This window comes from Mustela nigripes, chromosome 1 (assembly GCF_022355385.1).
Source record: "Mustela nigripes isolate SB6536 chromosome 1, MUSNIG.SB6536, whole genome shotgun sequence".
NCBI lineage: Eukaryota > Metazoa > Chordata > Mammalia > Carnivora > Mustelidae > Mustela > Mustela nigripes.
The window spans coordinates 217,824,904-217,896,992 of NC_081557.1; the positions used below are offsets into that span (position 1 = coordinate 217,824,904).

Below are 72,089 nucleotides of genomic sequence, written 5' to 3' on the forward strand. Positions count from 1 at the left end.
GAAATTTCCATAAAAGGTAAACTTACAGAGATAGATAATAAATTAATGGTTGCCTGAGGTGGTAGGGGTAAATGGTATGGGGTACAGAGTTTTACACTTAGTGGACACAAGGGAATTTATTGGGGTGATGCAGATGCTATAAAACTGATTTACTATGATGGTTATAGAGCTTATAAATTTACTTTTAAAAAATCATTGAATTCTACACATGAAATAGGTAAATTTTGTGATATATAAAATGTGACTTATTGAAGTTACATGTTAAAATGTATTTATTCTGCATTAAAGATGCTTTTCTAAAAGTTTCCCTAATTCCGAGTGATTTTTCTTCTATCCTTTGTTTAATACATTTCCCAAAAGAATAGCTCAGCATCAATGAAAAATAGCTTTTAATACTGTAAAGTCCAATTGAGAAAGAGGTTTTCAGAAACATTTCTGCTCTGAAAATAAATACGTAACTGTGAAGTTATCCCTTTTGAAATCAGTTTGTACAATATACCAACTATGTGATTTGACAACTCCCAACTTAAACATTTTCATTGCTTTTAGAATAAATTGATATGATGAAGCTTCTACTTGAAAATAGAACTAATAATTAAATGACAAAAGATTTTATTGTCTGTCAAGGGAAAACAAAATAAGAAATAAGCTGAAAGTTCTGCCCCATGTCTAACTTGTCATTTACCATGAGATAATTTATCAGCAGCAACGAATTTTAAAAAATACAGTGCAAAATATAGATTTGATAAAATAATTTTTTAAATGCTTCATTTAACTCTTATTGGATTATCACCAGTCACCTCAACAGTTTTTTCAACACACCCTGCAGTTAGAACTTATAATAAAATTGAAGATAACAAAACATATAATTCACTAACATTTCATGCAGCGAACCATTAACAAAGGACGTGTTTGCAAAATCAAAACCTGGTTGTATTTTTATTATTATTTTCAAAGAAAGAACTTCTGGCACACATCCCAGACTCCAGATTCATAACAGAAATTAAAGCAATTAAGGTCTCATTGAGAATTACTGATAATAATGTAACATAAACGTGGGTCTCACATTCTAGTTCTCTAGATAAGCTCTCATTATAGAAGAGACAAAAGCAAGTAGAAATTCCAAATCTCTCATTTTTTGGTTACTATTAGCAACGTTTGCAAGGAGTTAAGCCAAGATAGGAGATAAACAAGGAATCAAGAATCCAGGAAATAATAGGATCTTAAGACCTCCTCCTTCTGCCTCTAGTTTATAACAGCTGATTTATTGAGGACATAATATTCCTATCAATTATATTAATTATATTAAATCTAATACTTGAGGAAAGAATTCAAACTAAATTCCACTGAGATGATTTCTGAAAGATGCGATTCATTGAGACTTTGAAATATATAGAGACAATATGGTGAATAATTCACTAGAAGTGCATCTGTATGAAGAATAAATAAAATATGCAAGTATCTTTACCATTATTCTATCATTTTTTAAGAATACACTGATTATATTCTCTCTCTCTGTCTCTCTCTCTCTCAAAAATGAATTGATAAGTCTTTTAAAAAGTGGGGGAGGCACCTGGGTGGCTCAGTTGGTTAAGTGTCCTGCTTTTGTTTTGGTTCAGGTCATGATCTCAGGGTCCTGATATTGAGAGCTGAGTGGGGCTCCATGATGAGTGGAGAATCTCTCCCTCTGCCCTTCCTCACATTCACATATCCTCTCTCTCTCTCCCTCTCAAAAGTAGATAAATAAATCTTTAAAAAAAAATTAGTATATTTATTGATCTATTATAGGTTCCTCAAAATTTCAAATGATTATCAGTAACTTCTCTAATAAAATGTTTAGTATTAGTTAGGAATTTCAAAATATACACTGCATTTTATAGTAAGATTTTTTTTTCCACAGCACCTTTCCAGAAGCCAGTAATCTAAATTTTTAAGTTTTTCATCTGCTTGAAAACTCAGTAAAATATATGCAGAGGGGAAGTGGAGATCCTGTTTGGGATCTATTTACCTTATAACCATCCATTAAATCCATTCCACTATTATGAAATTAAGGACATGATTTTAGCCATACTTGTTATAAAAAGCTCTTTCAAATCACATCAGATGACATCACTAAATATCAAGGGAAAGCAGATTTTGCCTTATCCTCAGAATCAATACACATGCTAAATCAGTATGCTGGAATAATAAAAAATGACTCCTTCCCCACACTTGAAAATTCATAAGTAAAAATTTCCCTTATTAAATGTACATGCTTCCCCCAGAAAATAAAAGACCTTTTGAAATACTATCGATGCCTGAAGAAGAGTATTATAAATTTCAGACGTTCCTGCTACAACTTCAGAAACACAAGTCTTGATGAGGTTTGCCATCTTACCCTGCCCACCTTCTTTATTCCCTTTCAAGATTCATAATCAAACTTTATGTTTGATCCAAAAAGTTGGTTATTTTGACCAGGTACCTGATTTCATTTTTTTGATGACTCCCCACCCCCTTTACTCCACCATTAAGCTATCCACCAGCCAGCTGAATAGAAGTTTAAAACTAAGAGTGCTAATAGGGGAGCACATGGGTGGCTCTGTCAGTTGAGTGGGTGCCTTTGGCTAAGTTCATGATCCCAGGATCCTGGGATGGAGCCCCACATCAGGCTTCCTGCTCAGAGGAGAGCTTGCTTCTCTCTCTGCCTCTACCACTCCCCCTGCTTGTGCTCTCTCTCTGTCTGTCAAATGAATAAATGAAATCTGAAAGAGAAAGAAAGAGTGCTATTAGGATTCTGTATGGACAGACTATGTTAATAATGACAATAACTAAACACCTCCTATATTACCTCACAGTATCTTTACAATGGGGTGAAGATTAGGTATCATTAATCCCATTTATGATTAAAAAAACCTAGACTTAGGGATGTTTACCAATATGTGGTCTGTCTATTCCCAAACCTGGTCAGGAAACAAGGCATTCGATCCCAAACTCCAATAACCCCCCAATGTATCATTACCCTGCTTGGCACTGAAGATACAACCATGACTAAGTCTGTGTTAGAAATCCACCACTAAAATATCTGCTTTATTTCAGTCTCTTACCTGGAATTTTCCCTACACCCTCCTAAGCTTTTTCTATCTTCCAATACTAATGCTAATGTGATTCTTGAAATGATGTTAATGGAAAATTGGGGATGGGTTTCAGCCAACTCTGGGTGCTGAGGACTTTTTCTTCTCCAGCATCAAAATTACTCTCTTGTCAACAATTCTATCAGTTTCTAGGGTTTAAAAATGTACTTGGACAATTAGAAAGGGAAATGTGTGTACAGGGTAGTACATACTTGATGGGAATCAAGTGCACTGGAAGACCCTTGTGTAGGAAAATACTCAGACAAAAACCCAGACAGCTATTGATGAAAGGCCCCCACTGAGAGGTGGAAGGTCTTCCCCTAAGTAGTGGGGAAAACAGTTGGATGACTCCTCAGCAAAGGACATGCAGTGCTCATTCCATGAGTTAAGAAGTCCAAAAGCATCAGCTTGCCTTTTATGAGGTTTCTTGGCACTAGTAACAGACAATAAGGGGCAGCCCTGCTGCTACTGAATTCACTCTCACCAGAACCCACAGATAGAATTCCCTATCCTGGGCCTAGTAGAACAACTTCTCCTCCCTCTCCTCTTCTTCCTCGTCCTCCTCCTTTAAGATTTTATTTATTTTTCAGAGAGAGCACAAGTAAGGGGAGTGGTAAGCAGAGGGAGAAGCAGGCTCCCTGTTGAGCAAGGAGGCCTCTGTAGGACTATATCCATGATCCACTGGAATCATGACCTTAGCTGAAGGCATGCAATTAACTGACTTAGCCACCCAGCCATCTCCCAGTAGAACTTCTTAAAGACACATGTCCATCCATTTTTTCCCCACCTTCCCCACAGTGGGATGAAATTCTCCACATAGAGTTCATCTAGCCTCTGGGATGTAAGTAAAATGTCTTACCTTATTATCATTTTGATCTTTTGTTTAAAAAAAATTTTTTATATCCTGCATTCTTCAAAAGCTTCTTTTGTTGATTCTCAAGAGTCTTTCTTTTCCTAACAAAATCTTGCTCTTGTAAATAAATTATTATATTTCCTAAAGCACTGTATTAATAGACTTTAAGAGCCTATTTTAAAATCATTTAGCTTGAGGAGAACACAGGCAGCAACCTCTTCGACCTCAGCCGCAGCAACATCTTCCTAGGAACAACGCCAAAGGCAAGGGAAGCAAGGGCAAAAATGAACTATTGGGATTTCATCAAGATCAAAAGCTTTTGCACAGCAAAGGAAACAGTTAACAAAATCAAAAGACAACTGACAGAATGGGAGAAGATATTTGCAAACGACATATCAGATAAAGGACTAGTGTCCAGAATCTATAAAGAACTTAGCAATCTCAACACCCAAAGAACAAATAACCCAATCAAGAAATGGGCAGAGGACATGAACAGACATTTCTGCAAAGAAGACATCCAGATGGCCAACAGACACATGAAAAAGTGCTCCATATCACTCGGCATCAGGGAAATACAAATAAAAACCACGATGCGATATCACCTCACACCAGTCAGAATGGCTAAAATCAACAAGTCAGGAAATGACAGATGCTGGCGAGGATGCGGAGAAAGGGGAACCCTCCTACACTGTTGGTGGGAATGCAAGCTGGTGCAACCTCTCTGGAAAACAGCATGGAGGTTCCTCAAAATGTTGAAAATAGAACTGTCCTATGACCCAGCAATTGCACTATTGGGTATTTACCCTAAAGATACAAACATAGTGATCCAAAGGGGCACGTGTACTTGAATGTTTATAGCAGCAATGTCCACAATAGCCAAACTCTGGAAAGAACCTAGATGTCCATCAACAGATGAATGGATCAAGAAGATGTGGTATATATACACAATGGAATACTATGCAGCCATCAAAAGAAATGAAATCTTGCCATTTGCGACAACATGGATGGAACTAGAACGTATCATGCTTAGCGAGATAAGTCAAGCAGAGAAAGACATCTATCATATGATCTCCCTGATATGAGGAAGTGGTGATGCAACATGGGGGCTTAAGTGGGTAGGAGAAGAATAAATGAAACAAGATGGGATTGGGAGGGAGACAAACCATAAGTGACTCTTAATCTCACAAAACAAACTGAGGGTTGCTGGGGGGAGGGGGTTTGGGAGAAGGGGGTGGTATTATGGACATTGGGGAGGGTATGTGCTTTGGTGAGTGCTGTGAAGTGTGTAAACCTGGTGATTCACAGACCTGTACCCCTAGGGATAAAAATATATGTTTATAAAAATAAAAAATTATATTAAAATTATAAAAAAAAAATGCCACAAAAAAAAAAAAATAAAAAAAAATAATAAAAGCATTTAGGTTTGGGCGCCTGGATGGCTCAGCGGGTTGAGCCTCTGCCTTTGGCTCGGGTCATGATCCAGCCCCACATCTGGCTCTCTGCTCAGCAGGGAGTCTGCTTCCTCCTCTCTCTGCCTGCTTCTCTGCCTACTTGTGATCTCCGTCTGTCAAATAAATAAATAAAATCCTTAAAAAAATAAAATAAAATAAAATAAAAGTATTTAGGCCATAAAAATTTTTTTTATTTTTCCTGAAACAGTGTGATGGCTCCAACTGACTAGCACAAGAGTCTAAAAGAGGAACATGCCAAATAGAAGAAGGCAATGCTTAATTGTATGATATATTTTTTCAGAATAATGATTAATATCTATTGTATGCTGGTATATACCAGACATTTCACCAAGAAGGCCACTTGCTTCATCATATTTAAGCATTATAAAATGAGTCTATATACTGTGTACTAATGTTATTCCTATTTTACAAATTAAATACTGAGTCCTAGATACTATTTCCAAGTCTATGTAGCTCAATTGGTCTGATTGAAAGATATATAATGACCCTGGTGTCCCTAAAGTACAAAACCTAAACTCCCTAATATGATAAACATGACCCTTAATACCTGGACAACCTTTGTTTTTATAATTCTCTCTCCAACCTCCATGAACTTCACCCAAATTCTATTCTTCCCTATCCAGCTGTACAAACATTTTGACTTCCACTGAACTCCATAATTTTACACACTTCAAGGTCATTTCTCATGTCTCAATTGTTTCTCTATACCTCTTCAATGTGAGGAATCTTTGTTCTCAGAGTCTTATCTTAGCTCAGATAGCTCCTCCTTGAAGAAAGACTCACCAATTCCCCATGGCAGAGTTAGCATTCCCTTCTTTGTGTTTTTTTGTGCTCATTCCTATCTTCCAACACTATAATTCTTTATTTATGAGTATCTTTGTCTCATTAGTAATTGGACTTCTTTAGGGGTACAAAAGGAGGAAAGAAGAAAAAAATACTTATCAAGCACAAGATGTACATCAAGGATCATGGTAGATCCTTCCTCTGCTTTTTTTCCCATCTTTTCACCTGGTATATCATCCTTATAAGTCTTGGATTATATATCATTTCATATATATATGCATGTACTTCACACATATGTGAAACAATTGTAGAATTTTTCTCATAAACAAATACACATTTATATACAATTTATACAATTATATTTATTCATTTATATGTAAACATTGAAAATGTATTACAGATAAACATATATAAATTACATATTAAAATATATTTATATCTTAAATGTTACTAAAATGTTACATACGTATTACATACATATATAAATATGTATTTATATACATATTTTAAAAATAAAGGAAATAACTGGTAAGATAAATGCAAAATGTGGACCCAAGTCTGGCCCCAGAGCATGTATCCTTTCTTCTAATCCTGTTTTCTCCATATTGCCCCCCCTTATCCCATTGAACAATCCCTGTCACATAGCCTTTGCTCAATAAATATTTGGCAAATGAATGAATCACATTTATAAACTTGCCAAGCACTTTCACAACAATCACTACATTTTGTTCTGCATTAAGTCTGATCAGGAAGATGAAACTTATCTAAACACAAATGAAAATCTCAAGATTGACAAGTTACTTACAGAGATGTCTTTTATTTTTATTTTTTTTAAAGATTTTATTTATTTATTTGACAGACAGAGATCACAAGTAGGCAGAGAGGCAGGCAGAGAGAGAGAGAGAGGAGGAAGCAGGCTCCCCGCTGAGTAGAGAGCCGGATGCGGGACTCGATCCCAGGACCCTGAGATCATGACCTGAGCCGAAGGCAGCGGCTCAACCCACTGAGCCACCCAGGCGCCCCCTGAGATGTCTTTTAAAAATAGTTATTTTTTTTATACAAAGTTGAACTATATACAAAGTTTTTAGCATGAGGCCTATGGACCTCTAGAGTCTAGAGATGGAATTATTAATGTTTATGAACCCCCTGAATTTTGCATGGAGTTTGTTGTGCATTTTCCTAGAAAAGGGGTTCCTAGACTTTTGTTAAACAATAATTTCCAAAGATCTATGACCCTAAAATGACCAAGAATCGCAAGAATATATTATTCCCATATTCACCATCACTCTAGGATTACGAAATTATGGAAAAATAAGGTATTCAGATACATATTGTGTTTGCATCAGAGCCCTCAGAGTTTATGAAACAGTAATGAAAATGGAGATTCAGCATACTGGAAAAAAAATGACACATTCAGTATCATACTTGTAATCCACACATCCAAGCAATTTCCATTTTTATTAAGGAAGTTAAATTATACTTAACAGCTTTTATTGGTTTGTTTGCTTTGGTTTAGAGGGAGATATGGGTGCAGGACACAGTTTTTCTTCTTCAACTTCTGAGGTCTGCCTTTTTAGAAGAAGCTGGCAGGTATGCATGAAAAATATAAACTTCAGGCAAAACATCTGTTTCTCTCACCACTTTCAAGTCAATTTGAAGTGCTTATATTCTAAGTATTAACAAGCAACCCCAGGCTTTGGTAGAGCTTCAGACCATCTTGTAGGAAAATATACACAAACCACACACCTTAAAAAAAAATACTCAGTCCTCTGATAATGTTCCCAGCAGATGTATATCAAGACCAATATTTGCTTAGATATTTAGGAAAATATACATTGGATGTATGTCAAAATGACTATATTTATTTTGATTTGTCTCAATGTTGACATTTTAAACATTTTTATATCAGCAAAAGATAAAGGTTACTAATCAGATTACATGTTAACATTAAGTTTTAATATTCTGTTTATATGGTAATTCAACTTTAAAATTATTGAAAGTTTTACTTCACATAGTTTAGGCGATCTCTACCCACTTATTGACACATTCCACTTCACCCCATTAAATCTACAATTCTGAAATAAAATTAAAATGTGAAAAAAACTCCTAATGCATATTGTAAATCTAACAATACCAATACGTATTTTAAGATAATAAAAATAGTAGTTTCAAAAAAATAGTAGTTTCTTCCTAGAAATGTAAACATGTCATCGTATTACCCTGATTTATCTAAATTAGGAGATAATTCATCAAATAAATAAATAAATAAATAAAATTTTGAACAGCAAGCCTGGCCTTCTAATAGCAATTATAATTAGTTTCAAAAATTCTACTGAAGTGTAGAATATGATTCAAGAAAAAACAGTCCAGTTTGTCTCAGAGTTTCAATACTGCATGAACTCCAAATTAAGCATGGCTAGAGATACTATTAGTTCCTAAGGGAAATCAATAATCCTTAGGGGGGGGAAAAAAAAAAGCATTTTTACTCTTTCTTTCTTTCTTTTTTTTTTTTAAACCAACTGAGCCCAAATCTTGCTTCTACTAGAATCTTAGAAAGCTTACAATCCCAGAGTGACTTCAGATAGCTACAGATGTACAAAGGCACACAAAGGAAAAGTTGCCAGAAGTTAACTATATTCCCACTTGAAAGAGAAGAAAAATGAATCTTTCCACTTTGGATTCTGGGGGAGCTCAATTGGATTACTTCTCTTCTTTCTCTAAAAGCAGAAATATCTATTTTCAAGTTTTTATTATTGTTTATGAAAGCAACACATTTCATTCAACAGAATGAGACACAGTCCTTATGTTACCAGTGAAATACACTTTGATGATCTTGAATGACTTTTCCTTTCAACTTCGAACAATTTTCAATAACAAGTAACTTTTATTTGCAAATACTGAATGAAATTGCAAATGTATTCACTTCAATAAGGACAAGGATTTTCTTGAATTTCCAAGTAGAATCTGGACAGGGCCATATCTAAATGTTACTCAAGGTTCCTGTTACCCTATGGACTTGTCTGCTATGGGCATTGTCATCCATATAATATCAGTAAACTTTCAGAAGTCTGGAAGGAGAAGAAAAACACAAAACGAACAGATCCCATACTTAAGGGACTTTCGAAATGGAGCAGGAGAAAAAAACTTTCCTCCCTACTATATGGTCAGGAATGTGAAATGGGAAGCATGAGGATTAGGGACAAATACTAACTGTGTTTTGGAGTTTAAATCAATTCTAACTGTAGGGAACAGAAACGCTCAGTGGTTCTCCCTTACTTCTTCTAATCAGACCAATTCAGTTTATTTTGTGGGGGCACTCTATCAACCCCCTGTTGATAGTTCTAGAATCTTGCCATTCCATCTTCTTTTGTCTGATTTCTGAATATGCAGATCAGCATGTTTAAACTGAGGGCTTTTCCCCAAAGCTGACAAAGGCACTCTGCCTATGTGGGTTGCAGAATGAATACACTGAGAAATGACCTCTGGTGTCTAACTGACATGAGTTGGTATATAAATATTCTAGTTCTCCCATCCCTCAGTTAGGATCATTCTAAGCTATATATTTTTCACTGTTTCTGGAAGTTCCCTGAAAGACCAATGCTAGTAACCTACCAAGGTAGCTGATCAAAAACACCTTTATTTTTTCTTTTCTTAGAATCACTTTGTCACCTTCTTACAGGTATTTCCTTCATATCTCAAGGAAACTATTGGAATTTGAATCTTTGTCTGTGGATCTGCTTCTGGGAAGAATGGAACTAAAACACACTTCCATTTTAAACAAATCAACACTTATTTATTGAGAGACTACTCTATTTCTTTTGCTCAGTGAGGCCTAAAAACAAGGGCTATCCACTCAAATACATCCAGAAGGAGAAAGGGAAACAAATTTAAGAAGCCCAGGTGGAAACCTAATGTACAAAACAGTGTATGTCCTATTTAAGGAGGCCATCTGCTGTTTAACTTCTGTCAATTGTTGCCATGCTGGTATGCCAGCCTACTACTTACAGGTCTTCTAGTTTTTCAAGCAAAGCCTAAAATTCTTAAAATTTAAATATTGTCAACTAATTCAAAAGGGTTTTTTAACATTCTTATAATAAATAATATTATTTATTTAATACTCTCAACAAAACCTGTTTATGGGCTGGATTTGACCCACAGCCTGCCAGTTTGTGAACTCCACACTAAGGATCAAAGATAAAGGACATGTGGTCCATAGATATTAAATAAATTTGCAACTTAGAAGGGGGTGAAAGAAATGCAAGTGACTATGAATTTGAATGTAAGTGATAAATGAGAGATAAGTAACAATCAAATAATAATTTGATGAGTGGGAAGACTTTTTTTTTAGGAAAAAGAGATTTTGATCAGGGATGATGGGGAAGAAGAGATGGAATAAGCACACATTGGAAAAAGCTTTAAGGGAAAACAGTATAACCCATAAACAACTTTCATTTAGCAAGTTTCTGCAGCTAGCATTGCTATAGAAAGTTTAAAACTTGAAAACAGGACCTGATTCATTAATCCCAAGGGTGGGATTTTCCAATCCTAATCTAATTTTGGGAACTATAGCATGCCATGTCTGTCTCTAGGAGGTTCACCATGTCTATCAGCATGTAAAGGTTCTAAAAATCCCTTGGTACAGAATCTTGTTTGCGTTTGTTTCTCCGGTGTCTTCTAACTATTTTGAGTCTTTATCTCTATGCGGGAGCACCATTTTTGAACACTCTAAGAAATCATGTTTTGTAGGTATCTGTGACTCTAAGTGAAGTAACTGGAGAAAAAGGAAATGTAATAACTCAAATGTAATAACTCAAATAATAACTCAAATAGGTAATCTCAAATAATAAATATATCTAGAGATCTTTATAAACTTCCATTTCTACAAAGTTGGGCATGTCAGAGTTGGGCCAATAGAGACTGCTATAGGATGAGCTTGGATGCATGAATACATGGGTCTAAAGGCCAGTGTGTTTAAACTACCTTGACTTCTCTCACCCAGAGTGTTCCTCAACCTCCAATGATGTCTGGAAATTGGTTCTTGTGGCCTGTTGAGTAAGGTAGCCAATACGAACAAGACCTTGAAGATTTGAATAGTAAAGAACGATAATTCTCTCTCCATGTGCCAGTTGTGAACAGAACACTTCAGTGCCAACACTGACAAGAAAAGTTGGCTATATCTCAGGACATAAATCAATTCCTGAGCAAGTCCACATGCTAGGATCAGTGCCTGAACAAAACTAGAGGATAACTTGATCCCCAAAGCAAAAAGGCTCACCAGCAATCTAATAATGAGGGCTCTAATAATCAGGGACAAGAAGACACTTTACTATGAAAAGTAATATCTTTCCTTCTCCATGTGCTCATATGATCATAGTGGTCTTACAGAATACATTTGAAGGTAGAAAATCCCCCACACTATCATAAACATAGCAATTTGACAGGACAGTTACCATATCAAAACTTCAGATATTACATCATCCTCTGAGCTAATTAATTGGCTCACAAATGACTATCACTACTGGTCTTCTCTGATATAAAACGGATAATATTTTGTTCTCACTGACATAATTATATTTTGATTCTAGTTTATATACACTATGCAATACACATACATACATTATACAACGAAAGGTGTGTTTTTATGTAATTATATTATTATTAATTACACATAAATCAATGAGTGTGGGTTTTACTATACCCCCTTTAACCATCAGACCTCTACCTGTGCTTCCATTTATGGAAATTAAATGTTTACTGTTAGTGTTTCCCACAAAACATTGCCTCTGACCAAGAACTAATTTCCCAATCAAATGTGGGATTTAAAATTAATGTATCCAAGAATGGTTGGGTGGCTCAGTCAGTTAAACATCTGACTTTTGATTTTAGCTCAAGAAATGATCTCAGGGTCATGGGATCAATCCTCTTCCAGGACTTTGTGCTAAGCACGGAGCCTTCTTAAGATTCTCTCTCTCTCCACCCTCTGCCCCACCCCCCCATTATCTCTTTTTCTCTCTCTAAAAGAAAATAAATAAAAATAAACATAAACGTAAATAAATAAAATAAATGTATCCAACGTCATGTTCATTTGATATTTTCAGAGGTGATTTTTATATCAAGGTGGCAATTTAAAATTGCTTGCAAAACCCAGGTCGTACCTCATTTCTCACTAAGAAGAAAGGATGTCTATGTAAACACCAATCTTTTTATTCTACCTTCTGTTGACTGTTGGCTACATTTAATGATAATTATTCAAAATACAAGTAGAATTAGAAGAAAAAAATGATAAGGCAAAACGGGTTTTAAAACACATACAACTGAAGGTTAAAGACCACATATCTAAAATTGTTTATGAGTGTATGGAGGATATTATAATTTCCTTTTTTCACTATATATTTTGTGTTTTCTTCACTTTAATTCAGCTTCAGTTTCACTGAGCTCTTTGCCTATCAGGGCATTCCAAATCTTTATCTTTAGATAGTGTTTATTAAAGGAATAATTTCAAATCTGGCCCTATTAAGATATTTCTCTCATGGGTTCCGAGGATTTTGTTGTTGCAATCACCCTTCTATGTCTTCATCAACATTTCTCTCCCTCAACCTTACTTTCACAATCCTTTTTATAATACAGTAAAATTTCAGTATGGTAAAATCTCCTACCTTAAAACTATAAACTTACTTGATCCCTTTCACCTCCCAGCCTTAGAATCAGTATTATGTCTTTGATACAAAAACTCCTTGGAAAAATTGTTTGTGTAGTTTGTCCCATTCCCTGTTGAACCTGCTATAGTATGGCTTGTCGAACATCATACACATGGTTAGGGATTGAACTAAATTAGAACCCAAGTCCCACAACTACTATGGTTCAACATTCCTTACCTATTTCGTTATGAGAAAATTTCAGCTCTATACCTAATATTTACTTTTTATATTGTATTAACTGAAATATTGTTTTCTTAGCCCTCAGGACTGAGGTACACATGAAGATTTGAAATCATAAGAGTTTTTTACTTTAAAGTAAAACATATATATTGGTAGACCCATTTTAGAACACTCCCTAACTATATTAACTGTTTATGGTTTATGGATTTAAAGAGAGGAATATTACTCACTAAGGAGAAACTCAAAGTAATTTTACTTTATATATATTTTACATATAGATGAACATTTTCATAAAAGACATCATGTTTCTCAAACACCATTTTTTCATAGAGCTGTCTGATTCTTCATAGGTAAAACTGGACTTTTGTTTTCAAAAGTAATCCACCATCATACATGAGAGTTAATACATAAGGTAATTCCTTCCCTTTGACATAGGAGCAAAAAAGCCTTCACTGTGTACCTGCAAAAAACAAAAACAAAAACTTTAGTGGTGGGTACCTGAGTAGCTCAGTCAGTTAAGCATATGACTTCAGCTTGATTTATGGTCACAGGGTCCTATGATCAAGCCCTGCACTAGGCTCCTCACTTAGTGGGGAGTCTGCTTGTCTCTCTCTATATATCTCTCTATCTTTGCCCCTCCTCCTGTTCATACTTTGTCTGTCCGTCTGTCTCTCTCTCAAATGAATAAATAAAAATCTTGAAAAGAAAACTTCAGTAGGCTATAAATAATTTATGAGCAATGACATGCAGATATAAAATCACATAGCAATTATCTCAACAAATGGCATTCTCTTTTCATTCCCTATTCTACAGATGATCCAATTTGGATCCCAAGAGGGACTTGCAATGCTAGCCTGCTGCTTAATGGTTTCCTGAACCCCAGTTCTCCACTTTTTCTGTGAAATCGGCATTTATTTGGTTTTTATAAAGGTTTGTAAAAAGAAAAAAAAATGGAAATCACCTTTTGAAATAGTTAAGTTGGGCTTTGGAATAAATAAGGAATTTTTATGTATCTGTCTTCTTGTTATCAAACAAGGGTGACACCAGGAGTAACTGCTAATGACTTTAAAATTGTACTATATTTTGGCTAATTGAATATAATAATAATAATAAAAGAGCTTTCAAGCTGTAAAAAAAATTTGTAGGATGGAACATTTGTTTTGTCCTTCAATAAATATTACTTGGATGCCTCCTGTACAGAAGACACTGTTAGACAACACTATGATTCTAGCAATGAGTTTAAAAAACAAAAAGATTAATAATGATTCCTTACTTCATGGAGTTCACAACTTGAAATAAGTAATACAGTTTTTTAAATCTAGAACTTCTTTTTTCATCTATGGAATATACATAAAACACTATTCCTGTTGATCTTTTGTGTAAATAAAATTTTAGTAAAATGACATGTTTGTCTTGAAAACAATAGTCAGTACAGAAACGTGCAAAGAAAAAGCATACACAGACACACACAAAAAAAACACTCAAAATCCTAGGATCTACAACAGAGAATACTTGATGAATGTCATTCCATATGGATACATATACAGAAATTTTTTTAAAAATATATTTTATTTATTTGACATAGAGAAATCACAAGTAGGCAGAGAGGCAGGCAGAGAGAGGGGAGAAAGCAGGTTCCTTGCAGAGCAGAGAGCCCAATGCGGGGCTTGATCCCAGGACCCTGGGACCACGACCCAAGCCGAAGGCAGAGGCTTCAACCCACCGAGCCACCCAGGTTCCCCCAGAAATGTTTTTTATAAAAATGAAAAGAAGATATACTTACATTTTTTTTTATTTTTTTAAAAAAACTTTAATAAATTTTTCTCGAAATGCAGCAGATAAATAGAAGTGTGTGACAATTCTAAAGATACAGATTAATGAATTTTTGCAGTGTAGACATAAAAGCACCATATAAATCAAGAAATAAAACCCCAGGTATCCTATGACTTTTAACATATCAGTTTTTTCTTACTAATTTTAAACTAAAGATAACTGGAATAATATAGTTTGCAAGCACTCCTCTGTGCCTGACTTACTCATTCAACATTATGCTTGTGATATTCTTCCCTACTACTGCATGTAGCAAAATACTTTGTTCATTATCCCTTCTGTATAGTATTTTATTTAATGTGTATACAATTGTTTCTTTGGGTTGTTTTCATTTTGACGTTACTACAAATAAAGCTGCCATAAACATTTTCATTCATATTTTAGTAAACCCATATTTCTGCTAGAGATATATCTGGTCATCTATCTTTGAATCTACCTATATAGTAATATCTATATCCATATTCAAATCCATATACAAATCTATGTATGCGTATATGTAAACATATTTTGCTGGGGAGTAGATAAGATTATGTTTGGTTTTAGAAGATAATGTCAACAACTTTAGAAACAAGTTGTAAAATAAACAATTCTACCAAAGAGGTAGAGGTTCTGTTGCTCCATATTCTAATGAAACTTTTCTGTTGCTAGTCCCCGGGATGACTATAGTTCCCAGATAACGGGAATGTTTAGAAAAGCTTAAGATTGCTACTCTCACGTGTGCATTTTTGGTACTCATTGTTACTGGAAAAAATGTTTGTTACAGGTTTTACAAGTTAATAGGTTTCACTGGCTTCTCTTATATGCATGCTTCTTATACTTGTCCACAACCCTGAAAGGTCAAGGAGAGAGGAATGAATGTGAGTGCACACTACATCCCTCAGTAATCCCAGTCATGAGTATCACTAAGATAGCCTTCTACACACTTACACTGAAATGTTTTGCTGAAGCCTTTATCTTGACACCTTATGAAAATGGTTATAATCACACTCAAGTGAAACAAAATGAGATTTTTTTTTCTACATGTTTATTTGCACAGAACTTCAAAGGACAATCATAGATTTCAGTGTCTAGTTCAAACACAATGAGAAATAACTGTTAAATCTTAACTGATGTAGTTGAATTATCCTTAGGTTGAGAGGGTCTTCATCCTCTTCTTAAATTAGGTTCAGATTCCTCTCATTGGTCTGCAAATTCTTGCCTCTTCATTCTGGTTCTTTGATACTAGAGTGACAAGACACCTAACACCTAGTTGTCTGATCCAGTCTACACCCCCATGGTTTATTAATAACTCTGCCTTTCATTCTTAAAATTTTCCTTTTTTGGAAATGATTATGTGATACTTATACTAACAGACACATGCACAGATAGATGCTCAATGCCACTCATCATTAGGGAAATACAGATCAAAATTGCAATAAGATATCACCTCACACTGGTCAGAATGCCTAAAATTAGCAACACAGGAAACAACAATTGTTGGCAAAGATGTAGAGAAAGAGGCACCCTCCTATACTGTTGGTTGGAATTGAAACTGGTGAAGCCACTCTGGAAAACAGTACGGAAGTTCCTCAGAAAGTTAAAACTAGAACTACTCCATGATGCAGCAATGGCACTACTGGGTATTTATCCAAAGAATACAAAAATATTGACCCAAAGGGACACATGCACGCTGATGATGTTTATAGCACCACTATCTACAGTAGCTAAATTATGGAAAGAATCCAAATATCCATCAATTGATGACTGGATAAAGATGATGTGGCATTGGGACGCCTGGGTGGCTCAGTTGGTTGAGCGGCTGCCTTTGGCTCAGGTCGTGATCCCAGCGTCCTGGGATCGAGTCCCACATCGGGCTCCTTGCTTGGCGGGGAGCCTGTTTCTCCCTCTGCCTCTGCCTGCCACTCTGTCTGCCTGTGCTTGCTCTCGCTTCTCTCTCTATGACAAATAAATAAATAAAATCTTAAAAAAAAAAAAGATGATGTGGCATATATAAACATATATGTATATACATACATAGGCAAATACATATGATGGGGCATATATGCATGCCATGGAATATTGCTTAGCCATAAAGAGGAATAAAATCTTCCTATTTGCAATAACATAGATGGAGCTAGAGAGTATTATGCTAAGCAGAATAAGTCTTTCAGAGAAAGACAGAGAAAGAGAAATACCATATCACATTCATTCATACGTGGAATTTAAGGAATGAATCAGATGAACAAGGAAGGGAGAGAGACAAGCAAATCCTAAAATAGACTCTTAACTACAGAGAACAAAGTAAGGGTTGCTAGATGGAAGGTGAGTGGGAAAATGGGTTAAATGGGTGATGAATACTAAGAATATTAAGAAGGCATTTCCTGTGATGAGTTTCAGGTGTTGTATGTATGTGATGAATCACAAAATTTTGCTACTGAAACTAAGATTATGCTATATGTTAAGTAACTTGAATTTAAATAAAAACTAACAAAATCTTAATAGAAGCGATAATAACAACAACAACAAATGATGTTTCCTGTTTTCTCAGTTTATCCCAGGAATGATACCCTGATGCTGCCTCTGTAACCTGGATTCTAAGCATCTGTTTTCTGTTTTGAAAGTTAGGGTTCTTTATCCTGGGAGCTATGCCATCCCTGAGAAATTAGAGTTTAGCATGCCCTGGTGACAAGAGGAGAAGTTTAAACTATTTCCAACTTGATTCAATGAATCATAACCACTGTGAACAGAAATGGTGACAATATTCAGATGTGATGATAAGGCACACACTTTTCTCAATTTGGTAATGTCATTCTTGCATTTTCTTATTCATCCTTCAAAGCCCATCACATATATCACATCCTCTGACCCTTCTTTAGAACCTCCATGGAGGAAAAATCACACGCTCCATCTACTGACCAAAAGCTTTTCACTCTTATCTCTTAATAATATGCTCCATCTTATTCTGCGCTTTTGTAAAGATGACTGTTTTCTCAAGTTAAACTATAAGAAATGTAAGGGTATCTTTCTTCCTTCATCTATGAATTTCTAATTCCAAACAAAAGTGGAATTCTCAACAAATTCTTCTTACCATTTGAGTGAATGAATACATTCAGTTCAACATAGCCAACATATATCAAGATCAATTCAGGTAATTTAAAATTTTTTATTTTGTGGTTATAAAATCTCAGGAGCCATAATAATCCATGAATCCCAATTCATTTCTGGTGAAATAAGACTTGTATGAACTTGCCTTGGGCCCTGGCACAGTACAATTACTGGAAATAACCTCATATTTTTACACGGTCATCCCTGTTTATAAATGGTTTTCCTCCCTTCCCTTCTTTCACATTCCAAATAGGAAATAGTGCATAATAAAGCCAACTCATAGATCATCCCCTCTTCTACACTCACTCTCTAATGCATCCCCCTAAAAATGTTTTTATATTAATTTCATCATTTTACCCTGGGGCGGGAGTGGGGGGTAGAAAAAACTACGATAATCATCAAGTGTCAGAAAGCACAAGAGTATAGAGGAATCTCTGGCAACAAATACTTTCCAAAACCAGCTCAATTCTGAACATGGTTCAGTTTAGCTTGCCAGTGAACTGGAGTAATCTAACCCAAAAACTATTATCCAGTTAACCTGTAACATTGTTAAACCATTACATGCAATACAGACATTCATTTTTCCTTAACATCATAATCTACCTAAGTACAATATCCAATCGGTAGTACCAATACCTATATATTAACCTTTTTCAGACTTAGCTTCCATCAGTAAATGCAAACCAAACTTCCCAAAAGGAGTTCTACGAACAGTCTGTGATCTGTAAGGCGTTGTTAGAACTAGTTGGTAGAGGTGGGAGATGGAAAAAGTGGTCTTTGGATTTGAAGAAAAGAGACATCATTGTGTTTTCTCCTAATTGCAATCTCCTTTTGTATATCCGGATTTGTTTGTACTTCATCCATCCATCATTCATTCAACATCTATTTGAGGAAAACTTACTGTATTCTATGTATTAGACTAAGCAATAAGAAATAACAAGGCTGAATAAGACATAAAGTTAGCCTTCAGTGAATTTACAATTTTCAAAGGATAGACTCAGATACAAAAAATTATTTTTTGAAGATTTATTTATTTTAGAATAAATAGAAAGCAGCAGAAGAAAGAATACCAAATAGACTCCAAACTAAGTATCTAGCCCAACACGGGGCTCAGTGACTGCACTGGACAAACCCCTGATCCTAAGATCATGATCTGAGTCTAAATCAAGAGTCAGACACTTAATTGATAGAGCCACATAGATGTCCATAAAAATCATTTTAATACATTATGGTACACATCATAATAGAGCTAAGTGTTGAGTACCCTGGAGCTACAAATAACTGAGGTAACCTTTATTTGAGTCCAACAGAAAAGGCTTGGCATAATAAGTTTTTGGGTTAGGTCTTTTTTTTTTTTTAAGATTTTATTTATTTATCTGACAGATATCCCAATCAGGCAGAGAGGCAGGCAGAGAGAGAGGAAGGGAAGCAGGCTCCCTGTTGAGCAGAGAGCCTGATACGGGGCTTGATCCCAGGACCCCGGGATCATGACCTGAGCTGAAGGCATAGGCTCTAACACACTGAGCCACCCAGGCGCCCCTTGGGTTAGGTCTTTAAGAATGAGTGGAAATGTATTAGGTAGACAAACCAAGAAACGAAGTACCAGGCACAAGGAACCATATCATTAAGACACAGGAGCATATAATACAATGATACATTCTAGAAATATAAGTAGTTCAGTATAGCCATAATTAAGGATGCATATAAGAAATAAAAGAAAATTTAGGTTGAAAAGTTAGGTTTCCATCATTGCACATATGCCATGCTAAATAAAAACCTACTTTATGCTGCAGTTATTGAGACTAGTTTAATCGAGGAGAGCTATGAACAGATTACATATATGCTAATGTGCTTCCATATTTTCTTTTAAGTTATCATCCTTCTCTTTACTCCTCTAGGAAACATAATAAATTTGGAACATGTCATCAAAAGGCTTACTGTTACCATAGTAGGGAACCAGGACTGTGGTGAGTAAATAGCCTTTCCAAGCCCTACACATTAGAGCAGATGTAATCAGTAATTTAGTTCAATCTCTATCTAGCTCTGACTTGGAAAACTTGGAAAATAGTAAATGTCTAATTGGATGAGATAAATTCCTCATTAGAGAATACTGCCTGAAAGAAATAGCATAGGAACAATAAAGCCCAGGACCAGAAGTCAGAAAATGAGAATTCTGGGTCCAGTTCTGAAGATTTCTACTTTTCTTTTACAAAATGAGAGAGTGATCCACTCAAGTTCTGGTGTTTATTGCCTCTCTATCTAAAAGATAAAACAATTTTATCTTTTTTAGATGTTTTGATAGTGGATAGATGAAAGACAGCACAAGCAGCAGGCTCTCAAGAGTTAGGAATAAATGCCAGATACCCGATCAGGGACTGAGTCCTCAAGGTGGTCATGTGGACATGTGTACACAAAATATTGGAAAAAAATGTTAACTTTTCTACAATTCATGAAGGTCTGCCTTACATTAAGGATTAAAATTTTAACTAAAAAAACAGAGAATCACATACTTAAAAATTAGGAATGGTAGAGTGAGCTTTCAAGATGAATGGGAATCTCAGAAATTTGACAGTACAAGCTTCTCAATGGACAAGGAGGGAAGCTAGAGGAGGGGAAGGACTTTCCTGAGGTCACATAGTTTATAGGACAGATCCAAGACTAGAACCAAGGTCTGTAGACTCACAATCCAGCAATTATATATTCACCTTTATTTTTTTTCATAAATAGCAAAGAAGAAATATCAAGGATAATTTTTCCTGCTCTTCAGAATATCAACCCAACAGCAGTGGAACACATTATTTAAGGCAAAGGTAAGAAAGTCTATGGGAAAGAAAAGAAGATGATTAGAGAGAACTGACCTATCTCAAGACTTGCTGCTACACAAAGTTCTTTATGTGTACCCTTTAAGAAGTCAACACCCAGGAGGAGAGGGAAGTAATATATGTATGCATGACTTCCTTCCTTCACTTTCAAAATAATTTTTTAACAGTTAACTACTTATGGGACAGTGCAGATAAATTCATAATCTCCAGTCCTCTGGTAAAGAAACAAAGACGGGTGGAAGTTAAATAACTTAATATACTATTTTCATACTTTGCCAGAACAAAGTAACACAAACTAAGTGGCGTAAAACAATGTCTTACAATTCTAATGGCTAGAGTTAGAAGTCGAAATATCTGCAGGGCCATGCTCTCTCAGATGGTTCCAGGAGAGAAGTGCTCTATGCTCCTCTAGTTTCCAGTATTTGCCAGCAACTCTTAGCAACCTCTGGCTTGTAGAAGCATCATTACTCTAGCATGTCCATCTTCTCTCTGTGTGTCTACACATCATTTTCTCTCTCTGCATATCTCTGTCCAAATTTCGCCTTTTTATAAAGATGCCTGTCATATTGGATTAAGATCCACACTAATAACCTCATTTTAACTCAATTACCTAAAGACCCTATTTCCAAAAAGTTCACATTCTGATGCCCTCTTCTGTGGGAAAAAATTCAATCCATAATACTTACCTAAGGATATGAAGTTACCAAGTATTAGACCAACAGCCTGATTCAATTCATCTCACCTGAGCAGATGCTTGAAAATTGTTAACATTTGGGATGTTAATGATCATTATTAACAAGCTACATTGGAGTTGGAAGGGATGGGGCTGGCACAGATACTTTGGTCAGTTGCTCTCACTCATTCCAAATCACCAGACCCCAATGACTCTCCTTATACTTCTCATGTTTAATAAACTAAAGGCAGATATATGATGCTTTCTCTCCATGTTTATGTCTATAGAGAGTGTTCTGGGTTCTTTGAATGAAACTCACCCTAAAAATTGGATAAATAGATAAAAACATAATTACAGGATGACCAAGGGCCCTACTCAAGGTATTTGGTGACACCCAAGGATGTGCTCAAAATGAAATATGTCCTATGGAATACCAGGATGGTAGTATGGCATGGGGGTTAAAATTGACCTTCAAGATGGAGTGCCTGGGTTTATATACCTACTAGGTCATATATTGGTTATGTAAACTTAGGCAGTTAGTTAACCTAAGTGCTTTGGTTTTCTCATCTGTAAAATATTGGTTAACAATAATACCCAATGTAAATGACTGTGAGAATTAAGTAAGAATATTCATTAAAAAGCATATACTGCCAGATGCATGAAAAACACTTGATAATTTTTAACTCTTACTATTATTTTAAGGGTTAAAAGACAAAATGTAAAATGTTTATGCTTTTTCATCTTCTTTCTATTTGCCTCCGTCTTTATCAAAGACAACACAACACACACATATACACACACACACAATCTTGTATATAACCCCTTCCTGTTCTAGCTACTAAGCCCCTGCCTCATGAATTTTGCATCTGTTTATTCCCTTGACTAGAATACCCTTCCTGCAAATAAATTTGTAGTTAATCTCTATACCTCTTTTAGGATTCTGATTAAATGCCACAACTTGAGAGAAGTCTTCCGTGATAACTCATCTGAAAAGGCAACCCAATCACTTTCTATCCTCTGACATTGCTTCATTTTTTTCCATCATTTTTGGCCACATGACATATTATACATTCATTTGTAGTTGAATATCATTCTCATAATGTCAAGAACTACTAGTTGCCAACCAATAGCTATTCTCTCCTTCTTCTTCCAAATATCTAATTAATCAGCACAGCAGTACTTTTAAATAGAAGACTCCATTTCTCAGTACATTTTGCTGCTAATAGGGCCCTGACCTGGCTAATGAGATATAAGCAAAAATCTGGGGTTGGACTCTCAGGAAAGCTATTCAAGGGAGAACTGGGTCTCCAAAAAAGCGATTATTTATTGTCTTTCTACCCCTTTTCCATCCCTAAAATAGGCACATGATAGCTGGAGCTCCAACAGCACTCAGTGACTATGAGGTGACTTTGAGAATGGAACACTTATGCTACAATGGAGAAGCAGATGGTATAAAACAACCATGTAAGAGAGCTCTGATCTACCTAAATCATGATTGTTTTTATACTAATTAACAAGTCCTTATGAATTTAGTCAAGCCTCTGCTATGAGCAACTGAACACAAATTCCTCAATAATTCATTCCTCTCTTGAAATGTAGAGTCCAAGAAGCCTGCATCTTATTTCTCTTTTCAATGTTGTGACTATTAATGCCCCAAACAGTGCTTGGCACATTGTATATAATCAATAAACATTTATTAAATAAAACAAAAAATAAATTAATATCTACTATATCTATATGAATTAATAAGGATGTAAAGAATGCAAGTAAAGAAGGCTTTATATGTAGTTTTAAATATTTGCCATGATTACTTTAATTCAGTGTGTTTCCATTGCCTCCTTTATTAATTTTACTGTATTTATTGAATATAGTTGTGTTCTAGGCATGTTTTAGTTATTGTAATTGAATTACTTTTGTCTTAGTATCAGCATTTTATAACCTGAATTAAATTGATGAGCTTTTTTTTTTTATAAAGATTTTATTTATTTATTTGACAGAGAGAGATCACAAGTTGGCAGAGAGGCAGGCAGAGAGAGAGGGGAAAGCAGACTCCCTGCTGAGCAGAGAGCTCACTATGGGGCTCAATCCCAGGACTCTGGGATCATGACCTGACTCCAAAGCAGAGGCTTAACCCACTGAGACACCCAGGCGCCCCTGATGAGCATTTTTTAATACCACCTATGAATCTGACATTAGGCTAGGAGTTTTAAGTACGTAGTTGAAAAATTTTTTTGTTTATAAATTCAGGTGAACTAGGGGCACCTGGGTGGTTCAGTGGGTTGAGCCTCTGCCTTTGGCTTAGGTCATGATCCCAGAGTCCTGGGATTGAGCCCTGCATCAATCTCAGCTCTCTGATCATCAGGGAGCCTCTGCCTCCCCCTCTCTCTCTGCCTGCCTCTCTGCTTACTTGTATCTCTCTCTGTCAAATAAATAAATAAAATATTTTTAAAAAATAAAATAAAATAAATTCAGGTGAACTAGAAATTATGTATTTCTTTTTTTTTCTCTAACTCAATTTAAAAATGATCTGAGTCTAGCATGTGTAACTGACTAAAATCTCCAAGACAGTTATAACTGGAATTCCCTTTCACCATGAGACGGGCTAAGATTTCAGGTTCTTATGCATAGCTAAAAAATCTTGTAGTTCTTTCTGCTTAAAGGTTTTTTGTCCTGAGACACCTGGGTAGCTCAGTAGATTGGACATCTGACTTGATTTTGGCTCAGGTAATCTCATGGGTACTGAAATCAAGCCTCATATCAGCTCCATGCTCGGTAGGGAGTCTGCTTGAAATTCTATACCGCTGCCATTACTCCCCCCAAAATAAATAAATATTTTTTTAAAAGGTCTTTTGTCCATCTTTGTTTCTGTTATGACACCCTTGTTCCATAGCTCATGATTCTTTATGGTTTAGCAAACCACAGTTATCACAATCTTTGAAAAGGCACAGGTCTTTAGATCTGGTGAACTATGTACAGGTACTGCTATATCCTGCTGGGGTATTTCCAACTAACCTCTTCCATTTCCCAACCCCTGGGAATCTCTCCTTCTGCATTTCTCTGGTCCACATACTGTTACCTTTCCTATCTCCAGGATACAAGACTTATTTCATCTTCAGAGCGCTTAGGATTTTTTTTTTTTCAAAAGGGGAGAAGCACCATTGATTTCAAACAGCTTTAGCTTTCTACCTGTAAATATTACAGACGCAAAGACTTAAAAAGGGCGGGCCTGCATGAAAGAAAAGAAGGGACTAATACAGAGAAGAAAGTAGAAATAAATATCTCAAAATGAATTTGTACCACATAAAGATCATTTCAAATTCTTCCATTGACCTTGCAAGGTGGAATTGTTCTTCTCACTATGCAGATTAAAAAGAAATCAAAGATCGTAAATTCTCACAAATGAGAATATGGTTGAGCATGGATTTCAACACAAGCATTCCTATATTTAGAAATCCTGCTCTTCTTTTTACAAGGAGTTTTCAGTTTATATTCTGTAGTGTCATAGAGGTCCATGTGATTTTTCAAGGAATACCAAGGTTCTAAGGAAAATTTTGAATGAACACAGTTCCTTGGTAGCCACCCTCTCTAATCAAAAAATTGATTAGCAGTTGCCCCCAAAATTAAGGAAGACAATACATCCCTATTGATTAAGACAATGCTTTAACATTTTTAGTGATTTTCTTTACATTTGCCTGTGTAGCTGTATCATTTGTGTACAAATATCACAGAGAGTTCAAATTTCTTCAGCAGTCTATTTCAGTACTGTGCAAGGAATATTTGAGTAATTGTTTTTTAATATGACAGTGCCAATGTTTAAAGTTAATTTACTTTTATTTCAAAATTTGAGCTGGTTTAAGACAAAAAACAAATAAAAATGAACAGGTTTAAAGTCACTCATATATTAAATGTTCTCTAACTCATGATTTTTATGGTTTCTGTTTTTTAATCTGCTTTTTTTTTTTTTTTTTTTTTTATTAAGAAAGAGATGCAGACATTGTGTCTGGGCCCGGAAATTCATCATCACACATAGGAGCATGCACTCCTATAAACTTCGCTTGTGTGTGTCTTTAACCTTAAAAATCCTAATTGAAAATATGTTGATACCCAGTCCTTGGATTCCAGGCTCACAGTATGAAAAAAGTTCTATTCCAGTCCTTTTAGTAGCTTGGGCTTTTAGAGCTAGCTGTACTGTCAGAAGAAATTGAAACACTAACTCCATATTGTTCTCTTCCATCATGGTTATAAAATCATGAAATATGATATTCTTGGAAGATAAAGATGTACTGAAGAACATTTCCATTGTGTTAGCAATTTTAAAATCTTATGAAAAGAAAAGATTTCCCATAGGAAAAAAATGATCCTTCTAATTTTAGAGGAAGAGAAGTGGATGAGTTGACTACTCATGTAGGAAAATCTTCTCAGATAGTAATGTAGTCTCAAATCAGAAAATATGAAATGGTGGCATTGAGCAAACAGATCTGATCTTCCTTTTCCTTGCTTCTCAAATACACTGTGCTCTGGGCTTGGAAGTACTGGTGGCTTTATGATATATCCCCATGAATTATTTTTGGCCTGTATTCAGAGTAAAATTGATAAGATCTATATTCTTTCTATTCCTCTCCCCTTTCCCCTCTAAAATTAGGCTTATACATTAAAAAAGGTTTGACTTTTATTTGTTTGTTTATTTATTTACATAATTAAATACCAAAGATGATAAAATCTACAAGACCCTCTTTTTTTTTTTAATAGGATCTGGAAATACTAATGCAAAGGCTGATGGGTTGACCAGTATACACTATACAATATAGCCTCAGAGCCTAAATTCAAACTCAGAATCTCTCAGAAATACAGTACATTTAATGAAAACTTCATAATTTTTAATATTCATATAAGAATGACTACATAAATGAATTAATATACAGTGTTCAGTCAATAGGTCAACCTGAAAAGATTCTTCTGAAAGACTATCTTGTTATTCCAATCAAAATTCTGTAAGGGTGAAATAAAGGGAATTAAATAAAAGCTCCAATATTTTCAAAACTTAAAAAATGTATTAAAAGTATTTTCCAATTAGTCCCTAACATTGATCCTTCTCAGATAAGGTAAACATGTTTTGGGGATCTCCACTCCCTTATTCTCTTCTGCAAAGATCAATGTTAAAGTCTTTAGGCAGATTCTGCTTCATCTTTGAGAACACTGTAACCACAAAGAATAGGACAATGATAAATTCTTTCTTTGAACCATACAGTGAGCAAAAGGAAAGCTGAGAGTACAACATTAAGGAAATTAATTTCTTTAGATATCTCCTCTTTATGAAGTAAATAAAACCAGTTATAGTCAAGGTGGAAGGTGTTTAGAAAGACAGTTTCAGCAATTGAGGAGAGAGAGAGTGGGAAGTATGAAGATGCATCACCATTTCAGCTTTGTTTCATTGACTCTGCTTATCTGTAATATTTTACTCCTGAATATACTATTACTTTTAAAAAAGAGTACTTTCTTAAGTGTCTACTAGTTACAGTTGCCCCCCCCCCAGGAAAGAGAAATTATTATTGAGTTCTACCTTTGTATTTGCACTGTATGGGAAGTTTTATTTAATATATTAGAACTCCAGCTCAGAAGGTTTAAATATAAGAGAAAATTATTTGGGTCTTAAAACCACATGTTCACATTTTTGCTTCATTCTGGCATAATATCTTTAGAAATCTTTATCTCTCAGCTCTACTTTTCCCTGTTCTGACCTTGTTTTAAGACATTATCCTATTCTAGTAACACCAAGATGATTCAGACTAATATTTTATTATCTGTAACAGAGGTCAGAAAACTGCAGCCATGGGCCAAATCTGATCTGACACTTGTTTTTATAAATAAAGTTTATTGGGACACAGCCAAACTTATTGGTTAATGTATTGGCTATGGCTTCTTTTGTACTACAAAGACAGTGAATAGTTCCAATAGAGACCATATGAATCAAAAACCCTTAAATATCTATTATGTGACTCTTTATAATAAAAAATCAAAACAAAATAAAACAAAACTTGCTGACCTGTGAACTATAACAGTACATTATGAATTCTTTCTCATAGTGTCACCACAAAAATCTTAGATTTAATTCTCATTTGGGTTATGTGTCAATCTCTATTATAGAAACAATAACTAAGGTTTCCATAATAGGCCAGTCTAGAGTCATATGTCCATGGGTAGAGCTGAGATAGAGCCAGCCTTATCTGAAGGTAAGTACCCAGAAGGTATCTTCATCACATGAAGAAAAAGTAGATTGTGACTGGAGTTATATTAGATTGGTAGGGCCATCATAACAATCTCAAGTGACATAAACAATAGAAGTTTATTGTCTCATGGTTCTGGAAGCTAGAACTCCAAAATCAGGGTATAAACAATTTCAGTTCATTTGAAGGGCTGTGAGGTAAGGGTCTGCTCCAGGCTTCTTCAGAAGATGGAGATGGCCATCTCCCCCCTCTGTCTCTTTGCATGGGATTCTCCCTGTGTCCAAATTTCCCTTTTTTATAAAGACACCAATCAGATTAGTGTCTACCTTCATGACCTTATCTTATCTAATTGTATCTACAACAACCTTATTTCCAAATAATGTCAAATTCTGAAATAAAATCAGGACTTCAACATATAAATTTTAAGGAGGACCCAGTTTAACCCATAACACAGGGCTAGCCAAGATTAACTCACCTTTGCAACTCCATTATCTCATTTTATAACATCCATCCAGGACTGGGTCTAATATTATGGCTTTATAATAAAGAATGTAAGAAGTCATTAAAATGTACCTAAAGAGTCAAATTAAATGAGGAATCTTTGGAACACTAAAGAGCTTTGGATTGGTATTCTAAATATTAATTAAAGTAATTATGACTCTCAATATTTACATTGTAGATACTATAATATGAGGTCACACTACATTAATCACTTAATCTTTATAACAATCACATGATATTTATGTTACTGTTCTTATTTATGGCTAAGGAAAGAAGACTCAGAAAATTTAGGGAAATGAGAGTTAGAGAATTTGGAATCTTACCAAATTACACAACAAGAAGGTGATGAAACCTATCTCATAGGGTTGTCATGAAGATTAAAGGAGCTTACACACCAAAATCCTTACAACACTGCCTGGTAAATAAGCGCTAGATACAGTTGTCATTATAACAAATATTGTGATTTTCAATTTTATTCATATTCTTTCCTCAGTGATGTATGATGAAGTTAATAAATTCATGGAGGAAAAGGAGGCATTATTTCAATTAAATTTTTATGTTGCTGTCTTTAAATGATTTCAATCCCTATCCAAATATATATATATATATATACATATATATTTGTTAAATTTAAAAAATACATAGTGTATATTGCTTCTTTATCTCTACAAATAAGAAAAAGCTATTGACAACATTTATCAGAAATCCTGACTATGTAATAACACAAACATCATGCTGGAACACTCCAGACTTCTTACTGAATGAAACAAGCCACTTTTCACATACTCTTACTAAAAGAACTTAATATCATGAAAGTACAGTAAAAATAAAACTGGAAATGCTATTTGTCTTTAATAAAAAACAGGTTTTTTTAAAGCTCTTATCGTTAACATCCCTTCAAAAAATTGTAATCTAAACATGTGGTTATAGAGGACAAGAAAAAGTTGACAGTAGTGTTCCTTAAGTAAGTTACTTGAAACTGCTAAGAGATAAGAGACAAATAAGTGAGTGTGTTAAACTGAGATAAATACGTAGGAATTCCTAATCCACTATATACAGGTTGTGAAATTACCAGGATTTATATGCTGCAATGAGAAAAAAAAAAATGGTGAAATTGTCCTGTTTAAGGTTTTGACAGATTAGATTGTCTTACATACGTTTCTCCACTTAGTAAGCAGGACCTGACCAGAATTTACTTAAAAGAGGAGTAGTCTTCTGTTTCAATGGAGAAAAACAAACAAACAAACAAAAATTCCCATCATCTTCAGTGGAGGAAAAAGGCCAAGTGATTAGTACTGGCATTTTAATACCCGTTTTTCTCAAGTGACTGCTTCGATTCTTGGGCAAGATTGAGAGACAGCCTATACCAATACTCCTTTTGTGTCAATGACCAAATGAAATTGATATTCCATTGAATGCATTATTTCATCCAAGGTTCAATTCAGACCCACAGGGTCTGCTTTGTTTAAGGAAAAACCATTTCATGAAGCAATTGTTTAAATGTAAACAACCCTCTGAGCAGATGGCACCTCTCTATAACCCCCACCTTCCTCAGAATCTTTCAGCTAAACCGGTTTCATATGCTCACGTACCTATTTTTGTTATCTGAGACAATAATTCAGTTCTAGGTGAAATATGGTTTGTCTACTATGTAAAAGGTAAGAGAAGAAAATAATGTCTATGGCCACCAAAGTATGACTGATATTTCCTGGAAATACAAAACCTGTGAAGATGATGCAGTTACAGGTCATGAACTACATACCCTTTTACAGACTCATGAAGAAAAACACAATTAATGGAATTCTTGTTGCAATATTTCCCTTATGGTAATGGATAGTGTAATGTCCATGATAATAGGTTTAAAATTCACTTTAAATTTTTGTGTTCAGAATGTTACCAAAGAAGATCTGAGGCAGAGAGTAGTCCCCACAATCACAGACTAGGTAATCTCAACCAGTCCTTAAATGATTTGCTAGCCCTCTTTAAAAATTAAAGCCCTCGTTAAATTGAGATATTATTTTTTGTGTCACTTAAGACTTTTTGGAATCTGGCAGAAAGCAAATAACCATGTGCTCAGACATTTGTGAGGTAGACATTCCTATTCACTGTCCCCTCAAAAAACTCTATCCCATAAGAAACAGACAACTTTTGGATTTTCTCCCCAATCTGCTTTACACAAATATTACAGTTCTACAAGCAGTTTTGATCCAAATAACCACTATGTGACTGCTATTCACATAGGCAATACTGAAATTCTGGTTTCCACCCAGCAGAAACATAGTGAAAATTTCTTATTTCAAAATGCATTTGTGAAGTTTCCAAGATACAAAACTACAGAAGCCGTGGATATGTTCCCTTGCTCCCTTCAAAGAATCTACCTTAAGGAGAACAGTTGAATGGCAGCTTTCAGCTATGGCCCTTCTGGGTTTACTAGGGCTAATAGCTATGAATGATAAAGAGAGAGAAAGCAAGAATGAGCAGGCAGAGTCTTCAGACTCTGACAGGTCTGATCCTTAGGAAAGGAGATGGGAGGGAAGAACAACTGGGTAGGAAAGAGCCTTGGATTGAAATATAGTTTTGTTTACTTTAGTCGCTAGGAGGCCTTACTTTCCCTAGGCTACTCGCAATAATGGATCATAGTAGAGCTACTTGTGCCAGTCCATTTATTTCTGAAGTAGAAACACTACAACACTGGGTCAGTGGTTCCCCACCAGACGTCCTAGCGATCATCTCAGAACTGCTTATTCATAATATACAACATTGTACACAACAAAAGTGTACAGTCTGTTCCAGTGTCTCCCCTCAAGGAAGCATCAAGAGATGCTTTATTTATTCATCAATTCATTCAATCAACACATGTTTATTAGAACACTTATATAGGCCAGGCACCAGAGATAGAAGGCTTTGTCAGAATAAAGTGATCTTGGGATGCCTGGGTGGCTCAGTGGGTTAAGCCTCTGCCTTCAGCTCAGGTCATGATCTCAGGGTCCTGGGATCAAGTTCCGCCTCAGGCTCTCTGCTCAGCGGGGAACCTGCTTCCTCCTCTCTCTCTTTGCCTGTCTCTCTGCCTACTTATTATTTCTCTTTCTCTGTGTCAAATAAATAAATAAAATCTAAAAAAAAAAAAGAAGAATAACATGATCTTAGTCATTATAAGTAGTTTGATTCATGTAAGTATTATGAGTGTGATAAATGCTATGGGCACTGTCCTGAGTAAAACGTCACATACATATATGCGGGTAAGGAAATTCTGCATATATTGGCAGTTTCATGAACATAACTCTGTTTGAGGTCCTACTTTTTCCTCAGTCTGTTTGCTCACATGGTAATTCCATTTCCATAGTAGGACTCCTGCCATTGTTCTTCCATATCAGGATTTCTGCTTTTGATAATTTTTTGATAACTTTTCTATAATCCAGCTTCTCTCAATTTAATAGCTCCTTCCTTCCTTCCTTTCTTCTTTCCTTCTTTCTTCCCTTGGGGTTTAAAGTCCAACCTCTGAAACACAGACAGGCTCTTTCTGAATTGCTGCATTGCTTTATGAGATTTCCCTTCTTGACTGCCAAAATATTATTTCTCACCTAACTCGTGCCCTTATCCCTATTGCCTGTCCATTCCAATGGTGATTTTATGATGTCAGATTCACACCTCTGAAGCATAAATTTGGGAATGTCCCTTCTTTTTTTTTTTTTAATTTAAATTTTTTTTCAGTGTTCCAAGATTTACTGTTTATGCACCACACCCAGTGCTCCATGCAATACGTGCCCTCCTTAATACCCACCACCAGGCTCACCCAACTCCCCACCCCACTCCCGTACAAAACCCTCAGTTTGTTTCTCAGAGTCCACAGTCTCTCATGGTTCATCTCACCCTCCAATTTCCCCCCAAATCCCTTCTCCTCTCCCTCTCCCAATGTCTTCCATGTTATGCCTTATGCTCCACAAGTAAGTAAAACCATATGATAATTGACTCTCTCTGCTTGACTTCTTTCACTCAGCATAATTTCCCTTCTTAACTGAAACATCTTTCCTTTCCCTCATGCTTACTGAAGTAGTTCTAGGAAAGCACATGATGCTCTTCACACAACAAATCATTTCAAACTCTGCTGCCACACACTTTCTCTACATTGACTCCATGCCCACAGAAACTTAAGTCTTTGCTTGTCATTGGAGACAATCTTTTTTTTTGCCTCAATGTTTTTTCTTACCAAAGGTGTCCTTCTGTCAGCTTTTCTACTGGTCTCTACCTATGTACCAAAGCCTAAATCAAATGTCCACTCCTCAACAATATATAAGCGAAAGGAGTAATAAGAATGGAAATGAAAGTGGTTAAGTAGGAATGAAAAGTAAAAAAATATAAGGTAAGAATTGTGTTAATGGAGAAGTAAAAGGGCCTGGCTCCTTATTTTGAACATGAGGATTAATATTACATATTAATAAAATAAACTACCATTGTTTAGCAATTATCCTGTGTCCAACTGTACAGAATGTATCCCACATGGATAGACTGTTTCACACAAGAATCCTGGTAAAGGGGAGCTCAGTTAGTTGAGCCACTGCCTACAGCTTGGGTCATGATCCTGGAGTTCCTGGATCCAGTCCCTAATCAGGCTCCCTGCTCAGTGGGGGCTCTGCTTCTCCCTCTGACCTTCCCCCTCTCATGCTCACTCTCTCTCATTCTCTCTCTCAAATAAATAAACAAAATCTTAAAAAGAACAGAATCTTGGTAAAGTAGCTGCCTTTGTTATCTCTGTTTACAAATGAGAAAATGGATGCTTATCAATATTAGTAAACTATTCAAAGTCTCCTAGTTTTTAGAATAAAGTTGACATTTAAAAGTATGTTTGTCTAATAACATATATCATGGTCTCAACCATGAGGAAATTACTTGAACATTTGTAGCCTGAAGGACTTGGTTGTTTTATGAGATGACGTAACAACAAGGATTTCACCTTTGAAATGTTTAATTTTAAAAGTTATAAATAATGTGTAAAAGGAGACATGTACTAGCTAATTGCAAACATGGGAATAAAACCTAGGGAAGAAGTCATTATTATAGATATTGATTTAAGAATCATTTATGTGATGGTAAAAGGTAACGTCCTGTGAGTGGATGCATTACCAGGTGAAAGAACAAGTAGGGAAAATAGAAAAAAGCAAAAGATAAAAAATTATATTAAAAAAAAAAGAAAAAAGCAAAAGATAGTGTTTTGGAAAACTTTGCATGAATGATATAATGAGGAATAAATTGAAAGAGAGAAGCTAGGGAAATTTCAAGACATACCTCAGGGCCAACAGAATCATAATGCTGTAATACAGAAAGTAATATTATGGTTTGCATTTAGGTCTCTTAAAGATCCCTGAAACAGAAGTTATAGCAGATCAATGAGAGCAGAAGCCAAATGCTAAATGCTGTAAGAAAGGTTAAGGGGTGATTCATGTTGATGCTTTTGACTTCATCAAAGGAAGTAATTCTTGATCTGGGCTACTTATTAGAAAAACTCCTTTTTAAGGGTTATTAAGTATTACTTACTCCTCTAAAAACTGTGTTCCTTATTCTAAGAGATTTCTCAAGTACTGTGATCCATCCCTGTCCTCACAACTACCCTTTATAGTTACTGAGCAAAATAACACAATCTTTTTGAAGAATTGTTCTTTTCCAGTTGAATTATACGGGCTTGAAGATGTCACCAGTTAGTGTCCAAATGACTATTATTTGACTGAAAAATGTTGCCCTACCACTGTATTTTGTTGATTTCAATGTTTGAAGGCCACTGTGATTATATATTACACTATACTACAAAGTCCTTCAGAGTAGGGACAATGTCATCTCAGTACCTATCAACTAGTGCACATCTACAAGTACAAACACACACACAAACATTTGTCTCCAGCACCAAATAATGGTTATTGAATAAATTAACAAATGAATCCACAGTAAAATAAATGACTTTCCAAGTGAAAAAAGAGAAATGCATTTGTAGAAACATAAACCTAGAGAAACAGAAATTGTATCCCATATAGTGATACTATGTAGTCAGTACATAGGCTAATGGGATACATAAAATAAGAAAGACTTTCTAAAGCTGAGTTCTCTACTATGACACATACTGTTCCTTATAGTACAGTAAGTATTCAAGTAAGGGTTTTATGGCTGACAAAGATTTGGCAAAGTATAGTCTCTCCTTAGTGGAATATTGATCTAAACAATCTCTATAATACAGACAGAATATTACATGTTTTTAAAATAATATTTCAATAGATTAAAAATGGAAAATATCTGGATTGATAAATGTTCTTGTCAGTAGTCTCTTTTTTGGATAATAGCTTTTGCAGTTCTCATTTATGATAATGTCTTTCACAAGTGATTATTGAATCATATCAGTCAGAATAAGCTAGGTTAGGCTGTGGTAATAAACCCTAAATCTCAGCAGCCTAAAACAACAAAGGTTTATTTCTCACTCTGATTACATGTCCATTTGGGCTCTGCTCTAACAATTTTTAATAAGAGATCCAGGCTGATCTCTATTATCTGGCAATCACACTTTCCATTACAGACGAAATGGCACATGGATAATCATGCAGCAGCTCTTAAAGGTCTTCACCAAGAAAGGACATGTTACTTCCCTTCAAGTTTTTTTTGGCCAAAACAAGAATCATTTGATTAGGGAGAAGTTAATATTCTTCTTATTTTATTGTTTTTAACAAATTATAATATAATATAGTCAAGAACTAAGGTTTTTTTAATTCAATTATTCTCCCTAAAACAACACCACCATATATATAATGTGTGTGTGTGTGTGTGTGTGTGTGTGTGTGTGTGTGTTTCATAAACTTTCAAAGTTAGAATGCAGAATTAGCAAATCTAGGACTTTAAATCTAGGGACCAAATATGTCTGCACTGCTTACTAATGCCAGGCTCAGCACAAAGCATACAGGATGAAATATGGGGTGAATAGAACACAGTCCTTCCCTTTGAAGAATACTTGCACTAATGGAAGAGATGGAAAAGTAAATAATTCATAATGAAAGATGTATTTGGTGGTGTGGCAAGACAATTAATTCTGCATGAAAGGGTCAGAAAAGGCTGCATTGATACTGAGGATGTGTTTAAAAGGGCAAATGGGAATTGGCCAAATGAAATATGGCAGATGAGATGAAGCAAGTTGGGTTGGTATTCCTAGCAGAGGGAATGGTAATAAAGAAGTTGGAGAAGCATTAAATGTGTTGCATCCCACAGAGAGAGAAAGCCTTTACTTCTGATTATGAGTGGAGCATCCAAAGGAGGTAGACCATGATGAATGCAAAGGACAACCAAGTTTAAGATGTGAAGATCCTGAAGCATAACATACTCTTTCTTGATCATCTAGCTTTTAGAGTGTTCTGCTGTTGTTCCTCATGAACATCAATTATCTGTATTCTTTCAGATGTATTAAAGATAATTTAAAGTTTTAATTTAATTTAAATTTAAATCTTTAAAGATAATTTAAAAATTTAAAGATTTTTATAATACATCATAAAAATATCTTAACATTTTCCCATTTCCTTTATGATGGCTGACATACAATACTTGGAGATAGTGCCAAAATATGTGAAAGATAAAAATAAGCTGTGTTTATACAACACATAAAAATATTTAAAATATAAGCTATTTTCCTTAAACAAAGAGATCTCTATTTTCCTTAAACATAGAGACCACAAAAGTTTGAGAGGAAATATATATGTAAACAATGAATTCAACACTTCAATTTCACTCCATTCAAGTCCAAAGGGAACAGCCTGTCAGGACCAAACTCAATGACCCTGAGTTGCACAAGCCAGTCTTTATGTTATATGGACCTAAAAATCTCCACCAGGAGCTTACAAAGTGGAAACTAACCTGAAACTAAAACCCAACTCCAATTTCTGCACTCCTGAAGTCACCAAATTCCATGTCCTCTGATCACATTCACCAATGAGTAACTAGTGCTATTTTGAGTCTAGTGCTATTTTGGTTGCTAAGGTTACTCTGCCTGGTTCCTTAAATATTAACTACAATCTTTCAAAAGAAACAGTAATGATCACAATATGCTGACAAATTTAACTGCTTCATACTAATAGTCCATTCCACTAAGAAAACCCAGAGTAGGTATAATAAATCTATTAGAATACTGGAAAATTTGACCAGAATACTGGTCAGCAATGGGAACAGATTTCGGAATGGCAATCCCCAGTTTAAAAAGGGTTCTCAAATTATTTTCCAAGTACTTCTCCTAGCAATAGATTTTTCCTTTGAAAATATATACTAAAAAAAAAAATCAAAAAAAGAAGAAAAGGAAATTTTAACACAAATCTAAAACAATGTTACTTTTCATTAACAAGCAGAATTAGGGACACTTGGGTGGCTCAGTCAGTTAAGTATCTGACTCTTGGTTTCAGCACAGATCACAATCTTGGGGTTCTGCCAGGCTCAGCACTCAGCTTAAAGTCTGCTGGAGATTCTCTCCCTCTCTCTCCCCCTCTACCACTCCTTCTACTCATGCATATTCTCTCCTTCTCTCTCCCTGCCTCTATCTCAAATAAATAAATAAATAAAATCTTTTTTTAAAAAAAAGCAGAATTATGGGATGTTATACATATGGTATCCATTTGGATATTTAGGCTCTTTGAAATATAAAGTCTTTAGTAATCAAACATGTCTATATTGAGAAATCAGATATCAAAATACTTTCCACAGGGTCATTCTTACCGCCAGTTATAAGAGTGGTGCAAAGAGAAGTTCTTAAAACTTATAACAGAATATTTATCTTATGAAAAGGAATACTTTAACAGTATCCCTTATACAGCAATTAAATTGCTCTGTATTGAAAAAAAATTTGTCTAAATGGTAGTGGGAATAAATAATTGTCTTATCTTCTTGTCTACCACAGGTGCTATGTTACTCAGCTCAGGTTGCCATAATCTAGATGGCTCAAATCTATTTTCTCACATGTCTGCGTGTTCAAGGTACAGGCATATCTGGTTTCTGGTGAGAGCTCTCTTCCTGGCTTGTGGACAATCACCTTGAACTTTCCTCTTTGGTATACAGAAAGAGAGAGCTCTGTTTTCTCTTCCTCTTCTTTTAAGGACACTAGACTTATCTGATTAAGGCTCCAGCTTTATGACTTCAACTAATCTTAATTACCTCTTTTCTGGCCCTATCTACAAATATGAATACATCAGGGGTTAGGCCTTCAACATATGAATTTGAAGGGGACAGAATTCAGACCATTCAGTACTTAACTAGAAATATTTAAAGCCTCCTACTATATTCATATTCCTTTAGGAAAAAGCTGCACTAAACCTATAGATGTTAATATCAGTTGACAGAAATTCCCACAGAAAAGAAAACTTGAGACACATGAGGAAATGTTACCTCCCTATGTTCCCATTGGGAAGGAGCCCACAGAGAATCCAACAGTTCCACCCGCCATGACTCATAATACTTTGAATGCAATAATATAGGTCTGTCACCAAAATATCCATGCCTCCTTAGTCTAAATTGTCAAACTGTAGCACAGTTTGGGTCTCACATACTTGTCTGAGCAATTGAACTGATGATACTAAACATTAGTCAGATGCATGAGGTATTGTTTTCCACAGCATAGTAAAACTCTACCAAGACTATATAGATAGGGATGAAATTTCAAATCGATAAAATGCAGAGGCCTCTTACAGCAAAGCTAATGAAATGACTAGATGAGTCTTTACAGCTACCTGACTGGAAGTTTGGGAGTTCTAAGAGTCAACCACCAGTCATGTAATTTCTGAATTTTAGTCCTCGGTGGGTGCATTTAAAAAAAAAAAAAAAAAAAAAGTATATATATATATATATATATATGTCTTTTCAGGGTTCCAGAATTCATTGTTTATGTACCACACCCAGTGCTTCATGCAATGCATGCCCTCCACAATACCCACCACCAGGTTCACCCAACCTCCCACCTCCCTCCCCTCCAAAACCCTCAGTTTGTTTCTCAGAATGCACAATCTCTCATGGTTTGTCTCCCCCTCCAATTTCCCCCAATTAAATTTCCCTTTCCTTCTCCTACCTACCTTCTCCAGTCCTCCTAGTTATTTCTTATGCTTCACTAGTAAGTGAAACCATATGATAATTGACTCTCTCTGCTTGACTTATTTCACACAGCATACCCTCCTCCAGTCCCATCCATACTGATACAAAAATTGAATATTCATCCTTTCTGATGAAGGCATAATATTCCATTGTATATATGGACCATATCTTCTTTAGCCATTCATCTGTTGAAGGGCATCTTCACTCTTTCCACAGTTTGGCAATTGTGGACATTGCTGCTATGAACATTGAGGTACAAATGGCCCTTCTTTTCAATACATCTGTATCTTTGGAGTAAATACCCAGTAGTGTAATTGTAGGGTCATACAGTAGCTCTATTTTTCATTTTTAAAGGAATCACCACACTATTCCAAAGTGGCTGCACCAACTTGCATTCCCACAAACAGTGTAAGAGGGTTCCCCTTTCTCCACATCCTCTCCAATACATGTTGTTTACTGTCTTGTTAATTTTGGCCATTCTGGCTAGTGTAAGATGGTATCTCAATTTGGTTTTGATTTGAATCTCCCTGATGGCTAATGATGATGAACATTTTTTTCATGTGCCTGTTAGCCATTTTTATGTCTTCTTTGGAGAAGTGTCTGTTCATGTCTTCTGCCCATTTTTTTTTTTTATGTGATTATCTGTTTTGTGTGTGTTGAGTTTGAGGAGTTGTTTATAGATCTTGGATATCAGCCCTTTGTCTGTACTATCATTTGTGAATGTCTTCTCCGGTTCTGTGGGCTGCTTCTTTGTTTTGTTGACTATTTCCTTTGCTGTGCAGAAGCTTTTGATCTTGATGAAGTCCTAAAAGTTCATTTTCACTTTCGTTTCCTTTGTCTTTGGAGACATATCTTGAAAGAATTTGCTGTGGCCAATGTCGAAGAGGCTACTGCCTATGTTCTCCTCTAGGATTCTGATGGATTCCTGCCTCACGTTGATGTCTTTTAGCATTATCACAGTGTTTTACTGCATTTCATCTAAATTAGCCACTAATTACAAAGGGTTTGCAAGGTATGCTTTAAGACTAATCTGATTAGCATAAGTTCTGTGGAAAAAAAATGAAATTCTTTTTTTTCCTTCCTGTGAAACCTACAAGATCATCTATATTTTTAGACTATGCCCTGATCTCATCCAGAATTATAAGGCAAAATGAAGTATCAACAGTGAAGATACCAATAATGGAAAGGCAAGAAAGACTAGGCTCCAGAGACAGTATCAGGAAGCACAATAGTGTTAGCTAAAAGCTTACCTTTCAGGATAGATCTGGTTTCAAATTCTTGTTTTCCCACTTCCTGGTTGAGTCATTTTGAACAAAGCACTCATTTTTCCCCAAGCCCCAGGGTCCTTATCTGAAATCAAATAAAAATACCTACCTCATAGGGTCATCCTGAGGATTAAATGCCATAATATTTGTGAAACACTCAATATCATGCCCCAGATATTCTAAGACCCCAAATGGTAGTGATTATTAATATAAATGCCACTAGAAATGATATGCTGACAAGAGAGAACATTTCCACTCTCTGAAATGTTTCATGTTCATGGAATATTTGTAAATTAATGATCAAATTCAAGAAGCTTATAAAAATCTTTAGATAAGTTTCTGCCTAATCTAAAATATTGCTTGCCATTTGTTCAGATGCACTAATTCTATCAGGCTCTATTATCCAAACTAATTCATTAGAAATGAGATCAGAGTGTTAGATCAAGAATGAGATCAGAGAACTAGTTTCCCCAGCAGTTTACTTAAAATAAATAAGCAAGTCCTCAAATCAATCCCTATTTTCCAGATGAGGGCACAGAGGCTCAGAGAAGTTAAGTGAATTCTTTAAGTTGTTCCAGCTCCTAAGTAGCTATGTTAAAATTAAATGGCTCTTTTACAAAGATTACTACTGAGTATATTTTAGTTTAAAAGTCAGAGATTATGCTGAGTGAAATAAGTCAAGCAGAGAGAGTCAATTATCATATGGTTTCACTTACTTGTGGAGCATGAGGAGTAACACGGAGGACATTGGGAGATGGAGAGTAGAAGTGAGTTGGGGGAAATCTGAGGATGAAACAAACCATGAGAGACTGTGGACTCTGAGAAACAAACTGAGGGTTTTGGAGGAGAGGGGTGTGGGGGGATGGGTGAGCCTGGTGATGGGTATTAAGGAGGGCACATATTGCATGGAGCACTGGGTGTTGTGCATAAACAATGAATCATGAGACACTGAAAAAAAGTTAAATTTTAAAAAAGTAGCAAACTTTTTTTTTTTTTAAGGGCCAAATACTTCAGTCTTTACAAGTAAACTGAGCTCTGCCTCAAGGAGGCAAATCTGTCTCATAAAAACAGTTACTGAGAATTAAAAAATGAACATGGTGTATTCCAACAAAACTAAATTTACAAATATGAACAACAGGGAAGGATTGAATTATGAGTTGTGGATTGCTGAATTCTGTTCTAGTTCATGGTCACTTTATAGGATAATTTTCACAAGGGTATTTAAGCATTAAAGAAAAGGTTGTGTTCATCTGTGTGTTTCCCTAACAAAATGCCTTGAATTCTAATAGTCTAAGTCATAGTAAAATCCTTTTGCCATAGTCCATTAAAAAAACTATGCTTCATTATGTATCATTGGTCTAAGATATATATTTAGTCACTCAAATATACTTTAGACAGATTGTCACAGCATATATTCACTTAATATATATTCAATGAACAAATGAGTGAATAATCAAATAAAGAAGCTTTGGGCATATATTGAGGAATTATATCTGAATAATAATCTGGCTCCTATCTAAATAATTTTTTCAGATATTTATCACACATCCCTATATGCCAGGTGCTTTGCTAAGAAATATACAGAAGAATGACATAAACTTTCTTTTACAACAAACACAAGTCTGAAAGGCAAATGAACTATACAAGCATGATAAGTGTTACATATGTGAAAATCACATTGACTAAGGCTACTCAATGTGGTGAACAGATTATTACAGAAATAATTCTCAAATTTAACTTCCTACTATGTCAATCTATATTGCACTAATATTCCAGAACTGCAAGAATCTACCCCTCAAACCACAAAATGAAATTATGTCTACATTTAGCATGGGTTGAATTGATTTTATGAGGCTAAAAACTAGAAACAGCATCCCTTACTGGATTTCTTTTTTCTTGTCATCTCCTTGTTTTATTTTTTAAAAATCAGTGATAAGGGGCGCCTGGGTGGCTCAGTGGGTTAAGCCGCTGCCTTCGGCTCAGGTCATGATCTCAGGGTCCTGGGATCGAGTCCCGCATCGGGCTCTCTGCTCAGCGGGGAGCCTGCTTCCCTCTCTCTCTCTGCCTGCCTCTCTGTCTACTTGTGATTTCTCTCTGTCAAATAAATAAAATCTTTAAAAAAAAAAAAAAAAAAAAAAATCAGTGATAATCCTTTGAAACTTCACATTGACTCTTTGGCCCAAACATCATTTTGGAAGTGAGTTATATAAATTCTATCATTTATAGCTTATATTTTTCCTTAACATCAACCATGAAACCAAAATAAAGTGGAGCATAAGTAGGTTTTATCTTTATTGTGCAAAATGCACAAGGTACCACAAAAATTGCCAATGTTAAGCTGATGGCAATTTAAGGAAGATGAATTAAATGCCAAAACATGTGGAGGGAAATATTAATACATTAAAAAAAAACAGAAAAAGGAATATCTGAAATTATCATGGCATAACTTCAGAGGACAGATATTAAAAAAGGATTTGGAAAATAGTCATATAATCTGAATGAGATAAGTGGGTTTCATTTGTCACAACCCTGGGATACGAGTCTTTCAGATCATTGTGAATGACGCTTTGAGTGTTATAATAGAACTAAAAAATGTGGAAGCATTTGATTTAACGCATAGACATCAGTTTTGTCTGCCAAATCCCAAGGAAGACATCTATAAGCCCATCAATCAACATTAGGATCTCTGTGTTGAGCAAATGACATCCAAATCATAAAGCAGTCGTCATTTAAAACACATTTTTAAATCACTGCTCCTACCATTTATAATGGGTATATTTTTAACTCTAATAATTAATCTACCCTGACATATTTCCTTTCTCTTCTTCCTGTTCTTCTCTGACATCTTTCTTTTATAAGAAGACATTCTTAATTTCCTATAGGCAGAAAACCAGCCAAGGTATTCAGGTTTCTAAGTCTCACCTATGAAGGGATTTTAGAGGTTTTATAAATTAAGAAAGTTGAAAAACAATTTTCAGTTTAGATAGCATCTTGACATACATGTGCCATGAACTGAGTGGCATTTCCATTGGGAGTACAAATTTCTGCTCTTGACTGTATCTCAGAAAGGCATTGCCTGAAAATGATGTACCTCAAACACGCAGCCATATCACATTTCCCCACCTCTTTGAGAACCAGTTCATCAGATAATTTCTCTTAAAGAGATTCCAGTACTGTAATTTGCCTCTGCTTTAATCAACAGTGAGATAATATAGAAGCCGCATTAAATGATTCAGAATGATTTAGTCGGCAGGAAACCCATTAGCCTGACCATATTTTCCCATACTTTTCAGCACCATGTCCTGTCATCTGGAAATAATAGGTACCATAAAAGCAAATTCTGAAAGCTTAAAAAAAGAACACCCGATGTTTATTTGGAGGTTGATATTACCACAAATTAATCAAAATGAGAATTTTTTCCAGTATATTTGAATTAGATTTCCCTATGAAAGAATGCTAAAACATTACATTTAAGCATGATATATTTACATATTTACTTTAATCAGATTGGAATATGCCAGATGTGCAAATGTAGAATCATACTAATGTAGATGTTTTCATTTCAAGTAAATCAATGCACAAACTAAAAACAAAACAAAACAAAACAAAACAACTGGAAAAAGGAATGAAGAACTGAAAACTAAAGGAAATGACTACTGCATATTAAGATATTTTGAGTCAGTGGTCTATCTAAGGGTTCATGTCTTATTTTTTTAATGAGCTGCTGAGTCTTTAGGATGTTTTAAATGCAATGAAATAATCATTAAAAATCATAATTACCAACAATTAGTGAATGTGATGGGAAAGAGTAAGGAATCTTGAAAATTCCAAATATGATCATCCTTAAACTCTGAGTACCTGCTAGAGTTCCTTGCAATTTGTGTGCTCTCAATGAATACTAATTGATACTGATCTCACTTTCTAAAATCTCAGATCTCACTTTTTTAAATCTCCCCAGAACTTTCAAGAGAGAACATTCTCCAATCCTCAGAAGGTATCAGCATATCATTCCAAGTTGTAATGAGGCTACCTTGTAGCCAGCAGAAGGAAGAGCTGAAGAAATAAGATTTCAAATGATGTGCTGATGGCAGTAGTTGGAATGAACTCAACTTTTTTAATTTAAGGAAAATTTCTAGACATCATTTTGCAGAAGAAAAAATTCATAACATTATTGTAGTGAGTAGAAAATGCTATCCCCTAATGAGAACCCTCAGTTCCAACTCTAAACCTCAAAGTGTGCCAGGTCTTTCAAGGTGAAGGGGTGAGATGATTATCAACAAATAACAAATCCTGTAGTGTTTTACTTAACTAGTGAAGATCAAATACTCTTAAATCGGTCTATTTGATTGCTACAGTGCTTATGAAAATACACTTAGTGATGGTAAGTGGAATATAGTTGACTTCTAGTGAAGTCACCAAACTGCAGTGGTTAAGACCTGGTTTCCATTTCCCATCTGCCTCTTAAATTCACTGTAAGTATTAAATGAGCTAATCAAAGTAAAGAGGTTAATACTGGTGCCCAAGTCTTGGGAAGTAAAATTGTAAAAAGCCCCTGGTCTCATGGAAATCATAGTCAAAATGGGAGAAATGTCAAACTCTCACTCTTTGAAGATTATATGACACTTTATGTGGAAAACCCAAAAAAATCCACTCCAAAACTGCTAAGACTCATACAGGAATTCAGTAAAGTGTCAGAATATAAAATCAATGCACAGAAATCAGTTGCATACACCAACAACAAGGCTGGAGAGATGTTAAAGAGTTGACCCCATTTACAATTGCTCCCCAAACCATAAGATACCTAGGAACAAACCTAACCAAAGAGGCAAAGAATCTGTAATCAGAAAACTATAAAATACTCATGAAAGAAATTGAAGAAGACACAAAGAAATGGAAAACATTCCACGCTCATAGATTAGAAGAACAAATATTGTGAAAATGTCTATGCTAAAGCTATCTACACACTTAATGTAATAATGTAGTTAGTGCAACCCCTATCAAAATACCATTAATTTTTTTTTCAGAGAAATAGAAAAATAATCCTAAAATTTATATGGAACCAGAAAGACCCTGAATAATCAGAGGAATGTTGAAAAAGAAAGCCAAAGACGGTGGCATCACAATTCCAGACTTCAAGCTCTATTACAAAGCTGTAATCATCAAGACTACAGGCACAAAAACACTCACATAGATCAATGGAACAGAATAAAGAGTACATAAATAGACCCTCATCTCTATGGTCAACTAATCTTTGACAAAGCAGGAAAGAATATCCAGTGGAAAAAAGACAGTCTCCTCAACAAATGGTGTCAGGAATATTGGACAGCCACATGCAGAAGAATGAAACTGGAACATTTCCTTACACCACACATAAAAATAGACTCAAAATGGATGAAAGACCTCAATGTGAGAAAGGAATCCATCAAAATCCTTGAGGAGAACACAGGCAGCAACCTCTTCGACCTCAGCTGCAGCAACTTCTTCCTGGAAATATCACCAAAAGCAAGGGGATCAAGGGCAGAAATGAACTATTGGGATTTCATCAAGATCAAAAGCTTTTGCACAGCAAAGGAAACAGCCAACAAAACCAAAGACAACTGACAGAATGGGAGAAGATATTTGCAAATGACATATCAGATAAAGGACTAGTATCCAAAATCTATAAAGAACTTATCAAACTCAACACCCAAAGAACAAATAATCCAATCAAGAAATGGGTAAAGGACATGAACAGACATTTCTGCAAAGAAGACATCCAGATGGCTAGCAGACATGAAAAAGTGCTCAACATCATTCAGCATCAAGGAAATACAAATCAAAACCACAATGAGGTACCACCTCACACCAGTCAGAATGGCCAAAATTAACAAGTCAGGAAACGATAGATGTTGGCAAGGTTGCAGAAAAAGTGAACCCTCCTACACTGTTGGTGGGAATGCAAGCTGGTGCAACCACTCTGAAAAATAGCATGGAGGCTCCCTCAAAAATTTGAAAATAGAGCTACCCTATGACTCAGCAATGCACTACTGGGTATTTACCTTAAAGATACAAATGAAGTGATCTGAAAGGGCACATGCACCCGAATATTTATAGCAGCAATGTCCACAATAGCTAAACTATAGAAAGAACCCAGATGCCCATCAACAGATGAATGAATATAGAAGATGTGGTATAATGGAATACTATGCAGCCATCAAATGAAATGAAATCTTGTTATTTGCAATGACGTAGATGGAACTAGAGGGTATTATGCTGGGTGAAATAAGTCAATCAGAGAAAGACAATTATTATATCATATCTCTGATATGAGGAATTTGAGAGGCAGGGCAGGGGGTGTTGGAGGTTAGGGAAGGATAAAATGAAACGAGATGGGATCAGGAGGGAGACAAACCATCAGAGACTCTTAATCACCCAAAACAAACTGAGGGTTGCTGGGAGGGAGGGGGGAGGGAGAGGGTGGTTGGGTTATGTACACTGGGGAAGGTATGTGCTATGGTGAGTGCTTTGAAGTGTGTAAGCCTGACGATTCAAGTGTGTAACCCCTGGGGCTAATAATGCATTGTATGTTAATAAAAATTTTAAAAAAAATAAAAAATGGGGGACAAGAGAAATGAGTAAGGCTACAATGGGAAAAAGAGTCTCAGTCTTTTTGATATATATATTTTTAAAAAGCCAATACTTTATGACACATTATATACATGCATTAAGTATTTTTGAAATATTAACTCACATAATATTCACCACATCCTAATAAGATAGATATTATCTCTGTTTTCATTTTATGGGTGAAAAAAACCTTAAGCACAGTGAGGTTACATAGCTCGCCCAAAAGCACAGAGCTAATGTGTGTCAGATTTGAATTTTAACCCTAGCAAATTGATACCAAGTCTTATCACTTATACAATGGGCTATCCAGCCTCCCATTTGCATTTGTATTATAGCTATTAGCAATGAAACTATTGCCATCTGACTAGTTTCTTATATAGACTAGTGTCTTTCAAAATAGCATCCTTGTGGTATTAGAGCAATTATGAGGCCAAAAATCACAGGGATCATTTTTCTCTTTATAACCAAGCCTAAAGCAGAGCAGTTTAGGCTAAGTTTGTGCTAATTCTGCCTTATTATCTGTTCTGAGAGCAGGGAAAATGTCAGTCTTTGTGAGAACTAAGCTCCTGTACCAGTAGAAATGATAAAGAATAAAGAATAAAATGTTTTATTCCAACTTCATTGTTTGACTAAAGCACTTAAGCCCCAAATGTATGATCCTAGAATTACCTAAGTGTCTATCATCCTTCATGATGTGAAAGACAATTCGGATTTGATTTTAAAGTATCCAAGGAAACAAAATTGGGAGGAAAAAATTGGGATGAAGAAAGGGAAAAAAAGAATCCCAAAAGCCTTCCAAAAATATTCCACCCACACTACAGTTTTGGACAACATTGTCAGAGGAGAAACATTTAACACCCCTTTTCTTTAAAGTTGGGTTTGCTTAACTGGCTAGGGCTTAAGAAAATGTTATGTTTATTCTGTGGGAATATTTGCAAAGAACAAATTTAAATTGGCTACTATGAAAGTTGTTTTTGTTGTTTGGTTTTCTTTATATTTGGGTTTCAAAGTATTTGTGATGCCTTTGTTTTCTTTAGTGTGGAGGAAGCAACTTTTCATACAATTTAGTGGTTATATGAAACCACCTCCACTGGACTGTCATGCATTTCACATACCATATATAATATATATTTCAGCTATGTTTGTTTTCCCAAAATCCAAGAACTCCTGCATAAAAGTTGCTCAATTTCAGAAAGATTTAAACCACAGGGAGGATAATTCAAGATGATGCCAAACTACAGGGGTTTCCAAAGCAGACTGCATATGATTTCTCCTCTCTCATCTGTCTTGGGGTCTCTTTTTGCAAAGCCACCATAGTCCAATTGAGTGTATGCCCAAGTTAGAGGGCTAGACAATTTTACATCTAATGAATGTGAAGTCTGAAGCTTCTTCCTTCATCTCTGTATCTTCCTACATTCTTACCTTCCCTCTCTCAACATATACACACAAAACCCAAAAACCAAAGAGTCCCAAAGTGGTCTCAGGCTGTGCTTCATCCATTTTACTCTCAAGAACATTAAACAGTTCTAAGTCAGACTTCTACATGGGTAAAACAGGAGAGTCTGATGACAGACTTAATTTACTAAGAGATACATGTAAGAGTTAGGAGGAATCTAATGATTATAGATTATAGATCATTATTAAAATTATAGATCATTATTTTTCTCTTTTTAGTTATCATAGACATTTGGAATAAAATGTTCTGTTGATAAAGTATGAAAGTAGAATTTGTGTCTGAATTCAACTCAAAAATGCCAGTTGAACGGGTGTTGTATATACATTCTTCAACTCAGTTTGAGTGGAGGCACTATTTATCAGATTGTGGGCAATGTAAAGAAAAAACAAAAAAGAACGATAAAACACTGAGCATCACCAACCCTAGTCTCGAAGATGAAAAGTTGAATCTATGGCATATTAGGCAATAGTTATGGCCTTAGGAAGATGATTAAAGTCAAACCAAGACAGTTACTGATATCCCTCTCCTGCCCTCTTAATCTGCTCTCTCCCCTTCTTTGGCCAGTAAAGACTGGAAGCTAGAGGGAAAGGAATTCCTTTCTTATAATCTGAACAGGTCACCCTCCTGAGGCACAGGACAAAGTACACAGGAGAATGGGTCTAAAAGGACAAACAGGGAATCCAGCACAAACATCGAGAAGATTATATTTAAAAGATGATAGACAGAGCCTGTGTGGCTCAGTTGGTTCACCATGGACTCATGACTTCAGTTCAGTTTATGATCTCAGGGTCATGAGATAAGCCCCACATCAAGCTCTGTGCTAGGTGAGGAGTCTGCTTGATTTTCTCTTTTTCTCTCCCTTTGCCCCTCCCCTTGTTCACATATACACTTTTTCTCTTTCTCTCTAAAAGAAAAAAAAAAGATGATAGATGATGGATAGATAGATAGATAGATGACAGATAGATAGATCATGATAGATAATAGATAAAAGGTGTTTATTTGGACATGATTGAATTCAAATATGCTAAAATGCTGAAAACTGTTTGCATTAAATCCATAACAGATTGAACTCTGAAAGCCTTTTCCCCCACCAAAGCGTAACTAAAAACTGAGTTGAAACTACACAGGCAACACCTCTATGAATAAAAATATTTATTAAACCAAGTATTGCTTTCTTTCAAAATAAATCACTTTACACTTTGAGAGAAAAGAGATTGTAATCAGATCTTTCCTATTCTGTCTCTGCTTTGGGATTTTAAAAGGCATCCTGCTACATTTCCAATTCAGGCTTAGAAATCAAGACTATGAGTTTCTGGGAATTGCAAAATGATTATTTTACCAATAAAAATGGTTTTGAGGTAGGTGGACTATTTTTATAAACTGAACTTAAGTCAGAGAATAAACATTCCTCTTTAGTATCTATTATTATTCAAAGTGTTGCTATACTAAGCAATAGTGGAGAAATCTGAAAGAGAAGAAAAGGAAAAGGAAAGAAGAGAAGAGTGGGGGAGGGAGGGAGGGAGGACCCAGCTGCACCCAACCACTCTGGAGATAAACATGAAGGATGTTAACAGAGTTAGCTCTTTTGCTGAGTAATTGGATGTTTTTTTCCTAGCCTTGATTGACTCATAAGGAATAAAATGAAATTTGGCAAATATTTCATTGCCCTCCTATTTGAGTTCCATTAATAGCTCCTACCTGGTTGGTAGTATCTTTTAACCTGGCTGTGGGTGGAAACTCTCAGAAAGCCAACAGCAACACCATCTCCTATGAAATAGAGGGTTAAAAATTCCTTGTTGCCCAAGAAGAGTATCAACAGAGAAACTGGGAAAGATAGAGCCCCATCCAGATACCTGTGAAAAGAAGAAGAGAGTTCTTCAGGTTCCATGCATAACATACACGGCATCAGGTTACCCAAAATGGCTAGACCTACTCTGTGTCACCAGGATTTCACCTGCAGTGGTCTCCCTGGGGAGGCAGGTTTTAGGGAGAAAGAGAAAGAAGGCTGAAAGCACCAAGACTTCAGCAGCTTGTTTGAATCATGCTTCTTAGTAGGTCCCAAAACAGAAAGATAATTACAGGAAATATCTATAAAATGGTCCTTATTTACAAATGAGAAAGTGCTCCTTTCTCCCTGGGCCATATCAGACTCAGAAGAGAGTAAGCAATAGTGGAGAAATCCGAAATATTTATAAAATGGTCCTTATTTACAAATAAGCTGGGCTACAGTGTAGCCCAGCTACACTGCCAGTTGGTCACAAGAGTTCAGCCATACTCTCGTCTTTCAGTCCCTCTGGCCCACTAACTCTTTTTCTTCTTTTGGAGGTTGTGGCCCATTGGCTTCATTCTGTCTGGATATAGTTCCCCTACCTTATCACATGGCTCGGATTCACACAGCCCCCTGCCTTACCCCCACCTCACTCTCTCACTTGGTCTGTGTGCCAGTTTCCTGCCCTTTTCTTCCTCTGGAAGGGAAGCTATGTGAGAACAGGGACCGTGTTTGTGTGCCTTCTTTTCTCAATATCTAACAGAGGGCCCAGCACGTAGGAGACCTTTAATAAATATTTGTTCAATGCATGAATGAAATTCTCATCCGGCTTTAATTATAGGGTAGCCTGCCTAAAGGCATGCTTTTTTTTTTTTTTTCCCCTCTCTCTCTCTCTCTTTCTCACTCACCGCCCTTTTGTTTTTAAACATGGGAAATTATACCAAAACTTTCCCAGAGCTTTTAAACTCACAAGTACTATAAGCAGGTTTCTGGAATGTCATAAACAGAAATCCCTTGCCACATCATTCTACCAGAGTGTTGTCACCAACAGTCACAAACTTTAGCACAGACAGAGCTGAGACACCTGCATTCAGTTTAGGCAGTGGCTGTGTTATATTTTTGTATAGACCTTGTCCTCACCAGACTCAAGAGAGAGACTTAATCCTTACAGTATTTTGTAGAGATGGCACTGTTTTCTCATTAATATCTAATAAAGAGATTAAAGCAATTCACACACATGCACAAAAGCTACTGCCACTGGAAATCACCACCAAGAAAATTGCCTGGTTTAGCAATGTGACTAGAGAACCTAGTATTCACCTTATCAGAAGTCCTAAAGATATAGAAGAAAGAAGAAGAAGCATAAGGCACATTTTTTTTTTCATTTTGTTGAGTGGTAGAACTTTTTTCTCTGAAACTCATCTTCCTCACTTGGAAAATGGGGATAGCCCAGAACTTACAGTCATAGTTAGAAAAAACAAAATTATATAAGTGTGTGTATTTGTGTAACCCCCCACACACATTTTGCACTGTTAAGTTTTTAAATATTTAATAATTTGTGTATTTCACTACTGTTATGCTAAAATTTTTTAGAAGGATGGCAAAATATTAAGTTGTCAGTTATGTCCATACACATAAAGAATTTTAGGGTCAATAGAACTATCAAATAACCAAAATTGTGTTAAGTAGAACAAAGAATATAGCTAAAATGACTTGACTAGAAAAACAAAGACTACACAAAGTAAAATATTTATAAGTAAGAAAAAAATGCAACCAAGATAATAAAAGTAAAAGAGGACTTCTTCACAGACATTTATCTCTGTATAAGATTAATAGGGAGGCCAACTGAAAAATGTCTAAAAAAGACAAACACTTTCAATATTTTTAGTAACTTCTATGTACAATAGTGAAAACATGAAGTACATTACTAGACATACACATTTTATATTTCCACCAGAGGACCCAACGGCATCCTCAGACATGTCACTAATATTCTTATCATGGTCTAGAGGATGCTCTCATGGTCTAGAGGATCCAAGCAGCACACCATCTGTACTTAGTTTTGCACAAAGAATGGAGAAACCTCTGGGAGAGCATTTTATGGGCAACAGGAAGCCTGGACCTCCACTATAGTCACGCTAGTTGTGCAATGCACCGGAGCATCTGCCCATAGAGAAGGATAGAGGCTGAGATTTTATCATCAAACATTGCATCCTGGCATTGGTTGGACACACATGGAAGAAGCACCTTGTGTTAACTTATTTACCCCAAATTTCTGGAAGAAAGACAAGAATACTCAGTGGTAGAAGAAAGAAAAGAACTCAAGAATACTCAGTGCTAGAGGGAAGGAAACTTCAGGTGTGTCCTAGTACATTTCTTCTTTGCTTCTATTCTTTCCTACCAGAGACTATGTCCAGAGGAGGAAAAAATAGATGGTGAAAATATAAAGAGAGAAGATAGTTCAACAAAATTTCTCAAGAGACCTATACCCACAGGAATACCATAAAGGAATAGGAAGGGGATTGTCCTTGAAGGAACTGCTGGCATTCACTGGGACATGGGATGAACATGCTGGCCTCAGCTGTGAGAGGACCAAACTGACAATGGAAGGAAGAGGGCCCACAGAAGACACTGAGCATTGGGAAGAGCAGAAATCATTGGGGGTACTGCTGAGAAGGGCAGAGAGAGAGAATAAATACAGGTGTCCTCTAGCATCCAAGTTCATGCTCATAGGAAATGGCAAACATGGGTAGTGAGAAATCCAGAGCCAGAGCAACTGCCATGCTAGGGATGAACTGCATAAAAATTTCCTAGGACTTTGAAAAATGAAATTCCTGCCCACACTCTCAGAGACTTGGTATATCTGCATTGTGATCATGGAAATCTGAATTTTTAAGACATCCCCTCCCAAGTAACATCATATATTTGAAAACAACTGATCTGAAGAAGAACAGGAGACAATCACTAGCGACTCACTTGTTGGGAAAAATCAGGAGGGTAGGCAGAAGGATTGATGTTTCTACAGGGTAGGAGAGAAAAAAACAGAAAACATTTTGTTATAGTTTGCATATCTCTATCCTTTCCTATCCTTATTTGGCATTTTTTAGGTGTTCATGGACAAATTAAGAAATAAATTTGAATAGCAAAAAAAGGTTTCTAAATACACTTGCTTAATTGGAAAGTAATCATATGAAAACTGTGGGCTAAATTTGTCTGGAGTTGGTGTTTTTTTGTTTTTTTTTTTTTTTTTTAAATATTCTTGAGAATTTATAGTAAACAAGACAAGTCTCAAATAACTTCAGGGATTAGGTGGAGAAAAATAGAAATAAAAATCTCATCTTGTAACTTAACTTTAAAAATGGACACCAGTAGGGGCACCTGGGTGGCTCAGTGGGTTAAACCTCTGCCTTCGGCTCAGATTGTGGTCTCAGGTTCCTGGGATCGAGCCCCGCATCAAGCACTGCATCCAGCTCTCTGCTCGGCAGGGACCCTGGTTCCCCTTTTCTCTGACTGCCTCTCTGCCTACCTGTCATCTCTCTCTCTCTGTCAAATAAATAAATAAATAAAAGCTTAACATATATATATCATACAGATATATATATATATGTTGTTGCACAGAGAAACTTCCAGAGCTCATGATGTGCATAAAAAGTATAGTGGAACTGCCAAATATATATATATATATATAGATAGATATATATATGGTGTCTTTTTTTTTTTTGAAGTGGGCACCAGTAAATCACCAATTTGTAATTTTTTCTTAAGTTACCCATTCTATTGTTTCTAAGAAAACAAATGGCCCTTAAGGGTCCAATTTCTTTTGTGAGCAGTAGATACCTAAATAAGTAGAGAAAAAAACTGAACAAAAACAAAGAAGCCATTGGTGGGTTTTCTCTGGACGCCAACAATCAACACAACAGGATTAGAACCACAATGCACCATCATGGTTTAAGTACATAGGCATCACTGTGTAGAATCTGTGTTCTCACAGCTAGGATTTAAGGGAATGTTACAATTAAACATATAATTGTATCTGATTCCTGAATTAAAGAAATGAAAAAGTACAGACAGGATCCTTTGGGGAAATATAAAATGTTTTTATTCACTGCCAATGTTAAACATCACTTAAAGCAGAAAAAAAAAAAAAAAAAAGATCCCATAGGTTTCTGCTTAGAACAGTTATTTTGTCAGAATTTATAGCAGTCAGTGCTATTTACATCTCAGGGTGGAGATTTCCTTGTTCAAAAAGGACTTTCCACTTGGAGGTGTGTGGATTATTAAATTTTATTAAAAAGTCATAGAGAAAACACCAAAAGCTAACCCACATCCATGGATCCTAAATTTTTCCTGGTGTATAATAATATTTTTAACAAGTGAATAAAGGGGACCACTTGACATGATTTTGGCAGTTCCACTATACTTTTTATGCACATCATGAGCTCTGGAAGTTTCTCTGTGCAACAACATAGGCCCTGTTTCTCAACTGTGGCATAGTTGTTACAAGCATAGGTATTGACTTGAGTGTATTACCCATCTTCCACCCTCCAAACTCTTGAGGGTATCATTTTTTACAGGTTTTTCTCTGAAACGATGGTGATAATTCTAATTGTCACTTAAAAGGTGATTTCTTACTTTTCCCTAAAAAGGTAATCACATGATAATGATGTTTATGTTAGGTAAAATAGACTTCCAGCTGTGGTGAACTTCATAGATCCTCAGTCTCCCCAAGCACCATCCCATTCCTGCTATTGCCATTGCAGGAGTCTGATGACCAGCTTCCCCAGTGCAACCCAGAAAGTCATGCCTGACTCTTCCAAGATGCACTGAAGAGCTTTTCTACACTTGCCCAAAGGACTTTAACTGTGCTTTCTGTGCAATTTTATAGTTTCTGCAGAACTGGAACATTGCTATGTAAAATGTTCCCTGACCTTGGTCAGTCCAAGCACTTGATCCAATCACTTGTACTGTTGATCAAAGTGGTTTGGCTCTGGGAGCAGCAATGTAATTTTGGCATTAGTTGCTGTTACTGCACAACCAACTGGCCACATAATGCAACATAAAAAGTAGGGAAGCCAAGAGGACAATATTTTCTTCACTACTTTTTAACTTTACCAAAACACCTGCCCCAGAGCCCTTTAATGTGAGAATCAGGGCCACATCTCTAGCTTAAAAAGCTGAATACCTCTTTGAAATGAGCATTGTAAACTAATAGTAATAGCAAAAGTTCCATTGTAATGTAAATGTATCTGTCATTCTCCTTGTCCAAGGAGATACTGAAATGTCAAGTGATCAGTCAAAGTGACTCTAGTTCACATAGTCCACGGCCCAGCTAAGATGGACGCTTCCCATATTCCTTACATCCTGGTTTGGATAAAACCAGCTCTTGCATTGGTGTTCTTTTCTGGTTTTATTCCTATTCCTAAAAAAGAACATATTATGTTTACATGAAGAATTTTAATAAATAGATGAGTAAAAGATGAGCCAAACACAACTAAATGAAAATAGGGTTAATCCTGTTAACAAACAAGCAAACCCAAAGATGCCTAAAGTAAATGTAGTAATGGAAAACATAAAAATGTATTTCATTGGGATTCCATGAATGGATAGTCACACTTGAATACATAGTTTTCCTGAAATGCTTGATGAGTCACGGGATTTACTTAGACCATTTTGTTCTGGAAAATGTCTGAGACAGGTATTCCAGTCAAGAGTGCTCAAAGCCTTATCAGATAAATTTCAGTTTGGTCATATTTGGAAAAATAATGAATATCCACCACGTGCCAGTGTCAGAAAAAAAGCTAGAAAGTTAACTCTAAGCTCCATAATACTCAGAAAGATATCATATCTGCTTCTTTCACTAGTTATTAGCATAATAACTGGCATATGGTAAGCAATCAATAAATATATATTTATTTATATAAAGGACGTGCTTCATTCCCTCTTTTTTTCTGGGACTGAAAGCAAAGTCTTCATTGTTGGACTGCACTTTCTAATCCAAAAATGATTTTCACACACCTGCTTGCTCCACACACCTAGGAGGTGAGCAAGAAAAAAATATGAGCCTTGACTACTTGGATGCAGCAAATAATTATTGGACCTTTAAAGCAATTTACCAGAAACCAGGCAGCTAAGAGAAGCAAAACAGGGACTATTCTGCCCTTTCTACCATGATGCCTGGGGCAACATACTGGGGTCTAACTTCATCACCATGGTTTCCTGTTCATCTCACCTGAAAAGAAGCACAATTATCAGAAATGCCTCTTCTTTGGTCCATGTGAAGATGTCTCATTCAAAATATGACTTCTGCAAACCATCATGCTTTGCAGACAGGAACTGACATTTGTTGAGTTCTGATTATGTGACAAGCACTGTGCTAGATTTTACAAATGTTAGCTTATTTAACTCCACCTAATTATTCTCTGATAGAGGTATCCTTTCCTTTTCGAGGCATTAGATACAGGAAAGTTAAATAACCTGCCAAGGTCAAAGAGTTGGTAAATGGTTGAGCCAAGATTTCCACAATCTCAGTCTTGTTTCAGAGTCCATTGTCTTTACTCTATTATACACAAGAAAGGAAAATTAGCATCCTTCACAAAATATCTGGGGATTCGTGCCCCAAGAAATAACTGAACATGCTTGCAGTGGACCTCTCTAATAAGTAACCCTGGTTTCCTTTGATCAGAAAGAATGCTTCAGAACTGCATGGTGTTTACAATGTCTTGCTCCAGGAATTGCTTTCTTTCCACTGAGATGTGAAACCACAAACTAGTTGCTTTGGGTAATTAAAGATCCTTTGCACCAACTGAATGTGTCAACAGCAAATGTCCTGGGTAAATTTCAAGTAAGTAATTACATTCTGCCAATCTGAAATGCCTTTCTAATTTCATTCCCTTAACATATCCACTTACTATACCTCTTAGTGTGGCTGTAGATAATTCTAAAATAACCAAGACCACACACTCAGTTGTCCCAAATAAGAATGAGAAAATGGACTTTGATTTGAAGAGTGTGTCAACTTTTTCTATGTCATTGGATAGAAGCCAACATATAAATGTTGGGAGTTCATTTTCCCCCTTACATATCAGATTTCCCATGGCTAATTCCAACAACCAGAAATGAAAGCTGATTATATCTTCTTTTTTCTATTTCACTCTTACCTGCTATAGTATGGGTAAATCAATTTATTCTTATTATAAGAACTTTGGACTCCTTGGATAAAGTCTTTGAAATATTACATTTATAGCTACAGACAACCTAATACCCAAGATGTTTTTGAAGGAGCTCCACTCTAGAAAATAAAGTGTCATTCTTAAAGCCATCACACATGCTTTATTATAAGAAGCCATCTTATGCCCCAAAGGGGGAAAAAAAAGTCTCAATAGCAAACCGTAATTTGGAAAATATTTTTCTCTTAGAACTTAGTAGGGAGGATTTCCCTGCAGTAAATTATTTCAAAATTTCTGGCAAATCAGTTGGATAAGTAAATAGTGCAGTTGAAAAGAAAACTGCATAATACTTTGTAAATTAATTTCCGAAGCAAAAACTCTTTTTATAAAATTTTATTTATTTATTTATTTGTCAGAGAGAGAGAGAGAGCACAAACAGACAAAGAGGCAGGCATAGGCAGAGAGAGAAGCAGGCTCCCCACTGAACAAGGAGCCCAATGAGGGACTTGATCCCAGGACCCTGGGATCATGACCCAAGCCGAAGGCAGAGGCTTTAACCCACTGAGCCACCCAAGTGCCCCCACTTTCTACTTTTGATGAAAACCTACACATCCACAAAGGTCAATGAAATTCAGCTCACAAATCCACATTAGGCACATCATAATCAGACAGAGGAATCAAAGACAGAAATTTCTGAAAGAAGCAAGAGAGAAGTACATATTCACAAGGGTTTCTCAATAACAGCAGCTTAACCAACTGAGCCACCCCAGAATCCCCTGAAGCAAAAACTCTTAAGAACTTGCTTTTATAACAAATCCTCCTCACTTAAGAATATGGTATATCATCAAGCAATTTGTAAACTAATGGTCTAGCTAATAATTCTGTAATTGCCATGAAAACAAATCTACCAATTGTCAATCCTATCTAAAAGCATTTGGAGTAGTTTTATAAGAGATCTCCCACACTCATCTAACACACCCACCACATACATACATACACACACACATGCACACATACACTGTTGATCTCTCTTCCAAAACTATTTTTGTAGCTATGCCTCAAAAATTTTGAGTAATATAAAAGCAGAAAAATTGGCATAAGAATACGTTTCTATTTTTGTAGAGTCTGAATGTTTATTTCTTTGATTCCACAAAAATGATACATTTTTCAAACTGTCAAAAAAAAAAAAGAAAAAACCCATAAAACAGCATCACCACCCAAAATTGACTGTTTCTCCAAGTGAAATGTACCAACCCCTCATATCGAAAAAAAAAAAAAAAAACAACTTAATTTTTGAACTTAGTGAAATGCCCAGGGATCATAGCCACATTCAAATTAAAAGAAGTGCCAAATTATTGTATTATGAACTTGAAGCTCTACTTTAGGGAGAGAAGATGGCAAGTGGCCAAAGAACATTACTATTCAATCATGGAACAATTTCCAATCAATCTTAACTTTAATTCTTTGTCCCTTTCTGGAGGTCTCTACACCTCAAACTTTGCCAGAATTATACCAAGTACTAAAATGAAATTGCCAAGTGAATAGTTTAATGACACAGTTTAAGTGTGAAATGTGTCTTTGTGTGTGTGTGAGAGAGAGAGAGAGAGAAAGAGTGAGAATTGGCTTTGAAGATAACTGGATCTTTACCAGTTCTCAGTCTATAGTTAATCAAGATGAAATGCAAGAAGTTAAAGAGATTTAGTGAAGTCAGAGATGAATTTAGAAGTCATGCCTATATGCTCCTTAGTTGGCTCTTTGGTCTACCCATGCTGCTATATAACAAATTATTTCCTTCCTTCACTTGCTTACAAAATACAAACTCCTGGGGTAAAGAACTATATTTTCTAATCTTAACTTCCTCAGTAAAATCTATTTTGACCATAACCTTGCATGGAAAATATCCTCAACAAATGTTTATTGAATTACACTCAATTCTTTATCCAGTATCACCAAGCCAATCCCAACCCAACATTCTCACATGATTTTTCACTGTTTCCCAACATTAACCCAATATCTCTGTCCCTGATGACATCTTATAAAAAAACAATATAGAACTCTCTTCTCCCTTAGGAAATTAATTTTAGATTTTTTTTCTCCCTGCAAATGAGGTAATGACAAGGTCATGAGGACTTTCAAAAAATACTTGCTGTGGGTTCAATCATCCTTTTGTTCACTGGTTATTCCTAAGCTGAGAAAAGTCAATAATTTCTCTGTTACTGTAAAGATTTTGACAGCTACACAATCATCAGAAAAATACGCTCCAGGCCCTGAAGTAATCCATCTCATTAAAACCCGACCTTTGACCAGAAAAAAAAATTATGAGGAGTTAAATATTTTACATGCTTGCTTCTCATGGCAAAATGTTGCTTCTCCATAAAAGAACAATCCAACAAAGACACTAGAAGATATAGAAGGTTTTATACAGAGCAAAGGAAATCAATACTCATAAGATGATCATGATTACCTGGGTAGGTTACTAAAGTGTCCAATAAATTGTCCACAAATACTTTTAGATGACTGTATAATAGGGAGAACTGAACTCACATGACATCTCATTTTCCTATCAATGAAACAGAAGCAATGATAGAGATAAATGTAATTTTTTTCCTTAGTGGAATGCATTTTCTTCTTCTTTCTTTCTTTTTCTTTTAATTGGCTATGATCTTAGAAGTAATGGGACAGGAGTATTCTTGGATTATTGCTTATTTTAAGAGAGAGCCAGGATGACACAACAGCATCTATGGAATGTCTATTTTGCCACACATATTGTTCATGCCTATCTTACTTAACCCTCACAATAAGTCTATATAGCTTTATTATCCTCATCTTGTAGAGGATGGTGCTAAGAGAGATTATACATCTTGTCCAAGATTACATGAATAGTCAATAAACCAGGATATAAGCCCACTGGCACTACTGAAATATCTAATACACTCACTTCTCAAACACATCAAAGGAACTAGAAATAGAAGAATAAGAAATTTGAAAAGTTTTCTAGAATTGGCAGCTTAATATCCTATCACCTAAAATTCTAACACACAGGCAAATCTTTTATGCTCCCAAAATATTATCACTTCCATTCTTTGAATTTGATATAGAATATCTCAAAAGATGGGGCACCTAGGTGGCTCAGTTGGCTAAGAATCTGTCTTTGGCTCAGGTCATGATTTCAGGGTCCTGAGATTGAGTCCCACATTGGGCCCCCTGCTCAGTGGGGAGTCTGCTTCTCTTTCTCCTTCTGCCTCTCCCCTAGCTTATGCTCTCTCCCTCTCTCACTCACTCACTCTTTCGCAAGTAAATAAATAAAATCTTTAAAAATAAAATAATATCTCAAAAGATATTTTATTCTATGATATAGGGATGTTATTATTTAAATCCTGGCTCACTAGACATTAAGGTTCAGGAATTTTTAAGCTATTCCATATCCAACAGCTTGAGAACAAAAACAAAAAGGGTATTCAAGCCTGGTTTCATTAGATTTGGGGATAATCAAGGCATATATTAGCTGTATCCCCATGAACAGGTTAAGAGAAACCACTGAACAATTAAGAGACCAGGAGGAGTATAGGAATTGCATTGGTTCTTAGTAGAACTGATTTCAACATCCACAAGGGGAAGAAGGACACAGACGAGGCGAAGTTGCCTTCACTTTCCCCCTACTGAATCTGGCTGACAAGTTAAATCAATTGATAGTAACATACTTACCCTATAAACCAATGCAAGCCTCTGAATTCTTGGAAAATCTTTATCAAAAATTTTTTTTTTATCCTCAGGACTTCAAGAAAATAGCACCAATGAATAATTTAAGTTAGCATCCACCACTTAGACATCAGTTCAGTATGTAACAAAAACCTCAAATTAGGGTACCTGGGTGGCTCCATTAGTTAAGCAGCTGCCTTTGGCTCAGGTCATGATCCTGGGGTCCAGGGATTCAGCCTGGTAGGTCAAGCTCCCTGCTCAGCAAAGAGTCTGCTTCTCCCTTTCCCCTGTCCCTCCCTTCCCCTGCATGAATGTGCACTCACTCTCGCTTGCTCTATCTCTCTCTCAAATAAATAAATAAATGAAATCTTCAAAAAAACTCAATAACAGTAATTTATTATATGGTGTAAATGAAGTCCAGTGGTAGGCAGATCAAGGTTGATATTACAGCTCCACAGAGTCCTAGGATTCAGGATCCCTTTATCTTTTTCTGTGAACCTCTGCACTAAATTCCATGCTCACATTCACCTTATTGTTCACATTTGATCCATTCTGTCATTGTGCAATGAATCGGGTTTTATTAGAGTCTCTAAGCCAAAATAAGTGACGTAACAAGATTTTTTTTTAAAGATTTTATTTCTTTATTTGACAGAGAGAGAGAGAGAGATCACAAGTAGGCAGAGAGGCAGGCAGAGAGAGGAGGAAGCAGGCTCCCTGCTGAGCAGAGAGCCTGATGTGGGCCTCAATCCCAGGACTCTGAGACCATGACCTGAGCCACCCAGGCACCCTGGAACAAGATTTCTTATGGGGATTAGACATTGTATGATTGTGGGTGCTCCTTAAAGTAGTACATAGAAGTCTGTTGCCCTGTGAATGTGTAGGTGGACTGTAGGTATCAACAGGGCTCACAGTCAGGAAAGATGGATGTGAAGTGGGAACCAGCAAAAACAAACTAGAGGGGTGCCTGGGTGGCTCAGTTGGTTGAGCGGCTGCCTTTGGCTCAGGTCATGATCCTGGACTTCCAGGATTGAGTCCCACATCAGACTCCCAGCTCCTTGGGGGAGTCTGCTTCTCCCTCTGACCTTCTCCTCTCTCATGTTCTCTCTCACTCATTCTGTCAGGTAAATGAATAAAATCTTAAAAAAAAAATGGAAAAAACAAACTAGAATGCATGAGAATAAGCTGAAAAATCCATGAAGATGAACTGAAACCTACATTAGTGTCTCACAACTGCCAAGAATCCAGCTCTGGTTATGTGGGTTACCTGAGAAGATTTGGAATGCCTTTTCATGAAACTGCACAGAAACCTGAAGATGTAACAGAGTTCAAGAAAATAAAGGAGATGAATCTGCTTTCCCAAGGGGTACCTTGTGGATAAAAGGATTCAAATAATCCTATCAGCATTCTGTGTAGTAAGGAAGAAAGTATATTTCCCACCTAAATCAGCTCTTTCTCTTTAACCTCTTAACAACACACTTTTTAATTTTTTTTAATTTTTTATTAACATATAATGTATTATTAGCCCCAGGGGTACAGGTCTCTGAATCACCAGGTTTAAAAAATTCATAGCACTCACCATAGCACATACCTTCCCCAGTGTCCCTAACCCAACCACCCTCTCCCTAACCCCCTACCCCCAGCAACCCTCAGTTTCTTTTGTAAGATTAAGAGTCTCTTATGGTTTGTCTCCCTCCTGGTCCCACCTTATTTCATTTTTTCCTTCCCTACCCCCCAAATCCCCCACATCACCTCTCAAATTCTTCATATCAGGGAGATCATATGATAATTGTCTTTCTCTAATTGACTTATTTCGATCAGCATAATACCCTCTAGTTCCATCCACATCGCTGCAAATTTCATTTCAAAAGATTTCATTTCTTTTGATGGCTGCATAGCATTCTATATATATATATATATATATATATATATATATATCACATCTTCTTTATCCATCCATTCATCTGTTAATGGACATCTATCTAGGTTCTTTCCATAGTTTGGCTATTGTGGACTTTGCTGCTATAAACATTCAGGTGCACGTGCCCCTTCGGATCACTACGTTTGTATCTTTAGGGTAAATAACCAGTAGTGCAATTGCTGGACCATAGGGTAGCTCTATTTTCAACTTCTTGAGGAACGTCCATGCTGTTTTCCAGAGTGGTTGAACCAGCTTGCATTCCCATCAACAGTGTAGGACAGTTCACTTTCTCCGCATCCTCGCCAGCATCTGTCATTTCCTGACTTGTCAATTTCAGCCATTCTGACTGGTATGAGGTGGTATCTCATTGTGGTTTTGATTTGTATTTTCATGCTGCCGAGTGACGTGGAGCACTTTTTCATGTGTCTATTGGCCATCTGGAGTCTCCTTTGCAGAAATGTCTGTTCATGTCCTCTGCCCATTGATCGATTGGGTTATTTGTTCTTTGGGTGTTGAGTTTGATAAGTTCTTTATAGATTTTGGATACTAGCCCTTTATCTGATAAGTCATTTGCAAATATCTTCTCCCATTCTTTCAGTTGTCTTTTCATTTTGTGGACTATTTCCTTTGCTGTGCAAAAGTTTTTGATGTTGATGAAGTCCCAATGGTTCATTTTTGCCCTTGCTCCCCTTTGGCAATGTTTCTAGGAAGAAGTTGCTGTAGCTGAGGTCAAAGACGTTGCTGCCTGTGTTCTCAGGATTTTGATGATTTCCTGTCTCACACTGAGGTCCTTCATCCATTTTGAGTCTATTTTTGTGTGTGAAATGGCCCAGTTTCATTTTTCTGCATGTGGTTGTCCAATTTTCTGAACACCATTTGTTAACAACACACTTTTAAATACAATGTTAACTATAAACACAATGTAGAACAGCATTTCTCAAGAATTTTTCCATCTTGCATGACAGAAAATAAACCCACTGAAAAGAATCTCCCCATTTCACTCTCTCCTCAGTCCCTGGAAACCATCCTTCTACTTTCTGTTTTTTATAAATTTGACTAACTTAAATACATTTATGTAGAATCATGCAATGTTTGTCATTCTGCCATTGGCTTATTTCCCTTAGCCTTATGTCATATAAACCAATTAAACAGAATAGATAAATCCTCAAGATTTATCATGTTGCAGCATGTGATGGGATTTTCTTTTTTTACGGCTGCATAATATTCCCTTGTAAGTATTTACCACCTTTTCTTTACCCATTCAACTACTGATGCATGTGTAGGTTGTTTCCACTTCTTTTTCTTGGATTAATACTCAGAAGTCAGATGGTGGCTGGATTGTATGGCAGGTGTTTGTTTTGTTTGTTTGTTGTTGTTTTGTTTTGTTTTTTAGATTTATCTATTTGTCTTAGAGAGAGAGAGAGAGAGAGCATGAGAGTGGGGTAGGGGGGGAAAGGGGCACAGGGAGAGAATCTTGAGTAGATTCTCTGCTGAGCATGGATCCAAATGTGGTGTTTGATCCCACAACCCTGAGATCATGTCCTGAGCTGGAATCAAGAGTCAGATGCTTGCTTAATTGACTGAGCCACCCAGGAGCCCCTGGATTATATGGTAGTTTTATTTTTAGTTTTTCTAGAAATTTCTCTTCTGGTTTTCATGTGGTTGAATCATGTTACAATTCTACCAAAGTACACTAGGGTTCCAATCTCTGTACACCTTCAACAACACTTGTAATTATTACTTTCTTTTTTTTTAATAACGGCCAACCAAACAGATGTGAATTAATACTTCCCATTTTGGTTTTGATCTACCTTTTCTTAATGATTAGTGATTTTGAGTATCTTTTTATATACATGTCCATCATTTGTGTGTTTACTTTGGAAAATGTTTATTCATGTCCTTTGCCTAATTTTTGGTCATGTTATTTAGAGGTTTGAGGAGATTTTTTGTTTTGTTTTGTTTTGTTGCTATTGAGTTGTAAAAGTTCCTTATTTTTCTGTATGTTAATCCCTAATCCAATACAAAAATATTTTTTCCAGTTCTGCTGGTTCCCTTTTCACTCATTTGATTGTTTCCTTTGCTGCAGTTTTAGTCTCATGCAGTCTTGTTTGCCTATGTTTGCTCTTGTCTGTGCTTAGATAGTTTATTTTATTTTATCATTGGCAGACCAGTGCTGTAAGGATTTTTACCTAAATTTCCTTCTTGCATTGATTTTTGTGTGTAGTATAAGGGTCCAGTTTCATTCTTTTGCATCTGGAATTACAGTTTTCCAACATCATTTTTTCAAGACTCTTCTCCATTGTGCAGTCTTGGCAAAACCAGTTGAACATTTATGGGCTCTCTATTCTGTTTAATTGGTTTATATGTTTCTCTTTATTCCAGTAACGATATTATTTTGATTACTGTAACACTGCAATATATTTTGAAATAAGGTATTATGAGATCCCTAGCTTTGTTCGTCTTTCCCAAGATTGTTTTTGCTATTCAGGGTCCCTTACAATTCCATATGAATTTTGGGATTTTTTTTCTATTTCTTTAAAAAAATGTCATTGGGATTTTGAAAGGGATCACAATGAATCTATAGATTGCTTTGAGTAGTATAGACATTTTAACATTATTAAGCCTTTCAACTCATGAACATAGGATATCTTTTTATTTATTTATGTCTTCTTTAATTTCTTTGGGCAATATTTTATAGATTTCATGTGTAAGTCTTTTGTCTTCTTAGTTAAGTTTGTTCCTAAGTGTTTTAATCTTTATGATGCTATTGGAAATACGACTGCTTTCTTCATTTCCTTTTTGAATTGATAGTTGTTAGTGTATAAAAATGCAGTTGAGTTTTGTTTGTTGATTTTGTGTCCTACAACTTTGCAGAGGGGTGTGTGGGGGGGGTATATTCGGATATTTATACATATACATATCATTTGTGGACGAAGATAATTTTACCTCTTCCTTTCAATCTTGGAAGTCTTTTTCCTCTTGTTTATCCTACTTGCCCTGGCTAAGACTTTCATTGAACATGATGTTAACTGGGGGATTTTTATATATGGCCTTTATTATGTTGAGGTATGTTTCTTCTATTCCCAATTGGTTAGATATTTTTACCATGAAAGGGTGTTGAATTTTGTCAAATGCTTTTTTCTGCATCTATTGATCATGTGAATTTTATCATTCATTCTGTTAGTGCACTATAACACAATGGCATTCTTTTGAGTATTTTTTCATCTATGTATATCAATAATATACATAGATACACATATTAGTATGGCCCATACTTTTCTTTCTCTTTTTTTTAACATCTTGGGCATTTATTATTATGCTTATTTTTAATTTATTAACATATATTGTATTTATATATTTTTCTGGCTTTAGTATCAGGGTTAAATTTTCAATTTTAAACTAATAACAACTTAATTACATACAAAAATTCTACACATTTACTTATCCCACACACACATTTTATATTATTGATGTCATAAATTACATCTTTTTATATCATGTATACATTAGCATATTTTAATTATAGTTATTTTTATCCTTTTGTTTATAATTTCCATACCAGAATTGAAAGTTTCTTATGTATTGCCATTACAGTATCACCATATTCTGTATTTGTTTGTATGTGTGTATATATAAGTATATAAAGTATAAAAATTTATATACTTTATATATATATAAAGTATATTAAAAAGTAAAAAGTATAAAGTATAAGTATATAAAATATAAAACTCACTGGTAAAGGTAAATATCACTGGTAAAGGTAAATATATATATATATATATTTGTGAAGGTAAATATCACTGGTAAAGGTAAATATATATATATTATATAATATATATATTTATATATATATAAAGCCCAGTGAGTTTTATACTTTCATATGCTTCCATGTTGGTTTTTAGTATCCTTCTATTTCAATGTTAAAACTTTCCTTTAGCATTTCTTTTAAGGAAGGTCTAATGGTGATGAATTCCCTTGGGTTTTGTCTTGTTTTGTTTTGTTTTGTTTATCTGGGCAAGTATTTCATTTTTGAAGGATAGTTTTACCAGATAAAGTACTTAGGGTGGCAATATTTTTATTTCAGCTCTTGGAATATAACATTTCCATTTTTTTTTTTTTTTTTTTTTGTCCTGCAAGAGTTCTGCTGAGAGGGCACCCAGGTGGCTCAGTTGGTTAAGCAACTGTTTTTGGCTCAGGTCATGATCCTGGAGTCCCAGGATTAAGTCCTGCATGAGGCTCCCACCTCCATGGGGAATCTGCTTCTCCCTCTGACCTACTCCCCTCTCATGCAACCTCTCTCTCTCAAATAAATAAATTAAAAAAAAAAAAAAAAAGATTTCTTCTGAGAAATACACCAATTGTCCTATGGGGATTCCTTTGTACATGAGGAGTCTTTTTTTTTTTTTTTTTTTTTTTCCTGCTTTCAAAATTCTCTCTTTGTTTTTGAGATTTAACAATTTGATTTTATTACATGTCAGTATGGAGTCCTTTGGGCTTCTTGAATCTGAAAGTCCACTTTTCCTCCCAGGTTTGAGAACCCATTATTTCTTTAAATAAGTTTTCTGTTCTGTGCCTTTCTCCCTCTCTTCTTCTAAGAATACCATTATGGGTATATTGCTTTAGTGCTGGCGCCCATTAAGTTTCTTATGCTTTCTGTACTCTTTTTCATTCTTTTTTTCTTTCTGTTCCACTATTTGGACAATTTAAATTACTTGTCTTCAAGTTGACTTAATTCTTCTGCTTTATCAAACCTGTTGTTATACCTCTCTAGTTAATTTTTAAGTTTAGTTATTTATTTTTCAGCACTCAAATTTCTATTAGGCTATTTTTAAAATTTTTTATTTCTCTACTGATATTCTCATTCTGTTTATTTATTATTTTCTTGTGCTCATAAAGGATGTTTATGAGTATTTTGATTTGTCAGGTAATCCATGTGGCTCTTTTTTGGGGGATTGGTTTCTGTAGTTATATTTTGTTCCTTTGTTTGAAACATGTTTCCATATTTCTTGATGTGTCTTGTAACTTTGCGTTGGTATCTGTGTATACAATAAATCATTACCTCACAGTCTTTACAGACCAGTTATATGTAGTTAAGGACCCTAACTAATCAGTGCAGCTAGAGATTTTAGGGCCTCTGAAAACTTTTATTTGGGAATACGACTTCTCTATGCCCACACACGTAATTTCTCAATTAGTGTGTCTTGCTTTCTCTGGTTTCTCTCTCTCTTTCTTTCTTTCTTGATTTATTTATTTCAGAGAGAGAGAGAGCCCACACAAGCACAGAGAGGAGCACAGAGAGAGAGAGAGAGGGAGGGAGAGAAAAGAGAGAGAGAGAATCTCAAGAAGACTCCCTGTTAAGCAGAAAGCCTGATGCAGGGCTTAGTCTCCAAACCCAGAGATCATGACCTGAGCCAAAACCGAGAGTTAGACATGCAACCGACTGAACCACCCAGGCAGTCCTCTGGTATCTTTCTCTACTACTGCTGAGAGAGGTCTACAGAGTAATTATTTAATTTAATAATTATTTAATGTAATTTAAGAATTATATAATAATTTATAATTATTATATATTATTATAATTACAAAACTTACAATTATAAAAAAAATAATAATTATATAATTTAAAAAGCACCTAGTAGTAAAGCTAAAACTGGAGCCAAGGCAGCTATTGTCTCAGCCTAGCACCATTGCACACTATTTACTCATACTGAACATCCTCAAGAGACCCCATTTTTAAAACCATTTTGGGAATCCTGAAATAACAAAATATAAATAAGGCACCCAATTTTGTAGTGCTCCTAATTGCTTAGAATTCTTGGGAGAAAATAAGAAGTGAACTATTGCTTGTGATCATCAGGTTCCTAAGACCATAAGAATGTATGCTTCTTTTGGCTTTTTGAACCACAATCTCTTGCTTATCCTGCTGTCTTACAGGCAATCCTTCTCAATCTTCATTGACTCCACTACATCTCCTCTCCCTAAGCCCTATTCTCATCTCACTCTGAATATCAACTATGAGAAGTCTCTGAGAAGTCCTGACCCCAAAATATATAACTACCCAGTAATAAATACTACTAGTGCCCCACCTAGATCCCTTCCAATCCTTCTGTAAACCCAATCTCAAGCATCTGTGTGCTTCACCAATAATAGCTTATACTGTGTCTTTTAAAAGGTTGACCCTGGTCCCTCAATTTGCCTCACCCATACACAGAAGCAGAAGTACTTAGAAATTTTCCATTTCCTTTTCTCTGCACTCCTGAGTATGAAACCATCTCTTTTACCGCCAATGGGATGAATTTAAGGTGTAATTTATTCTGTTAAGATCCCTACAAGGAACTAGGTAGAGTCTAGAACTTCATCTGAAATAAATCTGCATTTCTTCCCCCTCCATGTTTGACTTTTCACAATTCATAAGATATCATTTGCATCCAAATCCTTGTCTTAGATTGTTCCTCAAAGAGAAAATCACCTATAACATAAATTTCTCTCTCTTTCCTTAACGCCAGATATATACTTCCAATTGCCTGCTGGGTGACTTCACTTGGGTGGCCAACAAGTCAACTTTGCATACTCAAGACTGAACTCACCTACTTTCCAATACTGCTCATCTCCCTGAATTTTCTGTCCTACTGAATTTCATCATTATGTCTATGAAGCTCAAATTAACACCCTAGGATGGTTGTTTTCTTCTTCTTCCATCTTAACTCTTACCATGTTCAACAAACCACTTATTCCTATTACTTCTTTTGCTGAAGTCACATATCTCTCTCTAGTTGAAAACACATTTCTCTCACTTGAATTTTTACAACATTCATCAAATGAGTTTCACTAGCTCAGGTATGCTGCCTCCCAAGCATTTTTCACACTGCAACTGGAGTGATGTTTACAAAAATACAAATCTCATCATCCATCTCCCCTGTGTAAAGACTTGAAACAAGTCCTCATAAGCCCATAGGGAAAAAGTCTGAAAAACTTATACAACTTTCTATTCATCCCCACTTACCTTCACAGCTTCTTTGTTTCAGCTAACTGCTGACAAGCAGTACCTCTCACCATCAGGCCCTCTCTGAAGCAGTATTCTCTTCTTAGAATGTCCTACTCAACCCACAACCCTACTCAACTCACTGCCTACCACAACTCTCAACTATTCCTTCTTCTGCATCTAAATTTATTTACCAAGTCTGCAAATGTTATTTGGTCTCTGTGATGTGCAAAGCATTATTTCAGACAATCAAGTAGACATAATACCTCACAGTTTGCTTGGAAAGATGGATATTAATCAATTAATTAGACAAACAAATGGACAATTAAACTGCTAAGCATACAAAACATGCACAGAACTATACATCCTTCTACTATTTTGATTTGATCGGGACAGGTAAATCCTCCCTGAAAAAGTAATAATGCTTGAGTTGAGATCTGATGGACCAACACTAACTAGATAAAGAGGGGTAAAAAGAGCATTCCATATATAAAGAATAACATGGAGGATGTCTTATGACACGGGGTATTATGGTTTATAAATAGAAATAAAATTAGGCATTCAGTTTAGTGGTCATAGCCTTAGGGAAACCTCCTGACCCCTTAGCCTTACCCACAAGGTTGGCTTGATGTCCTTTTGACATGCTCCTATGTCTGTCCAGAGCTCTGCTGCAGTGTTTACATTATATAGTATGACTATTGACATGTCAGTGTCACTCACCACAGTGCAACTTCTTTAAGCCCAGTACTATGTAGTATTTATTATTATGTTCATAGACCTCATGACAATGATGGTACTGTGAAGAAGGAAGAAAACAAGAAAGCAAGCAAGGAAGGAGGGAAATAAGGAAAGGAGAGAGGTAAAGATAAAGTAGGAAAGGAAGAAAGAGGGAAGAAGATGGTTTTAAATAATGAAAAGTAACCCAGTACGTCGGGAAGTGAGAGGTAATTCAGGGTGTGTGGTGGAAAAAATTTACCCTGAAGTAAAAAAGGGAAGTCCATGCATCTAGCCATGGAGACTGATTTAATATTGGTGCAGAAGGGTGCTCTTGGGTCTTCATATATCCTAGAATGCAGCCTTTGGGAAGAAAGGATGAATAATTGAGTTTGAGTTACTATAGGGAGCTGTCAGTAGATAAATCCTCAAACAGGGCCTATGCTAAAGACCTGAGTCCAGGGGACTAATTGTCCAAGAAAGGTGAAGTTTAGCATAAGAAATTCTTTAGGCAAAGTGAAAGCATTAACCCAACCAAGGTTCCTATGCCTGAAAGGTGAACAATAGAAACTTTTGGATCCAAACAGAAGAATAGTTCTTATTTCAAAATGACCTAGGAGAAAGACTTCTGTCTAACTAAGTTCAAATATGAAAGCGCCTATATTTGAATACTTTCTAATTAATAAAAATAATATTTCCATATGGTTAAACTAATCCAATACTGAAAAGAACTGACAATAAGTAACATAAAATTCCCTGTCTTGTGTATCTCTAACTTAACTACTTTTAAAGTACATTATATACCTTATGGTAAAGAAGTTTCTTACCTTCACCAGCTGATAAGGTATGTTGTTCCAAAAAGAGGGCAAAAAAAGTTTCATAGAAGTTCATTCATTTATTCTTCATTCATTTAGCATTTATTTCTTGATCTCCCACTTGATGCCAGGCATTGTGTTGGGGCTAATGCAATAGATAAAACAGCCACTCTTGGGAAGTTGACTCTTAACAAACAAATGAAAAAAGTACCAACATATTTCTATATTATAATAAATGCTATGCAGAAAAGGATAGGATACTATGACAGAGAAAAACAAGAAGTGATGAGTTGAATTGTGTATCCTCCCCAAATTCATATGTTAAAGTTCTAACCCCCAGAATAAGACTGTATTCAGAAAAAGGGCCTTTAAAGAGGTGACTGGTTGGAATACCTGGGTGACTCAGTTGGTTAAGGCTTTCAGTTCAGGTCATGATGCCAGGGTTTTGGGATCTAGTCCCACATCAGGCTCCCTGCTCAGTGGGGAGCTTCCTTCTCCCTCTGCATGCCACTCCTCCATTTATACCTCCCCCCTGAAAAATAAATAAATAAAATCCTAAAAAAATAAATAAAGAGTTATTTGGTTAAAATGAGGTCATTATCGTGGGCTCAGTTCAATATGACTAGTGTACTTATAAGAAGAAAAGATTAGAACAGGCATGTAGAAAGAAAAGACCACATAAAGAGGTAGAAAAGAGACAGAGGGCTCTACAAGCCAAGAAAGGGGACCCCAAAAAACCCAAACTGCCAACACATTGATCTTACAGTCTGACTTCCAGACCTGTGATTAAATAGATTTCTATTATTTAAACCACACAGTCCATAGATGGTTCTCTGTTATGCCAGTCCTACTAGACTAATAATGAGGGCAGGGAGGTTGGGAGAGGTGCAAAAAAGACTAGATCAGAATGCTCTGAAGAGTGAAGAATTTTTTGGAATTAGGTAAGAACTGTTAAAACAAAAAGTAATACAGGCAAAGGAAACAAAATATGCATGAAGTCAAAAACCTGAAGATCCTTATTCCCTTGGAGGAGTGGTCAGAGGGAACTCACCTGTCTCACCCAAGCCAACAGCAAGATCAAAGAGTGAGATTTCTATGTGCACATGACTTTAGTTTATAGTTTCACATTATATGTATTCCTCATGCCCAGACTTTCAAGCTAACTGCCTCGTTTATTTTTTTCACATCATGCAATGGTAATACTTACAATGCCTGACATTTATTGAGTTGTTATTATACAATGGGCACCATTTTAAGCCTACTAATGATATTAACATGTTCAATACACAAAACAATTCTATAAGTATTCTTTTACTTATCTCATTGTACAGATGTTTTATGGGTATGAAAGGTAAACAAATTTCCCAAAGATGCATGC

General features: G+C 35.8%; 1 long non-coding RNA gene across 2 annotated transcripts; it reads right to left on the reverse strand.

Moving 5' to 3' along the window:
• Positions 1-13,417: 13,417 nt before the first annotated feature.
• On the reverse strand, positions 13,418-40,387 carry LOC132015233 (uncharacterized). 2 transcript variants are annotated; one of them, XR_009403601.1, is made up of 3 exons: positions 40,304-40,387; positions 39,573-39,672; positions 13,418-13,556 (listed from the first exon to the last, which is right to left on the reverse strand). It is a non-coding gene; the product is annotated as an uncharacterized LOC132015233 (long non-coding RNA). The 2 variants fall into 2 exon arrangements; XR_009403598.1 differs by having other exon boundaries at positions 39,573-39,692; positions 40,304-40,385.
• Positions 40,388-72,089: the final 31,702 nt, after the last annotated feature.